Source organism: Mustelus asterias, chromosome 8 (assembly GCF_964213995.1).
Source record: "Mustelus asterias chromosome 8, sMusAst1.hap1.1, whole genome shotgun sequence".
Classification (NCBI taxonomy): domain Eukaryota; kingdom Metazoa; phylum Chordata; class Chondrichthyes; order Carcharhiniformes; family Triakidae; genus Mustelus; species Mustelus asterias.
This window is the reverse complement of record NC_135808.1, coordinates 31,661,903-31,733,149: the sequence shown is the minus strand read 5'-3', so window position 1 is coordinate 31,733,149 and position 71,247 is coordinate 31,661,903. Positions and strand designations below refer to the sequence as shown.

The 71,247-nt window shown below is 47.2% G+C and overlaps 3 protein-coding genes and 1 non-coding gene across 4 annotated transcripts; all 4 read left to right on the top strand.

Annotated features, from left to right (window-relative positions):
* Positions 1 to 17,495: 17,495 nt before the first annotated feature.
* Positions 17,496 to 24,619, top strand: LOC144496982 (zinc-binding protein A33-like). Its single transcript, XM_078217644.1, has 6 exons — positions 17,496 to 17,927; positions 20,101 to 20,196; positions 20,277 to 20,510; positions 21,236 to 21,258; positions 21,351 to 21,529; positions 23,439 to 24,619. The coding sequence occupies exons 1-6, from the start codon at positions 17,520 to 17,522 to the stop codon at positions 24,017 to 24,019; spliced, it is 1,521 nt and encodes a 506-aa protein (XP_078073770.1). The 5' UTR covers positions 17,496 to 17,519; the 3' UTR covers positions 24,020 to 24,619.
* Positions 24,620 to 28,550: 3,931 nt separating this feature from the next.
* On the top strand, positions 28,551 to 48,946 carry LOC144496981 (zinc-binding protein A33-like). Its single transcript, XM_078217643.1, has 7 exons — positions 28,551 to 29,148; positions 29,738 to 29,781; positions 34,087 to 34,182; positions 34,263 to 34,496; positions 38,946 to 38,968; positions 39,061 to 39,206; positions 47,907 to 48,946. The coding sequence occupies exons 2-7, from the start codon at positions 29,761 to 29,763 to the stop codon at positions 48,395 to 48,397; spliced, it is 1,011 nt and encodes a 336-aa protein (XP_078073769.1). The 5' UTR covers positions 28,551 to 29,148; positions 29,738 to 29,760; the 3' UTR covers positions 48,398 to 48,946.
* A 5,777-nt stretch (positions 48,947 to 54,723) lies between these two features.
* On the top strand, positions 54,724 to 67,376 carry LOC144497866 (zinc-binding protein A33-like). The gene is made up of 6 exons (XM_078219305.1): positions 54,724 to 55,215; positions 58,268 to 58,363; positions 58,444 to 58,677; positions 64,540 to 64,562; positions 64,655 to 64,833; positions 66,701 to 67,376. The coding sequence occupies exons 1-6, from the start codon at positions 54,724 to 54,726 to the stop codon at positions 67,246 to 67,248; spliced, it is 1,572 nt and encodes a 523-aa protein (XP_078075431.1). The 3' UTR covers positions 67,249 to 67,376.
* On the top strand, positions 56,146 to 56,330 carry LOC144498017 (U2 spliceosomal RNA). The gene has a single exon (XR_013498605.1). It is a non-coding gene; the product is annotated as a U2 spliceosomal RNA (small nuclear RNA).
* Positions 67,377 to 71,247: the final 3,871 nt, after the last annotated feature.

Sequence of the window (71,247 nt, the reverse complement as noted above, 5' to 3'; positions counted from 1 at the left end):
GTCCACAACAGGACGCAAGAGCACAGTTGGAGATTGAAGACTCGGGGAACAGTGACCCGGGGGGTGGTGGTGGGGGTGGAGGGGAGCAGCTGAACAGCAACTGTACAAAATACCGCGGAGGGGGGAGGGGTTCAGAGCCCAGGAAATGTAATGTCAATAGTTTAATAAAAGAATATAACAATTGAGATGATAATTCATAGAATCACAGAATCCCGACAGTGCACAAGAAAGCCATTCGGCCCATCGAGCCTGCACTGACAACGATCCCTCCCACGTTCCATCCCTGTAACCCCATACATTTATTCTGTTAATCCCGCAACACTAACGGACAATGTAGCACGGCCAATACACCTAACCCGCACATCTTTGGACTGTGGGAGGAAACCAGAACTCCCGGAGGAAACCCACGCTGACATGGGGAGAACGTGCAAACTCCACACAGGCAGTGACCCGAGGGCAGAATTGAACCCGGGTCCCTGGAGCTGTGAGGTACCTGTGCTAACCACTGTGCCACCGTGCCGTCCATACATTGTGGAGAGATGAGAGTAATGGGTTAATGGAGATGTTAATGAGACCATGATGATATTAATGATGTAACGGTGACATTAATAGTCAGATGACCAAGAGGCTCCAGGAGAGCTCGGTGCAGAATAGTCTGTGTCCTGAATACCAGGTGTTTACCCTGGGGTCTTTGTCGCGAATACTGAATAAAAACTATACCGACTGTTTCCCTGTCTGTCACAGGGAAGCAAATCCTCATCATGGCACAGTAAGACCAGATAGTATGGTAATAGTAAAACCTCACCAAAGCTCAGCAATTAAATCAATCCAACTCCTCAAAGGGACACACTCCTCAGTTAGAGACTGTTCCACAGTGAGTGCCAGTCTGCTATTCCCCTGTGTGGGGTTCAGATACAAGTCCTTTCTTTTTCCTCACTTGACTGTCACACATCCTCTGTTTCCAGCAGGGACACTGAATAGTGACTGGGGCAGACCACGTGGCGACTTTCTTTCCTCCACCCAGACCCCATATTCCCAGACACCGTGAGGGAAATGGAAAAGACACTCGAGTGGAGTGTAAAACCAGCTATCCATTCACTATGAGCTGATATCATAAAGACCAGTTTATCCTAAAGAAAGCATGAACGGGCATTTCAATAAACGTGCTTCTAGGAATTACAGCTGAATTGCTCTGGTGATGATCCAGAGATTGAGAGTTCAAATCCAACCACGTGTAGGGGCCTGAAAAAAAGGATAAATGAAAGAAAAATGAAAGGAGTGTTTTCTTGAAATATGGGTAAATTTAATGAAAAAGACATTTACCATTGCTCTTTGTTTTCTTGTGAGTTTCAATATCCTGTTTACTGGGCCCAATATCCTGAACAGATACTGTTTGTTTGAGTGATGTAAGCTAAGCCAATCCGTTTTCCAGAGAGCTGCACTTTAAGCCAATCAGATTACTTGGGGGGAGGGAAACAAAACGGCGGGAGGCAGAGGAAGCTGCAGTGGGGAGACACACGGCGGGGAGACACACGGGGGGGAGACACACAGGGGGGGGAGACACATGGGGGGCAGACACACAGGGGGGAGACACACAGGGGGGAGACACACGTGAGGAGACACACGTGGGGAGGAGGAGCTGTTTCCATGTTGTAAAAACCCAGTTTTAACGTCAAGGCAAATAATATTTGTAGACTAACATACTTCACAGTATGGGCACAAATATTACTGTGCAGTTAAAGCTCTTGTTTGTCGCAGTTTAGTAACTCGTTTTTTCCAGTTTGAAGTGAAAGTCAGCAAGGTTTAGTCCTGTTTGTTATTTTCATTACTGTTGAGTAAAAGTGTAAAGCGCATCATCTTGTACTCTCAAGCGTGGACGTTTCTGCTAGAAACTGCCAGTGAGGGACAGTCAGCTATAAACGCCGGGCGTAGTTTTCACTGAGAAGACGGAGAGAACGAGGATTAGCTGAAGCTAACTTGCTAAGTAGCACAGCCGAGGAGGACAGACTTCAGTGCACTGGACCTGTGTCACTACACGGACAGCTTGCTGCACCTCTCTTTCCTGCTGCATCATCTTCCCACTCGCAGACCCTTCTGGACTGTGTGTGTCGTGGTTGTGTGAGTAACTGGAGACTGTACTATCAGACACTGAACGGTATCAGCAGTGTGTTGTTGAGGGCGTGTTTTCTTCATATGTGCACCAATGTATGGGCCCCAACGTTTAAAAATCCAAGCTTGGTAATATTTTGAATATTTCTCAGGGTTGAAACTGTTTAATTGAAAAATCTTTAGTTTGGGACTCTTTACCTGTTTTATGAGACGCAACAATGCAAGAAAATAAATTTATTTTTGTTATTCCTTTTGCATGGTTGTCCTGAACCTTTTCTTATTATAAGGTTTACATACTTACCATTTTAGGAGGCACCGCGCTATTATTAATAGGTTATTACTCTGGATTGCAACTGCATCCACTAATCCTTTTCATTCACGCCTGTACTGACATTTATTGGTAAATAGGAAATTTAGCCTCGCTCAACACCAACCGCTAAGAACTCAGGATCCTGTTAATTGAACATTTACATAGTAGCCCCTTATAACATCAAGCACATCCCAGGTACAGCTTCACTTAACTCAGCTGGTCAGAGCATATAGTTGTCAGCAGGGGGTTACACACGGAAAGTTACAGACTGAGTATTACAGTGCAGCAAGAGGCAATTTGACCCAATTGGACCATGCTGGTGTTCATGCTTCACACAAGCCTCCCCTCATCCCTCTTCATCTCACTCTATCAGCATATCCTTCTGTTCCTTTTCCCCCCTCATGGGCAGATCTCATTCCCCTGAAAAGCATCAATGTTATTAGTCTCAATCATTCCATACTGTGAAACTGAATTTACTGCACTCTGCACATTGCAATAGAATCAAAATAAAAACATGAACATTTTCAGATTGTCCTCAAAACCCAAATATTGTCCTTCAGGAAAGGGAACCTGCTACAACTGGTCTGCTCTACATGTGACTCCATTCCCACACAACATGGTTGACGCTGAGCTGCCCTGTGAAGTGGCCCAGCAAACAATGAGAAACAATCACTACAAAATCCAATCAGAGGAAAATCAGGGAGATCTGGATAATCCTGACATTGTGTCAGAATAAGATTAAGCTGATCTCAGCCCAGTGAAATCTGTAAAGTCTCTCTTCCCAAGGTCACAGGACAAGTCCCCAAGTGAGGAGAGCTGCTCACAGACTGGTCAAGTAGCAGTGATACTCACTGAATCGTATCAATCTGGAAACATCCCAGACTCCTCCCTCACCATCCCTGGGAATGTCCCATCTCATTCACACGGGAAGTTCTCAATATTGACTCCATGGAATCTCATGCCTTCAGGTCAAACAAATTCAAGGAAAACTACAACTCCCCTCCCAGCTGATGAGTGAGTACTTCACCCTGTTAATCATCACTGGGAAAGTCGACAAAGGACAGATCCCAAAACTGGGTATCCATGAGGTGCAGTGAGCCATCAGCAGCAGCAGGATTGTATTCACCACAATCCCACAGGCAGGCACAGCCCTCATTCCATGATTATCATCAAACCAGTGGATAGAGATGTCAGGAGCAGCATTGGGTTTACCTTAGAGTCCAGGTTTGAATCTGGTGAAGGTTATTATTGAATCTGCCTCCATCGCCCTATCAGACAGTACATTCCAAATCCTAACCACACATTGTGTAAAAATATTATTCATCAAGTCAACTCTGATTTTTTTTCAATCATCTTTTTTCTATAACTTCTAATTATCGATGTTCTGTGAATGGGAACAGTTTGTCTTTATTTACTCGAAACACTTCATGATTTTAAACATCTCGAACAAATTGAGTCTTCTCTGCTCTCAGGGAAACAATTCCAGCTTCTCCGGTCTATCCACAGAACTGAAATCCCTCAATCCTGGAAACATTCGAGTAAATCTCCTCTGTATCTTCTCCAAAATTCAGAGATAGAGTGGAAGAAGCTCTTTGAAAAGACCAATAACATCACACAGTGAGAACTGACCATTCCCAGTCCACAGGAGAAGAACCAGCTCCCAACACACACACAACTCAACAATAGGAAGTCAGCAAGTATCCTCAGACCCTCTGCCCTCCCAGATAATTACACCTCACCTTCTCATATTCAGCAATGACCCATCAACAAAACTCAGCCTGGAAATCAGAAGGGAAATGCTTCCAATAAACACACTCAATATCCAACACACAGCTCCAATCAAACAGCTCAGCTCAAAGCACCGAGTAAACAGGTCTCTCAGCTGGATCTTCTCACACAGCATAAGGGGCATTTCCACACCTGATTCCCCACAGGATAGTCAGACTGCTGAACATGAGTGTGGATATTATGCAATTTAATTATTATAAATTCTGCTCCTTCACTCACCATCTCCTCACTTTTTGGGACATTGTTCCAGGAGAGACAGGGGCACTGGAGGATGAGACACCGCAGAGAGGGGCAAAAGCGAGAGGGAGAGATACAAAGGGACGCTTGGGGAGGGAGAACACAGACTGTCAAGTGTTTGGGGAGTCTAACCTGTCCCTGAAGAGTGCGATTTTCATGGGCCACTCACACACCCAGTTCAGGATCAAGACTCACCTGCCTCAGTCTCTCAGACACTTCTTTATTATTGACCTTAATATCATTGGATACTATGTTTGGGAGCAGAACCTGGGGAAATAGAAAGTCCTCCAGATACAGCAGATCTAATGGTGGGAGGAGAATGCACTGCTGCCAATATCCCTGAGGAATACCAGGGATTTTCAGACAGTCGATGGTTGTTCTGGAGTGTGGCTCTGTTTGAGTCAGTGGGATTTAGGAAGTTTGGGCTTTTGCTCGATGTGGTGATCCTCTATCAGCACCGAGTCTGTAGGTTGTTCCTCACCCCTGGAGTCTACCCACTTTTCTCCATCAGTTTCACTTCTCCTGACACCAGGGACTTTACCACTTTCACAACCTCAGGAACCCAGACACAAACACAACACTGATACCTGCAGCTCCAACTAGTTACCACTTTAAATCAAATCAAACTTCCAGGCTGCCAGTTTAAAAGGGGGAAAGCATTTTGTACACAGCCTTGGGATTGAACCCCTTGGAAACTGAATCTAATACAACAGAAATATTATACATTATTGTCAGCCATGGCTTAGTTAGCACTCTCATCTCTGAGTCAGAAGGTTGTCGGTTCAAGTCACGCTCCAGAGACTTGAGCGGTGAGGCTGACACTCCAGTGCAGTACTGAGGGAGTGCTGCACTGTCAGAGGCACCATCTTTCAGATGAGTTCAACAAAGCCCCTGTCTGCCCTCTCGGGTGAATGTAAAAGATCCCATGACACTACATTGTATAAGAGCAGGGGCGTTCTTGCTGATGTCCCAGTCAGTATGGATCCTGCAATCAACATCACCAAAACAGATTATCTGGTCATTATCAAATTGCTGTTTGTGGGAGCTTGCTGTGTCCTAATTGGCTGCCATTTTTGCGAAAATAGAACAGTGACTACCCATCAATAAACACTACATCGGCTGTCGTGCTTGCAGATGCTGAGTTTGCGAAAGGTGATATATAAATGCAAGTGTTTCATTCTTCAGGAAAATGTTATGCTTTCTGTGAACTGGAAATTATAAACCCATTGATGGAGAAAGTGACATTCACGAATATATTGTGTCCTGGACTTTTACAGTAGGATGCCTTTAAAGAGCAAATTAATCAGGCAGAGTCAAGGGGACAACTCTCCCAAAATTCTAACTATCAAATTCCCGTAAAAACTGGAGTAAATCATGCTGGTTTTTTTCAGCAGGATTTTGAAGATGAATCTCCCACACTCTGCACTGCAGAGTAAATCAGTTCAGAAATCTGTGCCCGGGGCCTGTCCCTGTAGCAGAGGCCGGCAGCATCGCGCTGAGCAGGCCACTGCGTGTGCACCAATCTGTCATAGCAGAGATCAGCGCATGTGCAGTCGCCCTCCCGATCGCTGGCCAGCCCTGCAACACCCGCATCGTCGGCCCTGCGACCACCTCCCCCCCCCACAACCCGATTACTTGCGCCCCCCCCCCCCCCCCCCGGACATGTCTGGGCCCAGCCCCGACCACCGTCTCAATCCCCGCCCCACCCCGACCACCGTCTCAATCCCTGCCCCACCCCAGCAGCCCAGCCACGATCTCCACCACCCACCACTCCCCCAGCCCAGCCCGCCTCAATCCCCCCCCCCCACCCCGCACCATCGCCCCCCACCCCCCTCTCCGATCTCCCACCACCATCGGCAGTCTCGAAACCGTCCCCCCAACCACAATGCCGAACGCCCTCCCCGAAGCCCCACCCCAATGGCCAGCTCCGATCGCTGGCCTCCCTGCCTCTGTCACAGATCCCAGTCAGAGTGGCAGCGGAACACCCCGCCCTCAACAGCCACCCCCCCCCCCCACCCCACCCCAGAGGCCCTGCCATGCTTCAGGCCCTGCCCCATTAGGCCCCACGTCCTTGGGCACTGTCCGATGCCCAGTGGGCATTTGGAAGGTGCCCCCTCGAAATTGGCACTTTGCCCCTTGGACAGTGCCAGGGGGTCCAGCCTGGCATTCTCAAGGTGATAATGCCCAGGGGGCACCCCATCGGCGCCCGACCCTCTGGGGGCCTCGATTGCCCCCCCTTCACTCTAGCAGGGTCGGGCCACCAGCTCCCCGCAAGTGGGAATCGATACTAAATCCCGTTGGAGTGAAATACTCCTGGTTGGGTGGTGGGAGGGAGGCGAACAGGTCTGGAGACTTCAGACCCGGGCCCGTTAATAGCATTTCAATCGTATTTAAATGAGCTGCTGAACACATCAGGCAGCTCCCCACCGATTTCTGGCACGGAACTGATGGCACCAGAAATCCGGCACTGGGAGACGCGCTGACGCCGTGGCGCCCAGCGGGAAGACCGCAAAACAGCCTCCGCTCGAGTCTCCCTCGATTTGATTAATTATTGTCACGTGTGAGTGTACAGTGAAAAGTATTGTTTCTTGCGCGTTATACAGACAGAGAAGGAGAGAGTGCAGAATGTAGTGTTACAGTCTACAGTGTTACAGTGTTCTCCAGGCTGGAGAGAAAGATCAACTTCATGCGAGGTAGGTCCATTCAAAAGTCTGATGGCAGCAGGGAAGAAGCTGTTCTTGAGTCGGCTGGTACATGTCCTGATACGTTTGAATCTTTTTCCCGACGGAAGAAGGTGGAAGTGCATATGTCCAGGGTCCGTGGGGTCCTTGATTACACTGGCTGCTTTTCCGAGGCAGTGTAAAGTGTAGACAGTGTCAATGAGTGGAGGCTGGTTTGAGTGATGGATTGGGCTATGTTCACAACCCTTTGTAGTTTTAAATTGTTTTTCCAAAAGCAGCAAAGCGGGATGGAGGAACTGCCCTCAAGGTGTATTACCACAAGGGGAAAGGCAGGGCAAAGAAATCCAGAGCTCCCTGGATGATGAAAGAGACAGAGATTAAGGTGATGGAGGAAAAGTGTGATTATGACCCATGTCAGGTGGAAAATACAAGAGAGGAGCTGGCAAATTATTATCTAACTGGAGAAAGCCTTTGAGCTGCTTCAGTGCAGAGCGATCTGGGTGTCCTCGTACATGAGTTGTAGAAAACTGGTGTGCAGGTAATAAAGAAAGCAAATGGAATTTTGGTATTTACAGCAAAAGGAATAGAGTATAAATGTAAGTAGGTATTGCTACAACTGTATAAGGCATTGGTGAGACCGTACCTGGAGTACTGTGCACAGTTTCGATCCTCTTATTTGCGAAGGATATAGTGGCATTAGAAGGAGTTCAGAGGAGGTTCACGAGATTGATTCCAGAGATGAGGACTCTGTCTTATGAAGAGAAGTTGAGCAGTTTAGGCGTGGACTCTCTCGGGTTCAGAAGAATGAGAGGAGATTGAGGTACATAAGATGATAAAAGGTATTGGCAAAGTATACGTAGACTGCATGATTCTTCTTGTGGGGAAACCTAGAACAAGAGGTCATAGTTTTATGATTAAGGGGCAGCAGATTTAAAACAGAGATGAGGAGAAATTATTTCTCTCAAAGGGTCTTGAATCTGTGCAATTCACTGCCCCAGAGAGCGGTGGATGCTGGGACATTGAGTAAACGGCAGAGCAGGCTCAAAGAGCTGAATTGCCTATTCCTGCTCCTAGTTCGTCTCTTGTAGATTCAGAGGGGAATTGGAAAACCAAGTAAGAGAAGGAAAGAGAGACTGAGAAGATTGTGCGAGGGAACATAAAAGGGAATCCAAAAGTCTTCTATTGGCATTTAACTAGTGAAAAGAGAAATTGGGCCAATTAGAGATCAAAAATGGGATTTCTGTATGCGGCATGGCTGATGTGTTAAATTGGATGATCATATTTCTGGTCATCCCTTCATAATATCTCCCAGTATCAATTTTTCTCTGATTACATGTCTATGAAACACTTTGGGACCTTTGACTATATTAGAATGGTCTATAAATACAAGCTGTTGTCCTCTCCCATTCCCTCCAATCCTCAAGGTACAGACTGTGGACATTGAGTAACCTCTCGTGCTCTGTTTGAGTGGCCATTCAGCATGTGTAGACCCAGACAGTGAGTGTTGTGAGAAAATGGAGACTGTCACAGCCGAGACACATCCTGCCCTCCCCCTGACTTCCCAGCTGGACTCACTGATGAGGAATGGGATTCCTGGCCGATTCTCCCCTCCATAGACCAGAGACGCTGAGGCTAATTGAAGTCCCTCCATACTACCCCAGGAATGGCTCCTCCCCCGGGTGTTTGTGCTGGTAGATTAGAAGCAGAAGCCTTTCTAACCACTGAGTATCTGATTACCTTCTTGATCAGAGTGACTCAGAGAGTGACTTGTACCTGACGCTGCACTGAAAGGATGCTGAGTTTATACAGCAGCTTCCATACATATTGATGTCTTCTTCTGGTGATGTTTGGAGATGTGGTCCAAGACTAAATTAGCCTTCTTGAAATGATGGAACTGATGGTGGGAAAGGTTGGAGACAGACACTGCTGAGACTGACAGTGCTTTGGAAGGACAGCTCCCCTGTGTGAGCACTGGAGGGTAAACAACACAGACAACTCTCAATGTCAGGGAGCTGGTGAGCCGGCTCCAAGTCCACGTGGAGATGTCGGTGTTTGACGAGGGGAGGGATGGTAGGCAGAGGGAGTGGAGGGGTGGGTGGGCAGGGGGAGGCAGAGAGAGTGGAGGGGTGGGCGGGGGGGGGCAGAGGGAGTGGAGGGGTGGGTGGGGGGGCAGCGGGAGTGGAGGGGTGGGCGGGGGGGGGGGGGCAGAGGGAGTGGAGGGGTGGGCGGGGGGGCATAGATAGAGGACTGCAGCCAGTATGGTCAGCAGAGGGGAGAGGAGGTTCTTTCTCAAAGTTTTCAGGGAGAACGTGGGACAAGAAATACACCCCTGAGCAATCTAAAATACCAGAAGATTCAACCTGGGGAGGCCGGGGGAGGAATTTCCTCCAGGGAACCTCCTCGTTGGCAGTCAGTTTGGAATTCTCATGGAAACTCAGAGAAACGTCTTTTAACGGTCACTGAAAGTCACAAATCAGAGACACAGGAAGAAGAGTCTGATAGGAGCTGGGTCTGAGGTTGGTTCCTGTAAAACTACATGCAGATAGCGAAACATGAAGTATAACTGTGGTGTGTTCGGTCTGGTTAAGCATTAAAGGGGGATATCTTTACTGCAGGGTGCTGTATTAGTTGACGACAAGGTATTGTTCAGACACTTGGTTTTGTTACTTTGTTACAGTGAGAGTGCGAAAATGTTGAAGCTTATCAGGGAATTCCTTGAAGTTGGTCACTGAGAATTTAAATCTTTTGAAATAAAGTTTTCAGTCTCTACCAGGATTGTAACAATACCTCAATCAACATCAGTAAGAAACAGATTATCTGCTCATTCTTACACTGCATTTTGTGGGATCTTGATGTGCACACACTGGCTGCGATGTCTCTCACGTTATATCAGTGACCACAACGTAAAGAGCTTTTGGACAACTGGTGATTGTAAAAAGCTCAATATAAATGAAAGTCTCCGCTTTTTGAGGAGGTTACAGAGAGAGGAGGATGGAGGGGATCTTGAGATAGATTTGAAAAGACAGAAAACATCCAACACACAGACAGAACTGACCATTCCCAGTCCACAGGATAATAACCAGCTCCCAACACACACACAACTTAACAATAGGAAGTCAGTAAGAATCCTCAGACACTCTGCCCTCCCAGATAATTACACCTCACCTTCTCATATTCAGCAATGACCCATCAACAAAACTCAGCCTGGAAATCAGAAGGGAAATGCTTCCAATAAACACACCCAATACCCAACACACAGCTCCAATCAAACAGCTCAGCGCTCTGATTGACGGCTCAAACAGCCAATCAAGTAATGCTCGGACTTGGGCTCCGCCTACAATGGACATGTCAATCATTTGGCGCAGCCAATCCCATATCGGAGGCAGCTTTGCTTTGTGCTCCGCCCAGTTCCAGGCAGACTCTCACCCAGTGGACACTCCATTCCCCACTCTGCATGTGGACCCGGGCCTGCTGAGCAGAGACTGATAGCCAAGGTCCACACACATGAGGACAGCCTTAACCGGGATCTTGGGTTCATGTCACACTATCTGTAACCCCCATGACTTGCCTGGGCTTGCAAAATCTCACTAACTGTCCTGGCTGGAGACAATTCACTCCTCTTGAACCTGTGCTTAACCCTCTCTCCACTCACATTGTCTGTCCCTGTAAAGACTTGATTACCTGTTAAAAATTCGCATTCCATCTATTATCTTGATATTGAATCTGTGTGTATATAATATGCCCTGTTTGTGAACCCAACTCCCACTCACCTGATGAAGGAGCAATGCTCCAAAAGCTTGTGCTACTAAATAAACCTGTTGGACTTTAACCTGGTGTTGTGAGACTTCTGACTGCGCCCACCCCAGTCCAACACCGACATCTCCACAAGATTTACAAAACTAGAGAAAATATGTGAAGACTGTGAGTGAATGGAACCACAATGATCACGACAAGGCAGCAGACTTTTCACAGGGTCGTCAATTGGGAACCACGATTGACAGGTTGGCAGCGCTGAGTGTGGGCGGGGCCAGATAGTGGGCGGGGTCAGGGGGTTTGGTGGTGCCACTGATTGGACAGAGTTCAATGGGTGGGGAGACTGGGCAGTGTTCAGTGGGTGGGGCTGGAGAGTGGGCGGGGCCTTGTCACGAGGCTGCAACTGGGCACAAACAGCAGAGAGGTGAAGGTGTGAGTTGGCACTGTAAGTGGCACTCCCTGGGGCACAGGTTGGCTGGTCTCTGGTGTGGCTCAGAGTGCTGCTATTCGGGATGGGGAGGAGTCAGGACCTCTGGCTCCTTGGGGATCAGAACCAAGTGGCTCAGACATTGGTGCAGGCAGAGAAGTGAAAAGGAGTCAAATAAAACATTGGAAAGTGAAGAGGATCTGAAAAGTTAAACTATCAAGGAATCAGAAAACAACTCGTGAAAGTACACTTCGTGCACATTAATACATACTCATAATAAAAATGTTTTATCAGAAGAAAAATATTAGCAGACAGATCAGGTCAGTGGGGTAAGTTTGGGATAGATACAGGAACTATGGGGAGAGAGTGGGGCAGTGAGATTAGTTTGGGATTGATACTGGGCTATGGGGAGAGAGTGGGGCAGTGAGATTAGTTTGGGATTGATACAGGGGTATGGGGAGAGAGTGGGACAGTGAGATTAGTTTGGGATTGATACTGGGCTATGGGGAGAGAGTGGGGCAGTGAGATTAGTTTGAGATTGATACAGGGCTATGGGGAGAGAGTGGGGCAGTGGGACTAGTTTGGGACTGAAACAGGGAGATAGAGAGAATGGGGCAGAGGGATTAGTTTGGGATTGAAACGGATGGAAGGAGAGTGGGGGAGTGGGATTAATTTGGGATTGAAACAGGGATCTCGGGAGAGCAGGGCATTGGGGTTAGTTTGGGATTGCTTTAATGATATGGGGAGCGTGGAGCAGTGGGCTTAGTTTCGGATTAATACAGGGCTATGGGGAGAGCGGGGCAGTGGGATTAGTTTGGGATTGATACTTGGAGCTATATAAGACCATCGTCAGACCCCACTTGGACTACTATGCTCAGTTCTGGTCGCCTCACTATAGGAAGGATTGAAAGGGTGCAGAGGAGATTCACAAGGATGTTGCCTGGATTGAGTGGCATGCCTTATGAAGATAGGCTGAGGGAGCTCGGTCTTTTCTCCTTGGAGAGACGAAGGATGAGGGGAGACCTAATAGAGGTGTATAAGATGTTGAGAGGCATAGATCGGGTGGACTCTCAGAGGCTTTTTCCCAGGGTGGAAATGGCTGCTACGAGAGGACACAGGTTTAAGGTGCTGGGGGGTAGGTACAGGGGAGATGTTAGGGCTAGGTTTTTCACACAGAGGGTGGTGGGCGAGTGGAATCAGCTGCCGTCATTGGTGGTGGAAGCGAACTCAAAAGGGTCTTTTAAGAGACTCCTGGATGAGTACATGGAGCGTAATAGGATGGAGGGTTATAGGTAGGTCTAGAAGGTAGGGATGTGTTCGGCACAACTTGTGGGCCGAAGGGCCTGTTTGTGCTGTAGTTTTTCTATGTTTCTATATTTCTATATGGGGAGGGGTGGATAGTCAGAGGCTTTTTCCCCCAGGGTGGAAGTGTCAATTACAAGGGGGTACAGGTTCAAGGTGAGAGGGGGAAAATTTAAGGGAGATGTGCGGGGGAAGATTTTCATGCAAAGAGTGGTGGGTGCTTGGAATGCGCAGCCAGAGAAGGTGGTGGAAGCAGGTACATTCGCAATATTTAAGAGGCAATTGGATGGGGACATGAATAGGGAGGGAATAGAGGGATGCAGACCAAGGAAGGGCAGAAGATTTTTTTCTCTAGTTTATCTGGGGCATTGTGACCGGCACGGGCGTGGATGGGCCGAAGGGCCTGTACTTCATTCTTTGTTCTTTGAGTCTGGCTCTGGTTCAGCAATGCGAATGGATTCCAAGATCCTGATTTCACGCGATGTTCCCTCACTGTGCCAACTCACACAACCTGGGTGGAGGTGGGGGAAGGTGACACACACTGTCTGGTGGGTCAGTGGGTGAGGCCGGATTCATCAGGATCCAATCATATCAAGGTGGGAGGGTGATGGGAGTGGGTGGTTCTGGGGTGGGGAAGGGAGTGTCCCCATCGAGAAAAAGCCCATATCTTCCACACAACGACACTCTGTGAGGCAGAACCCACCCCTCCAATTCCTGATCGACACCAGGGAGAGAGATGGACCGACTGGTCACCATCACGCTGCTCCTAACTCTGACTGTATCCCCAGCGAGCACCACAGGTGTGAGAGAGAGACACACACACAGAAAGACACACACACAGAAAGACACACACACATACACAGACACACACACACTCACACAGACAAAGAGAAGAGACACACAAAGACCGAGAGAGAGACACACACAGACATGCAGAGACAGGGACACAGAGAGAGACTCAGAGACATAGGGAGAGAGACACAGAGAAAGACTCAGAGAGAGAAAATTTGAATGTTTCGATCACTGAGATTAAATTTGAAGATTTAATTATTTCATTCCTGCTGATTTTTCAGAACTTTGCAAGTTCTGCCTGAGGATCGATGAGAGGAACCCATGCAGCTGTTCGATCGAGTACAGTAAGTTATATCGTGCATCTGAGAGCAACGAGTGCTGAGGGAGTGCTGCACTGTCAGAGGGTCAGTGCTGAGGGAGTGCTGCACTGTCAGAGGGTCAGTACTGAGGGAGTGCTGCACAGTCAGATGGTCAGTGCTGAGGGAGCGCCGCACTGTTGGAGGGTCAGTGCTGAGGGAGTGCCGCACTGTAGGGGGGTCAGTATTAGGGAGTGCTGCACTGTCAGAGGGTCAGTACTGAGGGAGTGCCACACTGTCAGAGGGTCAGTACTGAGGGAGTGCCGCACTGTCAGAGGGTCAGTACTGAGGGAGTGCCACACTGTCAGAGGGTCAGTACTGAGGGAGTGCCGCACTGTCAGAGGGTCAGTACTGAGGGAATGCTGCACTGTCAGAGGGTCAGTGCTGAGGGAGTGCTGCACTGTCAGAGGGTCAGTACTGAGGGAGTGCCGCACTGTCAGAGGGTCAGTACTGAGGGAGTGCCGCACTGTCAGAGGGTCAGTGCTGAGGGAGTGCCGCACTGTCAGAGGGTCAGTACTGAGGGAGTGCTGCACTGTCAAAAGGTCAGTACTGAGGGAGTGCTGCACTGTCAGAGGGTCAGTACTGAGGGAGTGCTGCACTGTCAGAGGGTCAGTGCTGAGGGAGTGCCGCACTGTCAGAGGGTCAGTACTGAGGGAATGCTGCACTGTCAGAGGGTCAGTACTGAGGGAATGCTGCACTGTCAGAGGGTCAGTACTGAGGGAGTGCTGCACTGTCAGAGGGTCAGTGCTGAGGGAATGCTGCACTGTCAGAGGGTCAGTACTGAGGGAGTGCCGCACTGTCAGAGGGTCAGTGCTGAGGGAGTGCCGCACTGTCAGAGGGTCAGTGCTGAGGTAACGCTGCACCGTCTGGCTGTCTCCTCCCGGGATCAGTCTTCCCTCCTCCCCCTCCCTCAGCATCGTGAACTGCCTCTCCTCTCTCGCAGTGACGGAGGGTGAGCGAGTGTGTTCTCCGAGATTGGGAGAGAGCAGACACTCACCCATGCCCCCTTTCACCCCCAACACTCTCCTTTAGTTAACTCTCCATCTTCATTGCTCTGCAAGTGGAAGTGGGGATTTTTTTTCGTAAAAAGGACAGGGGAATGTTGTGAGATTCCATTCACGGACAATCGGAGGCCTCTGCGGGACAGAAGTGTCTGGCAGAGCAAAGGTTAAATATGAGATTGCCCAGTGTACAATCTGGGACACGGGATAGGAGCTGTGTTACAAATTGTTAGGCACCAGGTTGGAGACAAGCGCCCATGTGTGGCACAAACCGGGTAATGAGTTACCAATCGATCATTTATCTTTAACCAAACAAGACACCACATCTCACGGTGAGACACCAGACAAATTTTGCAGCGCTGAGGGAGCGCGGTGCCATCGAAGGGTCAGTGCTGCAGGAGCGCCGGACTGTAGGATATTCAGTGTTGATGGAGTGCCGCACTGTCAGAGGGTCAGTACTGAGGGAGTGCTGCACTGTCAGAGGGTCAGTGTTGAGGGAGTGCCGCACTGTCAGAGGGTCAGTGCTGAGGGAGTGCTGCACTGTCAGAGGGTCAGTGCTGAGGGAGTGCTGCACTGTCAGAGGGTCAGTGCTGAGGGAGTGCTGCACTGTCAGAGGGTCAGTGCTGAGGGAGTGCTGCACTGTCAGAGGGTCAGTGCTGAGGGAGTGCTGCACTGTCAGAGGGTCAGTACTGAGGGAGTGCTGCACTGTTGGAGGCTCAGTACTGAGGGATTGCCACACTGTTGGAGGGTCAGTGCTGAGGGAGCGCCTCACTGCGGGATGGTCAGTGCTGAGGGAGTGCTGCACTGTCAGAGGGTCAGTACAGAGGGAATGCTGCACTGTCAGCGCATCAGTACTGAGGGAGTGCTGCACTGTCAGAGGGTCAGTACTGAGGGAGTGCTGCACTGTCAGAGGGTCAGTGCTGAGGGAGTGCTGCACTGTCAGAGGGTCAGTACTGAGGGAATGCTGCACTGTCGGTGGGTCAGTGCTGAGGGAGTGCTGCACTGTCGGTGGGTCAGTACTGAGGGAGTGCTGCACTGTCAGAGGGTCAGTGCTGAGGGAGTGCTGCACTGTCAGAGGGTCAGTACTTTGGGAGCGCCGCACTGTCAGAGGGTCAGTACTGAGGGAGTGCTGCACTGTCAGAGGGTCAGTACTGAGGGAGTGCTGCACTGTCAGAGCATCAGTACTGAGGGAGTGCCGCACTGTCAGAGGGTCAGTGCTGAGGGAGTGCTGCACTGTCGGTGGGTCAGTACTGAGGGAGTGCTGCACTGTCAGAGGGTCAGTGCTGAGGGAGTGCTGCACTGTCGGTGGGTCAGTACTGAGGGAGTGCTGCACTGTCAGAGGGTCAGTGCTGAGGGAGTGCTGCACTGTCGGTGGGTCAGGACTGAGGGAGTGCTGCACTGTCAGAGGGTCAGTGCTGAGGGAGTGCTGCACTGTCAGAGGGTCAGTACTTTGGGAGCGCCGCACTGTCAGAGGGTCAGTACTGAGGGACTGCTGCACTGTCACAGGGTCAGTGCTGAGGGAGTGCCGCACTGTCAGAGGGGATGGCAAATGATGGATTTGTGTCTCTCTCTGGATTGCAGTGAGGTTTCGAGTCTGCCCTGTGTTTGTCGAGGAGGAGAAATGTGATGAAGCCGGAATCATTCTGAAAACATGTCCCTGCAACCCCTGTCCATATGGACACTGTAAGGACGGATTCACCTGCTGCAACTTTGGTGTCTGTGGCAACCACTGCATGCGGAAAATGTGAGGAATATCACGGGAGGAAGAGGGGTGGTCTCGAGTAGTCTGGGAACTGGATTCTGTACCTTTCAAGCGACTGGAGACCTCAATAAAAAAACTCTGGAAAAACCTGAAAGTGGCTGCAATTTTTCCCATCACTGGACACATTCACAGTGGGGTCTTACTGTGCGCTCACACAGCTGGCCTCGCAAGGGTTACCGAGAACATGGTCAATCCACCTAACTGGGATATGGGAAGAGAATTGGACAGTGGGATTGCTTCAGGATTGAAACAGGGATATAGGGACAGTAGGATTAGTTTGAGATTGAAACAGGGATATAGGGAGACAGTGCCAGTGGACTAAAATTGATATTGATACATAGCTATGTTTAAAGAGTGAAGCTGTGGGTGAGTTTCCAATTAATACAGATCAAGATGTAGAGAGTGGGGCAGTGGGAGTCATTTTAGATTGATACTGAGTTTTGGGATGCCAGGCGTGGGACTAGTTTGGGATTGGTACTGGGCTATGGGGAGAGAGTGGGGCAGTGGGACTAGTTTGGGATTGATACTGGGCTATTGGACAAAGATGGACAGATGCAATAGTTTGGGATTGATATGGGATTGTGGGGATAGTGGGACAGAGAGGGATATTTGAAAATAAACAGGTTCCTTGCCTGAAATTCTGGGGAAGCTGATGGAACATTGCTGGGCTGAGGGAACTCAGCTGGGATTCCTGCAGGAGCACTTTCAGCAGTGAAAGGGTTAAAAGTGGGATTTCTGATGGAGGAATCATTCTTGTTTTGTCTCATTCATTTGGGCGAGACTTTGTCCAAATTCCTGACCCGTCTCCAGATTTCCATCTCCAATCTGAGACCCCCAGGTCCAAGAAATGTGTATTACATTTTTGACGTTCAAAAAAACATTGCTGAATAAAAGGACTTTGTTTGACAACAGTGTCCCTTTAAAAGGGCGGGTTTTGAATTGAGTTCAATCTGGGAGAAATGAAACTGGAAGTGAGCGACAGGTTAAGGGCATTCCCGGAGATGGCCGTCAGTGAACACATCTTAACCCTGAGTGAGGATTTAACCTGCTCCATCTGCCTGGCTCTGTTTGTGGAGCCGGTGCGGCTGGACTGTGAGCACAACTTCTGTCAATCCTGTATCCAGGAGTGTTGGGGAAAGCAGGGGGAGAAGGATTCTTGCCCGGAATGTCGGCTGGTCCTCCCGCAGAGAAACTACACCAGGAACAGGGTGCTGGGCAATCTCTGTGAGAAAGTCAGGCAACTGGAGCTGAGACTGGAGGAGAGTCAGTCAGTCTGTGAGGAACACAGGGAGAAGCTGATTCTGCTGTGTGAGGTGGATGAGGTTCTGATCTGTGCCAAATGTGTCTCTTCCCCCCCACATTCAGACCACAGCTTCCTGCCTCTACAGAAAGCAGATCAAAAGTACAAGGTGAGGACAAACCTTGAGATAATTGTTTCCACTGTAATCCCACAGCCCCACTCTCTCTCCATACCCCTGGATCAATCCCAAACTAATCCCACTGCCCCACTCTCTCTCCATACCCCTGGATCAATCCCAAACTAATCCCACTGCCCCACTCTCTCCTCATACCCCTGGATCAATCCCAAACTAATCTCACTGCCCCACTCTCTCTCCATACCCCTGGATCAATCCGAAACTAATCTCACTGCCCCACTCTCTCCCCATAGCCCTGTATCAATCCCAAACTAATCCCACTGCCCCACTCTCTCCCCATAGCCCTGTATCAATCCCGAACTAATACCACTGCCCCACTCTCTCCCCATATTCCTGTATCAATCCCACTCTCCCACTCTCTCCCCATCGCCCAATATCAATCCCAAACTAATTCCACTGTCCCCCTCTCTCCCCATCGCTCTGCATCAAGTACAAACTAATCCCACTGCTCCACTCTCTCCCCATAGCCCTGTATCAATCCCAAATTAATCCCACTGTCCCATTCTCCCCATATTTCTGTATCAATCCCAAACCAATCCCACTGACCCACTCTCCATAGCCCAGTATCAATCCCGGACTAATCCCACTGACCCACTCTCTCCCCATATTCCCGTATCAATCCCATACTAATCCCACTGCCCCACTCCCTCCCCATAACCCAGTATCAATCCCATACTAATCCCACTGACCCACTCTCTCCCCATATTCCCGTATCAATCCCATACTAATCCCACTGCCCCACTCTCTCCCCATAATCCAGTTTCAATCCCGCACTAATCCCACTGCCCCACTCCCTCCCCATAATCCAGTATCAATCCCGCACTAATCCCACTGCCCCACTCTCTCCCCATAACCCAGTATCAATGCCAAACTAATCCCATTGTCCTACTCCCTCTCTCCATATCCCTGTATCAATGTGAAGTTAATGGACAAATGGTGTTCAGTTGATTGTCTCCAGCTCAATACTGACATTTCAACAGTGCAGGAGTCTGAGGTAATTTGTCACTGGGTTGGGGGATGAATCTGTTCCACAGAGTTTCCCAAATAACCCGCTTTTAACAATTAACTCACAGACCCAGTAACAGCAACACAGCAATGGAGCAGCATTGGTCCACATGCAATTATTAGAGATTTCCCATTATAAAACAGCATGCATTACATGGTAGGAATTTGACAAAAATGTATTTTGAAGCACTTTGCAAAACTTCTTGTTTTATGTTCTCAACAACTCAATTCCTTCATTTGAGCAGCACCACCTCCTGGATCTTGGGCAGAATGCAGGGATCATTTTGAATTCAGCATTACTGGTCCAGAGCAGGAATGGGCAACCTCGGCGAGTGAGTGGGCCACAGGAAGGGCCCTCTCAGTGGGCCATAAGATTGAAATAGGGCATGTCCACTGACTATGGCTCTTGAAGAAGATTGAATACATTTACTACACGCTGTACATTTCATAGCGCGTGATAGAAAATACTGAGTCATTCGGAAATCAATAGAACTGTCATCAACTTCAAGTGGTTTAAAAACAAAATAAACATTTAGGCTTTGATTGGGCACAGGGCAGGGCTCTCACAGTCAGTGTTGTGAGCAATCAGCAGGCACCTCAGTTTGCGTGTCCTTGTCGGATGTGTGTATCACTTCCGGCAGGGAAAAAGCAACCCGGAATGTGGTAACCCTGTGCGTGGGCAACGGTCGGCAAAGTGTCTTGAGGGACGCTCTCACAACCCTGATGGGCTGTTGGTCACCCCGGGCCACAGGTTGCCCACCAGTGATCTCCGGCACCATCATACCAGGCTTCCTATTCTGATAGGATCGATTTTTCAACTAAGATGAGTCAAGTAAACTTTTCATTTTCTACTGTGAATTTAAAATGATGCAAAATAATAATTGGGGTTTGAACTCGTACCTCTGCATCTTTAGTCCAGCTGTCTGGATTACTCGTCCAGTAACATAGCCCCATTCTCTATCTTCCAGCCCATAATTCATTGCTTGGTTTGAAGCTGGTCTGATTCAATACCTTTCACTCTGCCGGTTATAAAGTGCTCGTGCCACATGTTAACACCTCTCCCTGAACACCTCTCCTCACAGTTTGTGATATAACAGCAGACATTACAATGGATCACGCTGAGATCTGATTCCATTTTTAGGACCAGCTGAAATTAGCCTTGGATTCCATGGAGAAGGAAAAGAAAAATCAAAGTGAATTCAAACAGCAGCAGCAGAGGGAGATTTCAGAACTGGAGGTGAGTATGACTTCAGATCCCTTTCAACACTGCAACCCTTTAACAACCCGCTGTTTAAACAATCTCTCTCACTGTCATAGCAACTCACTGGATCCCTGGAGCAAGACATCTCCACACAATTTGCCAAAATCCATCAATATCTTGAAGACAAAGAGAAACATTTAATCGAAGAGCTGAGGAGACAAAAGGAGGAAGATCTGCGACCAATGGAGGAGAATCTGAGAAGAATTGAAGAGGAACTGACTTCACTTGAGGAGAAAATATTGAACCTTTGTGTAGACATCGAGCAGCAAGACAGTGTCTCCTTTCTCAAGGTGACCCTTTGTAACCCAATCCCCAAACTGTTGGTGTGATTGTAAACAGCATTTTATAACAGGGTCAAACCCCATGACAGCAATGCACAGTTTGCAGTATAACTGAAGGCACAAAGGGATCAGTCAGGATTGAGTTCAGGAGTGTTGAGGAGACTGTCCCACACTAACAACCCCTCACACTGACTGTGACTGGAGCCAGAATAAAAGGTTCAGAAAAGGAATGGGAATGAAGAGATGGGAGCTGAAACCAGGGAGGGTTTGTGAGGAACATTGAGGCAGCAATTAGAAATCACTTAAACTGGATAGGTGGGCGGAGGGCTTTGGCTGGGCTTTCTTTATCTACATTTCCCTTTCACTGCTGCCTCACAGTGACAGGGACCTGGGTTCGATTCTGGCCTCGAGTGGTTGTGTGTGTGGAGTTTGCACGCTCTCCCCGTGCCTGCGTGGGTTTCTTCTGGGTGCTCCGGTTTCCTCCCACAGTCCAAAGGGGCATGGGTTCGGCCGATTCGCCAGAGTAAATGTGCAGAGTTACGGGATTGGCCTGGGTGGGATGCTCCTTCAAAGAGTCGGTGCAGACTCAATGGGCTGAATAGCCTCTTCTGCACTGTACGGATTCTGTATTCTGTGATCCCTTCACACTTGACTGAAATCACTGATTTGCCATAATTGAAAATGACAATCTAAACAGCATTTTATTAAAATGTTTCTGATTCTCTGTCCCTCAGGAATTAAAAAGATACAGAGAAAGGTGAGTATCTAATCTAAACTCACACAGGGTTTTACACTGTGACCACAGTCTGTATCCAGCAGAGAGTGATTATATCAATCTCATTTACACAGCTACGGGTTGAAGATCAGAAAGTGGGACGTGTGGGGAGAGATGTGGATGGACACGAGAAAAATGAAATCTGAGAATCGGACAGAAATGATAATGGAGTTTCAAGAAAGGACATACACAGGGTATCGAGGCCCGTTACTCTACGCAATGTGGAAAGAAATGAAACAGATAATCTCTCCAGGTAAGAAACTCCACAGCTTTGTGTCCATTTTCTGTACAGTTTCATGCTCTCTTCACCCCCCTCCCCCTGCCACCGCCACCCCCCCCCGCCCACCACCCCCTGCCACTGCCCCCACCCGCCCCCCCCCCCCCCCCCCCCCCCCCCGCCCCCCCGCCGCCCCGGCACTCCCACACATCTGAAGGTGCTGCCTGTTCCTGTGAACAGATCACTGGGGCAGCAACACCAGGGATGTTACTCAAGCGACCGTTCTTCATGTTGCTCCTCTGGTTAAGGGATTCAAGAATGAGATCAGAAGATCTTTTTAATTCACAATCAAACTCTCAGTCTATCCAGCTGGACTCACTGGACAGTGACCAGACTGCGATCATTTATTGTCACCTCACTGTTCACACTGGAGTCTGGGAATATATCTAACTGTACACCATACCCAGTCTGTAATATCTGTTCACTGTACACACTGGAGTCTGGGAATATATCTAACTGTACACCATACCCAGTCTGTAATAACTGTTCACTGTACACACTGGAGTCTGGGAATATATCTCACTGTACACCGTACCCAGTCTGTAATATCTGTTCACTGTACACACTGGAGTCTGGGAATATATCTCACTGTACACCATACCCAGTCTGTAATATCTGTTCACTGTACACACTGGAGTCTGGGAATATATCTAACTGTACACCATACCCAGTCTGTAATATCTGCTCACTGTACACACTGGAGTCTGGGAATATATCTAACTGTACACTGTACCCAGTCTGTAATATCTGTTCACTGTCCACACTGGAGTCTGGGAATATATCTAACTGTACACTGTACCCAGTCTGTAATATCTGTTCACTTTACACACTGGAGTCTGGGAATATATCTAACTGTACACCATACCCAGTCTGTAATATCTGTTCACTGTACACACTGGAGTCTGGGAATATATCTAACTGTACACCATACCCAGTCTGTAATATCTGTTCACTGTCCACACTGGAGTCTGGGAATATATCTAACTGTACACTGTACCCAGTCTGTAATATCTGTTCACTTTACACACTGGAGTCTGGGAATATATCTAACTGTACACCATACCCAGTCTGTAATATCTGCTCACTGTACACACTGGAGTCTGGGAATATATCTAACTGTACACCATACCCAGTCTGTAATATCTGTTCACTGTACACACTGGAGTCTGGGAATATATCTAACTGTACACCATACCCAGTCTGTAATATCTGTTCACTGTCCACACTGGAGTCTGGGAATATATCTAACTGTACACTGTACCCAGTCTGTAATATCTGTTCACTTTACACACTGGAGTCTGGGAATATATCTAACTGTACACCATACCCAGTCTGTAATATCTGTTCACTGTACACACTGGAGTCTGGGAATATATCTAACCGTACACCATACCCAGTCTGTAATATCTGTTCACTGTACACACTGGAGTCTGGGAATATATCTAACCGTACACCGTACCCAGTCTGTAATATCTGTTCACTGTACACACTGGAGTCTGGGAATATATCTAACCGTACACTGTACCCAGTCTGTAATATCTGCTCACTGGACACACTGGAGTCTGGGAAGATATCTAACCGTACACCATACCCAGTCTGTAATATCTGCTCACTGTCCACACTGGAGTCTGGGAATATATCTAACTGTACACCGTACCCAGTCTGTAATATCTGCTCACTGGACACACTGGAGTCTGGGAATATATCTAACTGGACACCATACCCAGTCTGTAATATCTGTTCACTTTACACACTGAGGTATTTGGTGATGCAGATATTTTGGACTGTGTTCTAAGTCCAGTTATACAGACACCTACTAGTAACCTGTGTCCATGCAGCTTCCTCTGGTTAACATATTTATTGTGATTTATTTTGTATTTTCCAGTTGCAGTCTCACTGTTGCTGGACCCAAACACAGCACATCGTAAACTCATCCTGTCTGAGGACCGGAGCAGTGTGACCATCAGTAAGCGGGAATCCTGGCTGGTTCCTGATAATCCGGAGAGATTTGATGTATGTCACTGTGTCCTGGGGTCAGAGGGATTCACATCGGGGAAACATTACTGGGAGGTGGGGGTCGGGAACAAGACTGACTGGGCACTGGGTGTGGCCAGAGAGTCAGCCAATAGGAAGGGAAAGATAACACTGGGTTCTGAAGCTGGTTACTGGGCTGTGTGGCTGAGAAACGGGAATCGATATGAAGCCCTCGAAAGAACAGAAATCCCCCTGACCCTGACTGTGAATCCCAGGAACATCGGAGTTTTCCTGGATTATGAGTGGGGACAGGTGAGCTTTTACGATGCTGATGATATGTCCGTTCTCCACACTTTCACTGACACCTTCACTGAGAAACTCTTCCCTTATTTCTGGGCTGGGGCGTACAATGAGGGTAAAAATGCTGCCCCTCTGAAACTCCGTCACTTTGAACCGAGATTCCTAGCCCGATATGAAGGGGAATGGTGTTGATATTAAACTCCCATCAGGGGAGGGAGAGAATCAGGGGATGAAGGGGGATGGTTGAAATTAAAATGTCATGAAATGTGACCGCAGCCCATCCTGTGCCACCATTTTTGTGATGGTGACTCGTGGGTTTGTCTGTGTCCTGCTCTCTCTGTGTCATTCAAATCAATAATTAAAACTCAGCTCAGTGATGGTGAATGTGAAACTCTCGTTAATTGTGGTAAAAACCCATGTGGTTCACTAAGATTGTGGGTGAAAACCAACTCCTGCATTGAAAGCATCACCCTCCGCCTTTTCTGCCAACCCCAGCATGATGGCACCATTAAACACACAGAATCATCGAATCCTTACAGTGCGGGAGGAGGCCATTCACGCTAGAATGTAACCGGTGACAACTTTGATTGGATGTAATGTGACCAATGGGAACAAGATATAAGGGTCAGCTGACCCAGTAAAAGATGGACCCAATTACAGAATGATGTGATGGTCAGCTGACTCACTATAAATAAAGAACTGTGTAGAATTGTGAAGAGCTTGGAGTGGCCCAGGGCATGGCCCCAAGTTTGGAGTAATTATGTTTCTTTATTAAACCCTTTCTTTGATTTATAAGTTGGAGTAAGCTTTGTTGTATTTTCATTAGCTGCATTTTGAAGAGTTCCTTCTGAAGTAACATTCAGCCCATCAAGTTTGCACCAGCTCCCTGACAGAGCATCTTACCCAGGCCTTCTCCCCGCCATATCCCCGTAACCCCACACATTTACCATGGCTAATCCATCTAACCTACGCATCTTGGGACACTAAGGCGGCATGGCCAATCCACCTAACATGCACATCTCCCCCTCACTCCCCCTGTCAGCATTCCGCAGGGAAGAATCCCTCCTCGACACCCTGGTCCCATCCTCCCTCATACCCAACACCTCACCCACCACCCACAGCACCTTACTATGCAGTCATAGAAGGTGCAACACCTATCCCTTTACCTCATCCCTGCTCACTGTCCAAGGTCCGAAACACTCTTTTCAGGTGAAGCAGTGCTTCAGGTGCACCTCCTTCAATCTGGTCTATTGCTTTCGCCGCTCCCAATGCGGTCCACTCTACATCGGAGAGACCAATCGCAGACTGGGTGACCACTTTGCTGAACACCTTCGGTCCGTCCTGTTGCTTGCCATTTCAACACACCGTCCTGCTCTCCTGTCCACATGCCTTTTACAATGTTCCAGTGAAGCCCAATGCAAACTGGAGGAACAGCCTCATCTTCCAATTGAGCATTTTACAGCCTTCCAGACTGAACATTGAGTGCAACAACTTTACAGCATGAACGCTCTCCTGCACCTTCACCCCATTTCTATTTCTTTTATTTCATTTCTTCTTTTCATGTTATTAATCCATTTTTATTACTTTATATTTTTAAAATTTTTCCCCTCCTAAAATCTCACGTTCCATCTTGTTTCAACCCTGTCCCTCGTTCTCCCCCACTCGGGCCATCTGCCACATCCCCACACTCTGCACCTTTGGTCTGCCATTTATACATTCTGATTTCTTAATGGACATTAGTAGCACTATTCCAAGCATTTATCATCACCATTTACATTCCCTTTCTCTTTTATCTATGCCATACATTTCATTTACAGCCGCTTCCCCACCCTGAAGAGTATAAACCTCATCCTATTTTCTTTTTCTTAGCTCTGACGAAGGGACATCCAGATTTGGAACATTGGCTCTGTTCCCTCTCCACAGATGCTGTCAGACCTGCTAAGATTTTCCTGCATTTTCTGTTTTTGTTGCCCAAGATCTGGAATTCCGTCACTTCGCCTCCCCGTCTCTCTGCTTTCCTCCTTTAAGACACTTCTTCAAATCTACCTCTTTGACCCAGCTTTAGGTTGTGTTGTACTATCTGTTTCTTTCACTGTGTCATTCTTTGTTCAATAATGTTCCTGTGAAGTGCCTTGAGCATTTTCATTGTGTTAAAGATTCTGCATGAATACATAGAAACTAGAAGCAGGAGTAGACCATTCAGCCCTTCAAGCCTGCTCTGCCATTCACTGGATCATGGCTGATCAACAAATTCAATGCCCTGATCTCCCCTTCCCCCCATATCCCTTGAACCCTTCATCCCCAAGAGCTGTATCTAATTTCTTCTTGAAAGAAAAGTTGTTGTTATTATTCTGGGAGGGGACTTTGTTTCCAGGTGGAGGAGGGGATTTTGGGAGTCAGACAATGTTCCTTTTGGATGTGGATCAATTCTGAATTGTCCCTCGATTGTAGATGTTGTTTAATTATAATGTGGCGTTTTTCTGCTGTAATGGAAATGACACCTATCTTTATAAAACTAGACCAAGTGTTTGAAGACTGGGAGTGAATGGAACCACAATGATCAATACAAGGTAGCAGACTTTTCACAAGATTGTCAATTGGGAGCCATGATTGACAGAATGGCAGGGCTGGAAGTGGGCGGGGCCAGGCAAGGGGCGGGGTCAGAGTGTTGGCAGGGCCACTGATTGGACAGGGTTCAATGGGCGGGGACACAGACTGGGCGGGGACACTAGACAGGGCTCAGTGGGCGGGTCCTCGTCACCAGGCTGGAACTGGACACAGAGGTGAAGGTGTGAGTTGGCACTGTAAGTGGCACTCACTGGGGCACAGGTTGGCTGGTCTCTGGTGTGGGTCAGAGTTTTGCTATTCGGGATGGGGAGGATTCAGGACCTCTGGCTCCTTGTGTTTCCTGTGCTGGGGATCAGAACCAAGTGGCTCAGACATTGGTGCAGGCAGAGAAGTGAAAAGGAGTCAAATAAAACATTGGAAAGTAAAGAGGGTCTGAAAAATTAAACTATGAAGAAATAAGAAACGAACGAGTGAAGTACACTTCATTCACATGAATACATACACAAATAATAATAAAAATATGATAAGAAGTAACATATTAGAGATGGGGTAAGTGAGATTAGTTTGGGGCAGATGTTGCACTGTGGGGGAATGGGATGAGTTGATAACTGATATTGGGCAGTGGGATTAGTTTGGGATTGATATCGGGTTATAGGGAGTTATTGGGACAGTGGGATTAGTTTGGGGTTCATACAGGGAAATCTGAAGAGTTCAGGTCAGTATGTTTAGTTGGGATTGATTTTGATTTATTTTCACATGTATTGGGATACATTGAAAAGTATTGTTTCTTGTACGCTATACAGACAAAACAAACCATTCGAGAACATAGGGGAGAATGAAAGGACACGGTGCAGAATATAACATTACAGGTTGGTTGAAGAGATCTGCTAATGTGTGATAGGACCTTTCAAAAGTCTGATGGCAGCGGGGAAGAAGCTGTCCTTCAGTCGGTTGTTTTCAGACAAACGTGAAACTTTTTTTCAGACTTCTGTATCTTTTTCCCGATGGAGGAAGATGGAAGAGAGTATATTCAGAGTGCATGGCTGCTTTTCCGAGGCAGTGGGAAGTGTAGGCAGATTCAATGGATGGGAGGCTGGTTTGTGTGAATAGACGGGGCTACGTTCACAGCCTGTTTAGTTTCTTGCGGTCTTGGTCAGAGCAGGAGCAGTGGAAGAACCCATCAAGCTGTGATACATCCAGAAAGGATGCTTTCTATAGCACATCTATGAAAATTGGTGAGACCTGTAGTGGACATGCTGAATTTCCTTAGCTTCCTGAGAAAGTAGAGGCATTGTGGGTTTTTCCACTGTAGCATCAGTGTGGAGGGATCAGGACAGGTTGCTGGTGATCTGAATACCGAGAAACATGAAGCTCTCGACCATTTCTACTTCACCCCCATTGATGTAGACAGCGGCATGTCCTCCACTCCGCTTCCTGAAGTCGATGACTATCTCCTTCATTTCACTGACATTGTGGGAGAGATTATCATCGTCACACCATTCCAACAGATTCTCTGTCTCTTTCCTGTACAGTAAGAGGTTTCACAACACCAGGTTAAAGTCCAACAGGTTTATTTGGTAGCACAAGCCACAAGCTTTCAGAGCGCTGCTCCTTCATCAGGTGAGTGGGAGTTCTGTTCACAAACAGGGCATATAAAGACACAAACTCAATTGACAAAATAATGGTTGGAATGTGAGTCTTTACAGGTAATCAAGTCTTAAAGGTACAGACAATGTGAGTGGAGAGAGGGTTAAGCACAGGTTAAAGAGATGTGTATTATCTCCAGCCAGGACAGTTAGTGAGATTTTGCAAGCCCAGGCAAGTCGTGGGGGGTTTCAGATGGCGGTGTAGTCCGCTAACTTGAAAATGGAGTTGGAGGGGAATTTGGCCACACAGATACAGATATATTGGGAGAGTGTGAATCAATGGATTTAGTTGGGATTGGTACATGGCTCGGGGAGGGAGCAGAGCAGAGAGGAATGATTTGGTGTTGATACCGGCTTTTGGGATTTGAGAGTGGGACAGTGGGAGTAGTTTAAAAACGATTCGTTGCTGAGATCCCTGGGGAATCTGATGGAACCATGTGGGGGTGAGGGCAGATTTACTCAGATTCCTGTATGTGTATTTTATAGCCAGCAGTGAAGGGGTTAATGCTGAACCTGAACTCTCTTCAGATTTTCATCTTCAATCTGCGATCCCCAGATCCAAGAATTTGGCCGTTGTGTTTTGGAATGGGCGTTCAAAGACACATTTGCATGATGAGAGTGCACTTTCAGTGAATTTCATGCTAAACTGCGTGAAATGAAACTGAAAGTTCAGCGAATAACAGAAGCAGGAGCAGCAACGGAGATGGCCGTCAGTAAACACATCTTATCGCTGAGTGAGGATTTAACCTGCTCCATCTGTCAGTCTCTGTTTGTGGAGCCGGTGCGGCTGGACTGTGAGCACAACTTCTGTAAATCCTGTATCCAGAAGTGTTGGGGAAAGCAGCGTCAGGCTGTGTCCTGCCCGGAATGTCAGCAGCTTCTCCCCCGGAGAAGTTTCACCAGTAACAGGGTACTGGCCAATCTCTGTGAGAAAACCAGCCAACTGGAGCTGAAACTGGAGGAGGAACACGGGGAGAAGCTGGATGGAGACACAGAGAGGGAGCAGTGTCTCTGTGAGAAACACGGGGAGAATCTGATCCTGTTCTGTGAGAATGATGAGATTCTGATCTGTGCCAGTTGTCTCGACTCTGCCCCACATTTAGCCCAGTAAGAAGTCTCACAACACCAGGTTAAAGTCCAACAGGTTTATTTGGTAGCAAATACCATAAGCTTTCGGAGCAATGCTCCTTCGTCAGATGGAGTGGTCTCCATCTTGATTACCTGTAAATGAGATTTTTTGTAAACATTTTCTGTAAACCATTTTTTCTTCATAAGATAATGCGGGGGCTGGATAGGGTGGAGGCGGAGAGATTCTTTCCACTTAGTAAGGAAGTTAAAACTAGAGGACACAGCCTCAAAATAAAGGGGGGTCGGTTTAAGACAGAGTTGAGGAGGAACTTCTTCTCCCAGAGGGTGGTGAATCTCTGGAATTCTCTGCCCACTGAGGTGGTGGAGGCTACCTCGCTGAATATGTTTAAAGCGCGGATGGATGGATTCCTGATCGGTAAGGGAATTAAGGGTTATGGGGATCAGGCGGGTAAGTGGTACTGATCCACGTCAGATCAGCCATGATCTTATTGAATGGCGGGGCAGGCTCGAGGGGCTAGATGGCCTACTCCTGCTCCTATTTCTTATGTTCTTATGTTCTTACCCCAGTCCAACGCCGGCATCTCCACATCATGACTACCACATTTAGCCCACAGATTCCCAACTCTACCAATGGCTGTTGAAAGGTACAAGGTAAGGGGACACAGTGAGTTACCCGTCTCCATGTTCATGGTGTTTATTGGGTTGTAACCGGGACTGTAATACGTTAATAGTCAAATGTTGCTCTGCCCGATTGCTCGCTTTCAGCTCAATGCTGGCATCTGGCAGTGGGAAATGTGAGTGTTAATGTTAATAGTGTGTGAAAGGTTTTACAGCCTCTATTTACACTGACATTATATGAAGGCAGTCCCAAGTTTCAGCTTTCTTCATTCGGGCTGTGTTGTGTTGATATTATTTCTGGAGTTGGGGAACGCACTGAAACTGATTCTGTCCCTGGAGAATTCAGCGCATGATTTCCTGTCTCTAAACCCCGCCCCCGGACTTCAGCCATTGGTCGATGCACATGTCAATCCTCATCAGCATTGTCTTCCCCACCAATTGGGAAATGAACAGAGAGCCTTCAACAAGTGATTGGCTCATTTTATTTTACTGTCAGTCATTTCCCAACATCGGTGATATTTTGATACAAATAAGTTTCCCAAGAAAAAACAATAAAAGCTGTTTTCTTTTCATGTCCCTGTGATTTTCTTTCTCCTGGGTCGCCTCGTATTAGATTCCTGGAGTTCAGTCTTCAATTCAGGGAGACAATAGCACACAGTGGGAGGGTGGGTAACTCGAGCTGTTGTGTAATGCGGCGTTAAATAAGTTTCCTCCATTGCTGACTGTTTCATATTAATTGTACATTTAACCCAAGAAGCCGGACAGAAGGTCCAACCCTTCATCACTATTTAAGGCCATAAAGATGTCAGCCATTTGGCCCATCGATTCTGCTCTACCATTCAATTAGATCACAGACTTGTCTGATATGATCTTCTTTCACCACCATTGAACTATCTCGCTCACAAAATACTCTACTTTTTTCTTTGGATTTCTGTTCGATAGTGACAATACCAAGGCCACGTATGTTGTTTTTCTCCTGGGTCATGATTTAACCTGTGCCCACACAAAGATTCATTGAGCCATAGAGGTTTACAGCATGGAAACAGGCCCGACGGCCCAACGTGTCCATACCGCCCCTTTTTTTAACCCCTAAGCAAGTTCCAATTGCCCACGTTTGGCACATATCCCTCAACAGCCATCGTACCCATGTAACTGTCTGAACGCTTTTTAAAAGACAGAATTCTACCTGCCTCTACTACTACCTCTGGCACCTTGTTCCAGACACTCGCCGCCCTCTATGTTAAAACATTGCCCTTCTGGACACTTTTGTATCTCTCCCCTCTCACCTTAAACCTATGCCTTCGAGTTTTACACTCCCCTACCTTTGGGAAAAGATACTGACTATCCAGTTGATCTATGCTCCTCATTATTTTATAGATCTCAATAAGATCAGCCCTAAGCCTCCTACGCTCCAGAGAAAAAAACCCCACCCTATCCAACCTCTCCTTATAACTCAAACCATCAGGTTCTGGTAGCATCCGAGTAATTTTTTTCTGAACTCTTTCTAGTTTAATAATATCCTTTCTATAATAGGGTGACCAAAACTGTACATTCCAAGTGTGGCTTTACCAATGTCTTGTACAACTTCAACAAGATGTCCCAATTCCTGAATTCAATGTTCTGACCAATGAAACCAAGCATGCCTTCTTCACCACCCTGTCCACCTGTGACTTTCAAGGAGCTATGAACTTGTGCCCCTAGATCACTTTCTTCTATAGCTCTCCCCAACACCCTACCATTAACTGAGTAAGTCCTGCGTTGTTTCGATCGACCAAAATGCATCACCTCTCATTTATCTAAATTAAACTCCACCTGCCATTCGTCAGCCCACTGGCCCAATTGATCAAGATCCCATTGCAATCCTAGATAACCTTCTTCACTGTCCACTACGCCACCAATCTTGGTGTCATCTGCAACCTTACTAACCATGCCTACGAAACTCTTATCACTCTTTCATTGTATAAATGGTTCAGACTCTGAGAATATTGGAGGGTAGTTTTCCATTTTCTTAGGTTCCAACATTCACTTTTAGACTGTTATTCCAGCCAGAAAAGCAGTTGTTGAAGTATATTAACATAGTATAGTGTAATAATAACACACTTTTTATTTACAGTGTTGTGGGAGGAATTTTATGCTGGCCTGATCTCTCCCCAATGTTGAATTTTATTTGGGTGTTTATAGCCCACCCAGATGAGCGAGTCCCGCAGAGATATTAGGCTCTGGATGTTCTTAAGAAGCCAAGGGTTGGATATCAGCCGCCCAGAAGGGCGTCCAATATCCCGCCAGTGTGAATGTCCTGTGTTCCCACTGCCCCACCTCACCTACGGTGTCCAAACCTTCCCCATTCAAATATCCTGCACTTCCTTCCATCCGGTGTCCACTTTTGACACGTGTGGGACTCCTGGCAGCCCGAGCAGTGCCCACTGCTCTCTTCTGATGTTGGTGGAGCTGCCAAAGATCCCAGCAGCACTCGAAGGTGGGATCTCCTTTCCCTAAGGGGCAGAGGTTTAACCCTCACCTTGGTAATACCCTCCCACGGTGTAATACCGCACGGTGGCACAGTGGTTAGCACTGCTGCCTCACATTGCGTCAGGAACCCAGGTTCAATTCACTGTCTGTGCGGAGCCTGCACATTCTCCCCGTGTCTGCGTGGGTCTCCTCCGGTGCTCCGGTTTCCTCCCACAGTCCGAAAGACGTGCTGGTTGGATGCATTGGCCATGCTAAATTCTCACTCAGTGTAGCTGAACAGTGCCGGAGTGTGGCGACTAGGGGATTTTCACAGTAATTTCATTGCAGTGTTAATGGAAGCCTACTTGTGACACTAATAAATAAATTTAAACTTAATGGGGTGATTTCCCCCCCAAAAATTCTAAGTGTCGAATTCACGTTAAAAACTGAAGTAAATCCCACTGTTTCTTTTCAGCAGGATTTTCAAAATGAATCTCCCACAGTCTGTGCACTGCAGAGAGCCAGAGTGTGATTCACCTGAAAGATCCGGGGAAGGGGCCTATTCCCGCTGGAGAGGCTGGCAGCATAGCGCTGAGTGGGCCACTGTGCATGCGCTGATCTGTCAGCACCAAGATCAATGCATCCATCGTAGCCACACACTGTCGGCCTCCTGATCGCTGGCCAGTTTGATCGCTAGCCAGCCCCACGACCCTGCAAGGCTGCCCATCCGATCTCCCCCGCCACCCCCCCAGACCCGATCATTGGCCCCTTGAACATGTCCGGGTCAGCCTTGAACATCTCCCCACCGCCCCCAGCCCATCTCAATCTTGCCCCCCCCGCCAACCCGACCATCCCTCCCACCCGCAGCCCCGATTTCTCCCCCCACCCCCACAGCCCCGATCGCTGGCATCCCTCCTTCTGTCACCGCCGAGTGCAGAGTGGCACTGGGATAGCCCACCCCACTGATTGCCCCCCATTAGGTCCCGCTGCCTTGGCACTGCCCGATGCCTGGTGGGCAGTGTCAGGTGCCCCCTGGGCATTGGCACTTTGCTCCTTGGGCAGTGCCAGGGGGCCAGGCTGATACTGCCAAGCTGGCAATGAGCAGGGGTCACCACCCCTTAACTCTGACCTTCTCGGGGGCCTCGATGGCCTCACTTCACTCCAGCGCGGTTGGGCTGCCAGCTCCCCGCAAGTGGAGAGCTATTGTAAACCCTGCTGGAGTGAAACACTCCTGGCAGGGAGGGAGAGAGGCGAGCAGGCTCCGAGACTTCAGTCCCGAGCCCGCTGATTAAATGTAAAATATGTTTAATTGACAATCAGAATATATTATGCAGCTCCGCACCGATTTCTGGCACAAAGCTGACAGAGAGGGTCTGGCGCCCAATTGGGAGCCCGCTAAACGGCCTCAGCTTAAGCCTCTCGGCCTGCTGCGCTGCTTGAGGGACCATTGTCCCCAATATCTCTGCAGACCAGCCATTTACTAAAGCTGGTCGCGTTGCAACTGACTTTTCCTCAGACAGTGAAAGAAGCCTCTGTGTAAAATTCAGCCCGGACAGGTCTACGCATCCTCGAACCCAACTGTCTCAGTTTTAGTCTGTGCCTATTTAAAGGCACAGTAAATCCCCATTTAAAACCCAATACCAGCACCACAATCAAACACAATTACTATACAATTAACAATGTCTAAACTATCAAATCCTATATTCTATACACCATGAAGCTGTTGTTGGTTTGAAGCTGTACCTGGTCTGATACAATACCTTTCACTCTGCCGGTTATAAAGTGCTCGTGCCACATGTTAACACCTCTCCCTGAACACCTCTCCTCACAGTTTGTGATATAACAGCAGACATTACAATGGATCACGCTGAGATCTGATTCCATTTTTAGGACCAGCTGAAATTATCCTTGGATTCCATGGAGAAGGAAAAGAAAAATCAAAGTGAATTCAAACAGCAGCAGCAGAGGGAGATTTCAGAACTGGAGGTGAGTATGACTTCAGATCCCTTTCAACACTGCAACCCTTTAACAACCCGCTGTTTAAACAATCTCTCTCACTGTCATAGCAACTCACTGGATCCCTGGAGCAAGACATCTCCACACAATTTGCTCAAATCCATCGATATCTTGAAGACAAAGAGAAACATTTAATCGAAGAGCTGAGGAAACAAAAGGAGGAAGATCTGCAACCAATGGAGGAGAATCTGAGAAGAATTGAAGAGGAACTGACTTCACTTGAGGGGAAGATAGCGAACCTTTGTGTCGACATCGAGCAGCAAGACAGCGTCTCCTTTCTCAAGGTGACCCTTTATAATCCAATCCCCAAACTGTTAGTGGGGTGATTGTAAACTGCATTTTATGATAGGGTCAAACCCCATGACAACAATGCACAGTGTGCAGTATAACTGAGGACACACAGGGATCAGTCAGGATTGAGTTCAGGATGTCAGCGAGGTGGTCCCATACTCTCAGCACCTCCACTGACTGGAGTGTAACTGGAAGCAGAGTGAATGGGCAAAGAAAAGGATTGGGAGAGAAGAGATGGGTGCACTGGAATCAGAGACAGAAACAGTCTTGTCAGGAATGTTTAAGATGACAATCAGAATTCATTCAAACCAGATAGGTGGAGGGTGGCCTGGACTGGGAGGAAACCAGATCCATTGGAGACAAACCAGAGAATAGAAGGTCATCTGGAGAGGCTTCCAGACTTCGACAATTGGAAATACCTTTTGGGAGCTAATGGAGAATCTGTTTCCTCTCCTGCTCAATTTTCTTTTTATGTCAACAGGTACACACACATGCAGGCACACACAGGTACACACAGGTACACATGCACACATATACATACGGCACGCAGGGTATATATACACAGAGATTCAGGTACACACAGACACACACATGTAGGTAACATCTACATGTAATTACACACACGCAGGGTACGCACACATATGCAGGTACGCAAAAACTGTACACACAAGTACAGATGCGCACACACACAGACACACACACACACACACACACACGCGTGAGTTGAGAAGATGCTATCAACCTGAATTGAACCAAAGTTAGATCACACTTGGAATAATGTACAGAGTTCAGGTCTCCCCATTTTAATAAGGCTTAGAGACAATTAAGAAGATTCAATAAAATGCTAAAAAGAATTTTATCAGAACCAAAAGGTTATATCTCACAGGAAAGACTCAATGTGTTTTTATGAAGCTCTTTGGGCTATCAGCAGAATTGTATTCAAACACAATCTATAACCTCATGGTCCAGCATGTCCCCACTCTCCCATTATCCACAATTTTACCATTACCATCAAACCAGGGGATCCACCCTGCTTCAATAAAGAATGCAGGAAGCTCACAGACTGGTATGGGAGAAGTGGGTTCGAGTTCGTGGATTACTGGCACCAGAACTGAAGAAAGAGGGACCTGTATCATTGGGATGGTCTAGACCTGAACCGTGCTGGGACCACTGTCCTAGCGAGCCTCATATCAAGGGAAGTAGAGAGAGTTTTAAGTTAAATAGTGGGGACAAGGGATCAGATCTGGGAAGGTATGGTCAATGAAAGAGAAGCAACCAGGCAAAAGAGAAAAGTATTCTTACATGAAATGAAAAACAGACCATGACAGAAGGGATAGAGAGTCCAAATTGAACAGTAAATCACCAATGAGATAGAGGTTACAAAAATAATGAGAGGATAAAAATAAAAACTCTGTATCTGACTGCACAAAACATTGAAAACAAAACAGATGAACTGAGAGCGTACTTAGAAATAAATAAATACCATTTGATAGGCATTACAAAGACATGGCTGCAGAAGGCAAGGATTGTGACCTGAATATTGAAGGATTTCAGATATTTAGAAAGGTCAAGAAGCAAGGAAAAGGTGGCGAAGTGTGTCTGTAAGTTAATAATGTATTAGCGCAATTGATAGATATGACCGAGATTATGGAAACCAGGATGCGGAAACGGTTTGGGTGGAGATGAGGAATAGTAAAGGCAAGAGGTCACTTGTGGGAGTCGTGTCCAGGCCTCCTGACAGGAACAACATGGTAGGGTGGTGTATAAAGGGAGAACTAATCGGATCTTCTCAGAAAGACATATTGATAATCAGTTTAATTTACAAAGAGGACAGAAGGAGACTACAAAAAAGATATAGAAAGGTTAAGTGAGTGGGCAAAGGTCTGACAAATAGAGCATAATACAGGAAAATGTGAAATTATCCATTTTGGCAGCAAGAATAAAAAAGAAGCTTCTCATCTAAATGGTGAGAGATTGCAGAGCTCTGAGATACAGAAGGATTTGGGTATCTTAGTGCATGAAACGTGGAAGGCTAGGAGGCAGGTACTGCCAGTATTTAGAAAAGCGAATAGAATGTTATCATTTAGTGTGATGAAATTGAATACAAAAGTAATGCTTCAGTTGTACAGGGCATTGGTTAGACCACATCTAGAGTATTGTGTACAGTAGGAGTCAACTTATTTATGGAGGAATATAAATACATTGGAAGCAGTGCAGGGACGATTTATTGAACTAATATTGTCTTTTAAGGACCTCGATTGGTATCTGTTGAAGTTTGGAAGAAGAAGAGGCAACTTGATTGAAACATATTCAAGAGGCGGCGAGATATAGCACTTGGGGCGAATGGGATCAAAGGTTATGGGGAAAGGCAGGGTTAGGCTATTGAGTTGGATGATCTGCCATGATGGTAATGAATGGCGGATCAGGCTCAAAGGACCAAATGGCCTCCCCCTGCTCCGATCTTCTATGTTTCTATATACGCTGGAATTCTACGGTCCCGCCTGCCATGGAATTGGAGTGGGCGAGGGGGCGGAGAAAGGGAATGTCTGTTGACCTCGGGCAACATTTTCCAGTCTGGATTTGAGCGAAGCCGAAAATTCCCACTCAGAGGGTGCGATCTTACCGGCCGTTCACACGACACTCCCACTGCAGCGAAGTCGGAGAATTTGGCGTCCAGCCAAATCTCCATTCACTGGAGCGGGATGGGAAAATCCCACCAACGTGAATGTCCGTAACATTCCAGCTATAAGAACCTGAGGAGTCTTGACAGGGTGGAGGTGGAGAGGATGTTTCCTCTCGTCAGACAATCTGGAACTAGGGTCACTGTTTAAAAATAAGATCATCCATTTAAAATGGAGATCAAAGTTAAAGGGCCGTGAGTCTTTGTAAGTCACTTCCTCAAAAGGCAAAGGAGGTAGACTCTGATGTTTTTGAGGCAGACATGGGTAGATTCTGGGTAAGCAAGGGGGTGATAGGTTGTCGGTGAGTCGACGGGATGTTCAAAGTTACGATTTGATCAGCCACAATCTTATTAAATGGCGGGGCAGGCTCAAGGGGCTGAATGGCCATTTTTCATATGTTTGTTGCCAGGAACAGCACCAGACAAACCTAAAAATGAGGTGTCAGTCTGGTGAAGCGACAACACAAGACTACATGAATGTTCAATAGCGGAGGCAGCATGTGACAAGAGCCAAGTGATCCCAAAACCAACGGATGGGATTTGAGTTCTGCAGTCCTGCCACATCCAATCATGAATCAATGAAACAACTCACTGGAGGAGGAGGCTCCACAAATATCTCCGTCCGGAATGATGAAGGAGCATCAGTGTAAAAACCAAAGCTGAACCAATCATCATTGGCGAGAAGGGCTGAGTGGATGATCCACCTCGGCCTCCTCCTGAGGGTCCCAGCCTCACACCTTCAGCCAGTTCAATTCACTCACCATGACATCAAGACACGGCTGAAGGTGCTCGCTGCAAAGGCCCTGACAATATTCTGGCAATGGTACGGAAGACTTGTGCTCCAGAATCAACGCCAACCAAGCTGTTCCAGTCGGACTGCAGCACTGGAATCTCCCCAGCAATGTGGAAAAATGCCCAGGTATGAATTTCTTGACAAAAGTCAGAGGAAATCCAATCCGGCTAATTACCCCCCCATTAGCAGTGTGAGAGAAAATGTCCACACTGCTATCAAGTGGCGTTTACACAGGAATAACCTGCTCACTGACGCTCAGATTGGGCTCCAGCTATCCCTGTATCGAGGGGATGTTGGGGTTAAGAATAACATCGCTGTCACCAAGTCAGGGTGACACGAACAGAGAGGATCAGTGAATTTTATGGGAAAATAGAGATCAGAAACAATAAGGAACTGATCGTTTGAACCTTCATAGTCCTCAGCAGCAGAGGAAAACTGTCAATTTGATTTGATTTATTATTGTCACATGTATTAGTATATAGTGAAAAGTATCGTTCCTTGTGTGCTATACAGACAAAGCATACCGTTCATATAGAAGGAAAGGAGAGGAGAATGTAGTGTTACAACACCTGGGGTGTAGAGAAAGATCAACTTAATACGAGGTAGGTCCATTCCAAAGTCTGACAGCAGCAAGGAAGAAACTGTTCTCGAGTCGGTTGGTACATGACCTCAGACTTTTGTATCTTTTTCTTGATGGAAGAAGTTGGAAGAGAGAATGTCCGGGTTGTGTGGGGTCCTTGATTATGCCGGCTGCTTTGCCGAGGCAGCGGGAAGTGTAGACAGAGTCAATGGAGGGGAGGCTGGTTTGCGTGTATTCATGAGGTGGGGTGACTGACATGGGATCACATCACTGGAATCCATTAGATCCCTTCACATTTGACTGAAATCACTGATTCTACATAATTGAACATTACAATCTAAACAGCAGCGTGTATATTTATTAAATGTTTCTGATTTTCTGTCCCACAGGAACTGAAAAGATTGAGAGAAAGGTGAGTATCTAATCCAAACTCACACAGGGTTTTACACTGTGATCACAGTCTGTATCCAGCAGAGAGTGATTAAATCAATCCCATTCACACAGCTACCTGGATAAAGGGGAAGATGGGGAAGATGATGAGGGGAGTGAAGATGTAGAGATACTGGAGTTTCCAACAGAGAAATACGCAGGCTTCCGAGACCCATTTCTCTACCCAGTGTGGAAGGCAATGAAACGGATCACCTCTCCAGGTAAGAAACTCCCCAGCTTGGTGTCCACTCTCTGTGCAGTCTCCGACTCTCGCCCTCCCTCTCCCGAAGGTGCTGCCTGTTATTGGGTACAGATCACCAGTGCAGCAGCATCGGGGACTTCACTTTGGATACAAAGGTTGATGCGGTTTGATGGACAAGTTGTTTCCAATTTGAACAATTGACAGCAATCTCCTCCCAGTCATTAATGTCAATGCCACCGGGTTTCAAGGGGAATGTCAGAGTTGTGTTTTGTGTAGTGATTGCTTTCCTAACCTTCCCTGGAATGCTGGTCATTTGCGAGTTGAGAAAACAGGCACTGGCAGAGGGAGACTCATTTCAGATATTCAGACACTGTCCAGTCCATCAAAGTTGAATCTGTTGGAGTTTTTCCTGAATATTTGTGGCGGTGACTTCAAGATAGGCTGGAGCGTTTGTTGGATGTTCCTGCCATTGAATCTGGGGAATATTGTCGAAGGAATTTCCCGAGCTGTTTTGTGTATCATGATGCACAGTCCAGGTCTCACTGCAGTGCAGGAGAGTTGTGACAACAGCCACTCTGTGGACTAGGACTTCTGTTGACTTGTGGAGGTCTTTGTTATGATGTGGAGATGGACTGGGGTGGGCACAGTAAGAAGTCTCACAGTTAAAGTCCAAATGTCTTGGCTTGAGACAATTCACACCTCTTTAACCTATGATTATCCTTCTCTCCACATACTGTTCTTACCTGTAAAGACTCGCATTCCAACCACTCTTCACATTCTAATCTGTAAATATCTTGCAATTGTGCCTTTGCACAAATCGATGCCATGTTTGTGAACTAACCTCCGCTCACCTGACAAAGGAGCAGCGCTCCGAAAACTCGTGATTCCAAATAAACCTGTTGGACTTTAACCTGGTGTTGTGAGACTTCTTACCGATGTCTTTGTTGTTACACATTCCCTCCTCTACTTTGTAGGAAGCTGAGCTGGGGCAACTGAGCCAGTGTTGGATCTCCTCACCAATATTGAAAAAGATGGCTGCCAATGTATCACAGAGTCTCTCCTTCAATATATATGGCAGGTGAAATATTTGATTGGCAGGTCTGGGTTGCTATTTAAGTTTTTGGTCACTCTCAAGTTTTTTGCATGGAGAATTGAAGAGCTCAAGGGGGATAATTTGCAAGTCTGGTGCAGAGAGGGCACCGACACTGCAGTCTTCCGTAAACCGTAGATCATGTACGTCTATGGTGGTCAGTTTAGTTTTGGCACAGAGGCAACTGAGGTTAAAAAGTCTTCCATCAAGATGCTATTTAATATTCATACCAGAGGGCAGAGGATCTTTGATGAGGTGAATAACTCCTGACAGGTAGATTGTGAATAGTCTGGGAGGTTGTTACACTGTTTGACACTGGAGCAGGTTTAGAAAGTGTTTGTCTCAGATCTCCCACTCCTGACAGTTACAATAATATCATCAACGGCAGGATTGTGATGACCATCCAAATGTCTGGGGAACAATCCATCGATCCTCGTGATTTACTGAGTCAAATGATTTGGTCAGTTTGATTAGGCCAATCAAAAGTTCCTGGTCTTGTTCTCAACCTTTTCCTTGGATTTGTCTGGGAAGCACAGACTATGCTGGAGGTTCCTTTCGAAGGAGAACCACACTGTCTCTGGGAGCATTTCCTCAGCCACAGGAAGTAGGTGATTCAGGAGAACTTGTGTCCGGGTTTGTCCAACTCCCCAGGGCCTCAGTGAGCCCCAGTTACATGGATCCAGCACACAGAAGCACATTAGCTGCCTGGAACCTCTGGTCCTCATCCAGGCCTCTGTCTCCCAATGTCTCTCTCTCTCTCTCTCATGGTCTCTCTCTATCTGTGTCTCCTGGTGAATTCTCTCATTTTCTCTCTCTCCTAGTGATCTCTCTCTCTCTCTCTCTGTGTGTCTCCTGGTTGTCTCTCTTTCCCTTTCTTTCTCTCTGTCTCCTGGTGGTCTCTCTCTCTCTCTCTGTGTCTCCTGGTAGTCAGTCTCTCTCCCTATCTCTCCAGGTTGTCTCTCTCTCTCTCTCTCTCTCTATTACTCTCCTGATGGTCTCTCTCTTTCTCTCTCCAGATGGTCTCTCTCTCTCTCTCTCTCTCTTCCAGTGGTCTCTCTCTATCTCTCTTTCTCTCCCTTTCTCTCCAGATGGTCTCTCTCTCTCTCTCTCTCCCAGTGGTCTCTCCAGGTGGTCTCTCTCTATCTCTCTCGCTCTCTATTACTCTCCTGTTGGTCTCTCTCTCGCTGTCTCTCTGCGTCTCCTGGTGGTCAGTCTGTCTCCCTATCTCTCCAGGTTGTGTCTCTCTCTCCCTCTCTCTCTCTTGGTGGTCTCTCTATCTCTCTCTTTCCAGATGGTCTCTTTCTATCTCTCTCCAGATGGTCTCTCTCTATCTCTCTCGCTCTCTATTACTCTCCTGGTGGTCTCTCTCTCTCTCTGTATCTCCTGGTGGTCAGTCTCTCTCCCTATCTCTCCAGGTTGTCTTTCTCTCTCTCTCTCTCCGTCTATTACTCTCCTGGTGGTCTCTCTCTCTTTCCTGGTGGTCTCTCTCTCTTCCTCCAAATGATCTCTCTCTCTCTCTCTGTCTCTGGGTGGTATCTTTATCCCAGTGCTGTCCTTCAAGTCTTTTAGGAGGTTTATTCTTCTCCTCTCGTTCATTCCTTTCCTCTCTTTGCCTGGTTACATCCATGGTGTAGGAGTTCTTTGCCCCCACCCCCCCCCCCCCCCCCCCGCCCATGGGCACCCATGCAGCAAGGTCACTGGGGGGTGGGGGGAGCGGGGACGGTAGGTGCCACACAAAGTGCAGTCCAAAGAGCCCACAATGCCAGAAGAAATTCCCTTTTCCCAGGCCTATGCTGGGTCCTGTGACTGTGGTTTTCACCAGTCAAGCACGTTTCCAATGACCGCTCAACAGAAAAGAAAACCCCAAAGGAAGGGCACAGAGCATGTGCAGCTGGTCATGTGACCGCTCTGCATATGCGCGGAACTCCTCAGGCCTGCTGGGAAATAGACATCTCAACTGAGCCCCAAACCCAGGTAAAGTCACGTTTCATTCCAATGCACAAATACCTCGATAGTTTCCACAGCCTAACTTATCTCCTTTCTTGAAGATCTCATTCTTGAACCGAGGGAATTTCTATATCCTGCAAATTGGATGAGGGGCATGGAGTTCTGATGTGAGGCAAACTCTGCTGGCTTTGACACTCTCAGCTGGAATACCTTCCGGGCCGCGGGATTTGTTGTTTCCCATCAGTTTGATAGTTTGTTGCAGCTTTCCCGTCGATGGTGACTCACCCATGGATTCGGCCACAGGATCTGGGGGACAGCCTGCAGCCGCTGACACCTGTCGCTGTGGATTCAGGAATGGGAGATGTCTTTTCCAGCATCGATGGGTGGCTTTGTCACCCTTCAGAAGAGGAACTCCATCCTGTCAGTGAAGGGGACTTTGTCCATTTGACCTGGGTCCATGGATTGTTTCGAAAAAGCTTTGCACGTCAGGAAGGTCAGCATTTCATTGGATCCCTTGGACTTTCTCTTCCCACTCCACCTATCTCTTCCGGGTTTGTCCTTGGCTGTCCGTCTGGAACTGTTGGAAACGCTGCCTCTTGGATTGTTCTGTCAGGCAATGAGCACTGAGCCTTTTCCTTCCAGGAGGTCACGTATTTCAGCATCATTTTCATTGAACCAATGCTGGTGACCATGAGGCTCGGCGATGGTTGGGAACGCACGCATCCCACGCAGCTGGCTTCATTTGATCCCACAGTTCGGAAATTCCGTTGCACTTGGGGTAACCTAGCCGGTTGGCTGTGAGCTATGCTTGGATTTCCTCTCTTTGGTCTGGCAGCTTTAGGGGTGAGACAATGATCTTGTTCTTGGAGTTCAGGGTCTTGTGATGTCTTGGTGCTGGGTGGACACTCAGCATCAGTCGATGATCTGTCTGGCAGGCATCAGTCCCCCACATGGATCGAGTGACACAGACATCACTTCGGTCTTTGACTGGAACAACGACGTAATCCAGGAAGAGATAGTGCTTTGATCTTTGATACTTTCATGTGGTTTGTATTTGTCTTATTGACGGAAGTGGGTGTTTGTTTATAAGGAGTCGGTAGTCGCCATGATGTGGAGATGCCGGCGCTGGACTGAGATGGGCACAGTAAGAAGTCTCACAACACCAAGTTAAATTTCAACAGATTTATTTGGTATCACGAGCTTTCGGAGCATTGCTCCTTCCTCAGTGACTCACCTGATGAAGGGGCATTGCTCTGAAAACTCGTGATACCAAATAAATCTTTTGGACTTTAACCTGGTGTTGTGAGACTTCTTCCTGTTTCTAAGGATGCCATGCTGAGTGAACTTTGTTGGCAGGAGGGCACCGAGATGCCAGGAGGAAAGGGTGGACTTCTCGCTATTTTTCCCACTGGATTCTCTCCAGAAATTGGAGTCATGGCCAACACTGGCAATTAAGTTGCCCCGGGAGAATGGTTATTTTCTTTCTCTGGACTGGCAGGTCAGAATAGAACTTTTTCTGAACATCTGCACTGGGGCCTTTGTGCCGATGATCCTGGTAGATTGGTTATGGTTGAGCTCTGGATGGAATTTCATGGATACAATTGAGGAATTTTGGTTGAGTATCCCACATCCAATTCCCAGTGGCAGAACCAGCTCCATGGATATTCGAGTCACTGTCAGCCTGCCCTCTCCAGCAGAAGGTATATTCCCAGTTTGTTCCTTCAGGTGTCTCTCCCCAGGGAGGTGGGTCTCACCGAGGGCACCGAGGTCAATTTCAAGACTTGACAGCTCATTGCACCTCTTCTTTCTGGTCAGTCGTGCTTGAGATTGTCTTCCAGTGTTGCAACGTCCCGAGTTGGAGCAGCTAACGTTTTCTTTCTGTGACAGTGAAGATGGGATCCAGCAGGGTTTACTTCCCCAACAAGGAGGAAGTGGGACAGGCCATTTTGAGGGCACCCTTTCTGACCCCCCCTCACCATCTGAGGCAAGCAGAGGCTATCTTCTGGAGTGCTCAGTAACCGCTGCTGCTGTCCAAAGGCAGCTCAGTCCCAATACAGGTGTCCAGTGACCTTCATGCGCGTGTATCTTGTGTTCTTGACTCGGGGGGACTCCTGGGTTCACTGCCCCGACCCCATTAATTTGCCAATTCCCCTTCCCCACAGGACTTGACAAATGGACCCTGGTAGAAAGCGACTCTGCCTTTGATGCACACGGGGAGGTCTTGTGTCACCGTCACAAGATCTTCACGGGTTGGTGGTCAGAATTTGGTGATGTGTCAAACCACAATGACTGGGACCATCTTCAGCCCCCTCCCAGCCATGGCAGTCCCAGAGCTGCAGAGTCTTCCTTTGTTCTGGCATCGTGGGCTCTTTGGACTGCACTTTGTGTGGCACCTCCCCCCCTCCCCCCCAACTGACCTTGCTGCCATGGGTGCCCATGGGGGTGGTGGGGGCAAAGAACTCCTGATGATGTTACTGAAGGCAGAGTCGCAGCACACAGCCTCTCCAAGCCGACAGGGTGACAATCCACAGAGGGATGTGAGAATGAAGGCGGCAGAATGTCTTAATTTGACACCCAGACACTCAGACCTTGCAAATGGGCCTCTCTGGACAGTGATGAGATTGAGACGCTGTATTTACTGTACACACTGGAGCAGGCTGGAGGGGCTGAATGGCCTCGTGTGCTGCTCTTTGTTTGTATGATTCGTAGGGAAAATATGTAAGCAGAGAGATGAGGTGAAATGTTTTCTCTCAGAAGGTCGTGAATCTTTGAATCTCTGTTCCGATAAAGATAGCAGAAGCCGAGACTTTGAGTATTTGTAAAGCACAGGTTTGGGAAATGAGCCCGGTCAGGTCGTCAAAGTTTCGGTAGGGGAACATGTGGCAAATAGTGACCACAACTCTGTTAACTTTAGGATAGTAATGGACAAGGATGAGTGCTGTCCTACGGGCAGGGTGCTAAATTGGGGGAAGGCTGACTATAGCCGGATTAGGCAGGAATTGGTGGATGTTGATTGGGAGAGGATGTTCGAGGGTAAGTCCGCGTCTGGCATGTGGGAGTCTTTTAAGGAACTATTGATAAGGCTGCAGGATAGGCATGTGCCTGTAAAAAGGAAAGATAGGAAAGGTAGGATTCGAGAGCCGTGGATAACCAGGGAAATTGAGGATCTGATTAAAATGAAAAGGGAGGCGTACGTTAAGTCCAGGCAACTGAAAACAGATGGAGCTCTGGAGGAATACAGAGAGAGTAGGAAAGATCTCAAACGGGGAGTTAGAAGGGCAAAAAGAGGTCACGAGATGTTCTTGGCAGGAAGGATTAAGGAGAATCCTAAGGCATTCTATTCATACGTTAGGAATAAAAGAGTTGTCAGGGAGAAAATCGGACCTCTCAGGGACAAAGGAGGGGAATTATGCTTAGAACCCAAGGGAAGAGGGGAGATCCTAAATGAATACTTTGCATCGGTATTCACGAAGGAGAGGGGCGTGTTAACCAGGAGTGTCTTGGAGGGAGGTGTTGACCCGTTAGAGAAAATCTCCATTACAAGAGAGGAAGTGTTAGGTTTTTTAGGGAACATTAAAACTGACAAAGCCCCAGGGCCTGATGGCATCTATCCTCGACTGCTCAGGGAGACGAGCGGTGAAATTGCTGGGCCTCTGACGGAAATCTTTGTCGCTTCTTTGGACACGGGTGAGGTCCCTGAGGATTGGAGGATAGCGAATGTGGTCCCGTTGTTTAAGAAGGGTAGCAGGGATAACCCAGGAAATTATAGGCCGGTGAGCTTGACGTCCGTGGTAGGGAAGTTGTTGGAGAGGATTCTTAGAGACAGGATGTATGTGCATTTAGAACGGAACAATCTCATTAGTGACAGACAGCATGGTTTTGTAAGAGGGAGGTCGTGCCTTACAAATTTGGTGGAGTTTTTTGAGGAAGTGACAAAAACGGTTGACGAAGGAAGGGCCGTGGATGTCGTCTATATGGATTTCAGTAAGGCATTTGACAAAGTCCCACATGGCAGGTTGGTTAAGAAGGTTAAGGCTCATGGGATACAAGGAGAAGTGGCGAGATGGGTGGAGAACTGGCTTGGCCATAGGAGACAGAGGGTAGTGGTCGAAGGGTCTTTTTCCGGCTGGAGGTCTGTGACCAGTGGTGTTCCGCAGGGCTCTGTACTGGGACCTCTGCTATTTGTGATATATATAAATGATTTGGACGAAGATGTAACTGGTGTAATCAGCAAGTTTGCGGATGACACGAAGATGGCTGGAATTGCGGATAGCGAAGAGCATTGTCGGGCAATACAGCAGAATATAGATAGGCTGGAAAATTGGGCGGAGAGGTGGCAGATGGAATTTAATCCGGATAAATGCGAAGTGATGCATTTTGGAAGAAATAATGTAGGGAGGAGTTATACAATAAATGGCAGAGTCATCAGGAGTATAGAAACACAGAGGGACCTAGGTGTGCAAGTCCACAAATCCTTGAAGGTGGCAACACAGGTGGAGAAGGTGGTGAAGAAGGCATATGGTATGCTTGCCTTTATAGGACGGGGTATAGAGTATAAAAGCTGGAGTCTGATGATGCAGCTGTATAGAACGCTGGTTAGGCCACATTTGGAGTACTGCATCCAGTTCTGGTCGCCGCACTACCAGAAGGACGTGGAGGCATTGGAGAGAGTGCAGAGAAGGTTTACCAGGATGTTGCCTGGTATGGAGGGTCTTAGCTATGAGGAGAGATTGGGTAGACTGGGGTTGTTCTCCTTGGAAAGACGGAGAATGAGGGGAGATCTAATAGAGGTGTACAAGATTATGAAGGGTATAGATAGGGTGAACAGTGGGAAGCTTTTTCCCAGGTCGGAGGTGACGATCACGAGGGGTCACGGGCTCAAGCTGAGAGGGGCGAAGTATAACTCAGACATCAGAGGGACGTTTTTTACACAGAGGGTGGTGGGGGCCTGGAATGCGCTGCCAAGTAGGGTGGTGGAGGCAGGCACGCTGACATCGTTTAAGACTTACCTGGATAGTCACATGAGCAGCCTGGGAATGGAGGGATACAAACGATTGGTCTCGTTGGACCAAGGAGCGGCACAGGCTTGGAGGGCCGAAGGGCCTGTTTCCTGTGCTGTACTGTTCTTTGTTCTTTGTTCTTTGTGTGTAAAATCTTGGTAAGCAAGAGCGTGAGAGATTATTGTAGAACCCTTATAGTGCAGAAAGGCTATTCGGCCCATCGAGTCGGCACTGACTCTGAATATCTCCCCCGCCCCATCCCGTAACCCCACACATTTTCCAGGGCCAATCCTTCTAACCTACGCACCTTGGGACACTAAGGGGAAATTTACCACGGACAATCCACCGACCCACACCTTTAACTGTGGAAGAAGGCAGGATGCAGGTTTGATCAATTATGCTCTTATTAACTGGAGGAGCAGGCTTGATGGACTGACTGACCCACTGCTGCTCCTTGTGTGCTTTGTACGGCAATGTATCTAACAGTTCACTGTCATCAGTCAGTAATATTCAATGCTGCAGCAACTATGGACTGGGGGTTTGGGGTGTGATGGTGGGGAGGGGAGGGGGGGGCGGAGGGTGATGGTGGGGAGGGCGGGTCCAGTTACACAGACATCAGACTTTCATCTGTATCCATCCACTGTGTAAAATATTTACCCGGATGTTTTTTTTATTTCCCCAGTCTCAGCCTCCCCCACCTTGGTCTCGACCACAGAGCGTCGTCAGCTCGTCCTGTCTGAGCAGCGGAGCAGTGTGAAAATCAGTACGACCATGCTGGTTTCTAATAACCTGGAGAGGTTCAGTGAGACTCTTTGTTCCCTGGGGGCGCAGGGACACACGTCGGGGAGACATTACTGGGAGGTGGAGGTCGGGGACAAGACTGACTGGGAGGTGGGTGTGGCCAGAGAGTCAGGCAATAGGAAGGCGGATCTCACACTGGGCCCCGAACATGATTACTGGGCGCTGCGTCTGAGAAACGGGGATGGATACGGAGCTCTGGAAAGCCCGTTAGTCCCCCTGACCCCCAGAGTGAATCCCAGGAACATCGGAGTTTTCCTGGACTATGAGGGGGGACAGGTGAGCTTTTACGATGCTGATGATATGTCCGTTCTCCACACTTTCACTGACACCTTCACTGAGAAACTCTTCCCTTATTTCAGGTCTGCATTATAAAAAGAGGATTCCGAGAGCAGCTCCAATTAATATGCGACATTTAGGAGCGTAGATTCCGAAACAGTGAAGGAAATGCTGTCGATATTAAACCCCCATGTGAGGAGGGAAAGGATTGGTGGGCAGGACGGGGGCAGAATGGAGGGGGTGGGACAGTTAAAATGAAAAGGTCATGAATTGTGACCCCAGCCCATCGTGTGTGCACGTGTTACCATTCTGGTGGGGGTCAGTTAGGGGTTTGTCTGGGTTTCATTCCCACATTGTCACTGTGAACAGAGTGAAATGTATCAATGTCCAACTGGGCTTCCCAGGACCCCAAAATCTCCCAGAAACTGACAGCTTCCTGTGGTTTTCAGCTCAAAGATCTTTGATCGGAACTGACACATATTGTTGGGAGTTTCAAAATCAATAGTTTCAGTGTGACAATCATTTTGTAGTTTGAATTAATCTGTTATTGAGCATTTTGTGATGAATTCACAAAACCATTTTTAAAAAAGCCACAACCTGCACGAATGGAAACCAGCCAGATTCATTAAATAGACAGACTTAATTGTGAGACAATTAAAGAATAAGTAATTCATTAATCAATGTAGTTGTCAGGCTGGTAATGTAATCTGTAACACAAAAAGGTTATAACTTTTATAATTACAAACACATTATATCATTAACACTTGATTTTAATACAAATTCTTCAAATATGATGAGAATTATAAGATGTTGCCTTCCGGACAGATTAAAAAGATAATATCAACTTGTTAACCTTGTCAGAGGGAATGATTCGGCTCCTATTCAGGCTGTCTGTATAATAAGTGACAGTTATGTTAACCAATTATTGTTCGAGACTTCGGCTCAATCAAGACAAGAGATAAAGCTGAAGAGATTCTTAAAGTTGAGACAATGTGTGTAATGAGGCAGACTCTGATTTCATTATTGACAATAGAACAATTGACTATTTTCCAACAAGCGGCTAAAGTGGGCTTTCAATGTTGTTAAGGTGTAAAAAAGGGGTCTTGAGAAGTGCTTGGCGGGGAGGGTTGCTTTTACTTGTTATCCATGTTTTCGGAGCTGTCACTTCACATCCTGGTCTGAGCAGAGTGATGAGAAGTCTGTCCAATTTTCAAAGTTAAGCTTTCTCCTCTGACTGTGAATTACTGTTAATTGACACTTTGCTTTTTATCTTTCTGACTTGTTACCTATTCATTGTTAATAAACTTTCTGAATTCACCATTTAAAGTGCTCTGTCTTGCCATGTGGTTATGTCTGTAGATTTAGAATTATTTTAAAGTTTAAAGTTTATTAGTGTCACAGATAGGCTTACGTTAACACTATAATGAAGTTACTGTGAAAATCCCCAAGTCGCCACACTCCTGCGCCTGTTCGGGTACACTGAGGGAGAATTTAGCATGGCCAATGCACCTAACCAGCACATCTTTCGGACTGTGGGAGGAAACTGGAGCACCCGGAGGAACCCCACACAGACATGAGGAGGACGTGCAGACTCCACACAGACAGTGACCCAAGCCGGGAATTGAACCTGGGTCCCTGGTGCTGTGAGGCAGCAGTGCTAACCACTGTGTCACCTGGAAAAAATTGGGAAGTTATTGCAAACATGTGGTCCCCAAAAATCTAAGTTCAAATAAATCCAAGTTTTAATGATATTTATTTTGGGTTTGTGGGTCATGTGCCACAAGTCTGATTGAACGTCGTCACAGTCCCGGAGGACTTTCGGTTTCTCTCCCCTTGGAGAGAGAGCTGACTGGTGGTGATTTAACCTGAGGGTCACCACACCTCAGGCAAGAGGCAAGTTTGAAAATGTGGAGCCTTCATGGAAAACCTCAGCTGGTACAGGAATTGAACACACACTGTTGGCTTCACTCCGTATCACAAACCAGCCATCCGAGCTAACCGACCCCCACAATTCTGATACTCCACAACTCAATGGATGGAATTACTTATTCATTGTGATCAAGTTTCAGGGTGTGTGCACGATGGGGTGTGGATATGGTGTGGGTTTGAGAACTTCTATTCACCTCTTGAACTGTGTGGAATTACAAAGCAAGATATTTTATTGGCCAAATAAAAATAATCAAAAGAAAATGTTGTGGATGCACTTTCTACTCCGTGTCGGCTGATCCCTCCCAGCAGATCTCCGATCATTATCCAGTTCCTTTTTGAAAACAGCAATTGGATCTGTCACCAGCAAACACTCAATCAGTGCATTCCACATCCAGACCCCATGTTGCGTGCATTGATGGCACAGTGGCTAGCACTCCTTAATCACAGCACCAGGGACCCGGGTTCGATTCCCAGCTTGGGTCACTCTCTGTGTGGAGTTTGCATGTTCTCCCCACGTGCGCGTGGGTGTCCTCCAGGTGCTATGGTTTCCTCCCCAGTCCAGAGATGTGCAGTTTAGGTGATTGGCCATGGCAAGTTGTCCCTTAAAGTCCTAAGACGTGTAGTTTTGGGGGATTAGTGGGATAAATATGAGGGGTTACAGGGATAGGGCCTGGGTAAGATGCTCTGTTGGAGTGTCAGTGCAGGCTTGAAGGGCCAAATGGCCTCTTTCTGCACTGTCGGGATTCTGTGAATCTGTCCAAGTGTAAGGAGATTTTTTCTAATGTCGATTCTGCCGATGGGAACAGTTTCTCCCTATTTACTCTATCCAGATCCCCCATGATTTTGAATACATCTAATAAATCTCCTTTCAACTATCTCTTCTCCAAGGAGAACAGTGCCAGCTTCACCAATCTATCCACATAACTGAACTCTCTCATTCTCAGAAACATTCTCGTAAACATTTGCTGCATTCTTTCAAAACGTTCACATTCTTCCCGTTCAGGCTGAGCCAACGTTTTTTAAATGTTTATAACTGACTTGCTTTTGTACTCTGTGCCCTATTTATAGAACTCAGGTTTCAATGTAATTTATTAACTTGAACCTGTCCTGCCACTTTCAACGATTGATGCAAAATACACCCAGCTCCCTCTGCTCCTGCATTTCCTTTAGAATTGTAACCTTTATTTTGCGTCACATCTCCTCATTCTCCGGACCAAAATGTATCACTTCCCACTGATCTACATTAAACATCATCTGCCACGTGTCTGCCCATTCCACCAGCCTCTCTACATCCTCTTGAAGTCCATCACTATTCTCCTCACCGTGCACAATACTCCCAAATCTTGCATCAGTTTCACATTTTGAAATTGTATCCATTACAACCTGGCCCAGGAAAAGCAGTGTTCCCCCCATGCACCATCCCCCAGTCAGAAATAAGGAAAGTTTTCTGTAACTCATGTCTTAATAAACTTGAATTTAAAACATAAACTGTTGAGTCATTAAATTCCAACTTTGCAAAAGACTAATGATCAAAAATATCGTAGAATCCTACAGTGCAGAAAGAGGCCATTCGGCCCATCGAGTCTGCACCAACCACAATCCCACCCAGGCCCTATCCCTATATCCCTACATATTTACCCACTAATCCCTCTAACCTATGCATTCCAGGACACTAAGGGGCAATTTAGAATGGCCAATCAACCTAGCCCGCACATCTTTGGACTCTGGGAGGAAACCAGAGCACCCGGAGAAAACCCGCGCAGATACAGAGAGAGTGTGCAAACTCCACACAGACAGTGACCCGAGACGAGATTTGAACACAGGTCCCTGGAGCTGTGAAGCAGCAGTGCTAACCACTGTGCTACCGTGACGCCCAATACCACATGGTTCCAAATAAAATGGCTAAAAAGCAGAATGTTACTGACTTTTGGGGACTAAAATTGTTCCGCTCTGAGTCACTCACCATCCTGACTTGGAAATATGTCACCCGTTCCTTCACTGTCACTGGGTCAAAATCCTGGAACTTCCTCCCTAACAGTACTGTGGGTGGACCTACAACTCAAGGATTGCAGCGGTTCAAGAAGGCAGCTCCCGACAACCTTCTGAAGAGTAATTAAGGAAGGACAATAAATGCTGGCCTAGCCAGTGATGCTACATCCTGTAAATTAATAAAAACATATCAGAGGAAAACACTGGTCAGAGTAGATTTAGAAATGATATGGCTAATACATTTCTTAGAGCACCGCATCTCAAAAGTACTGGCTATATCACTGATGGAGTCCCTCACACATTTCCAGCAGCAACGACCTCCATCCTCACCTCCTCCAGTGACTCCTTCACCAAGATGGCGGAGTTTCACACGGGCACCATGATTGATGGGATGGCAGGGCTGGAAGTAGGTGGAGAATGGGCAGGGCCTGGCTCGCATCAGCAGAGACAGTGAAGTGCATGTTGCCACAACAACCCATGCTCCTTGGCAGGCCAGTTGGTTGGTTGGATGGCTGGCCTGGAACATGTCGGTGCCAACTGCACAATTTTTATCCTCAGTCTGCTTGGGGGGTCAGCACCTCTGGCTCCTTGTGCCTTCCTGTGATGGAGATCGGAACAATGGGGTCAGACTTAAAGTCAGAGAGCTCAAGAAGGAGAGAAAAGGAGTTAAATGAAACATTGGAAATGTAAAGAGGATCTGAAAAAATAATTAGCAAGCAACAGACAAAAAATTGTGAAATACACCACAAACACATGAATCCTTAAAAATAGGATAGGGTTACGAAAGGATGCAACAGATACACCCAGAGGTAACAGTGCAACAGCAGAATTAATATTTATTTTCTGAAAATCAGCAGAGATTTGGGGCAGTGGGATTAGTTTGGGATGATACAGGGATATGGGGAAAGCACAGGGCAGCCGCATTATGTGGAGAGAGTGGGATTTATTTGGAATTGATACAGAAATGGGGAAAGAGTGGGGCAGTTGGATTAGTTTGAGACTGATACAGGGCTATGGGGAGAGATCGGGGCAGTTGGATTAGTTTGAGACTGATACAGGACTACGGGGAGAGATCGGGGCAGTGGGATTAGTTTGAGACTGATACAGGGCTATGGGGAGAGATCGGGGCAGTTGGATTAGTTTGAGACTGATACAGGGCTATGGGGAGAGATCGGGGCAGTGGGATTAGTTTGGGATTGATACAGGGCTATGGGGAGAGATCGGGGCAGTGGGATTAGTTTGGGATTGATACAGGGCTATGGGGAGAGATCGGGGCAGTGGGATTAGTTTGAGACTGATACAGGGCTATGGGGAGAGATCGGGGCAGTTGGATTAGTTTGAGACTGATACAGGGCTATGGGGAGAGATCGGGGCAGTGGGATTAGTTTGGGATTGATACAGGGCTATGGGGAGAGATCGGGGCAGTTGGATTAGTTTGAGACTGATACAGGGCTATGGGGAGAGATCGGGGCAGTTGGATTAGTTTGAGACTGATACAGGGCTATGGGGATAGATCGGGGCAGTGGGATTAGTTTGGGATTGATACAGGGCTATGGGGAGAGATCGGGACAGTGGGATTAGTTTGAGACTGATACAGGACTATGGGGAGAGATCAGGACAGTGGGATTAGTTTGAGACTGATACAGGGCTATGGGGAGAGATCGGGGCAGTGGGATTAGTTTGGGATTGATACAGGGCTATGGGGAGAGATCGGGGCAGTGGGATTAGTTTGGGATTGATACTGAGCTGTGGAGAGAGATTATGTCAGTGGAATTAGTTTGAGATTGATACAGGGTAATGGAGAGAGTGTAGAGCAGTGTACATTTCCAATGTTTCATTCAACTTCTTTTCTCTCCTTGAGCTCTCTGATGTAAGTCTGACCCCATTGTTATGATCTCCATCACAGGAAGCACAAGGAGCCAGAGGTCCTGCAACTCCCCCCCCCCCCCCCCCCCCCAACAGACTGAGTATAAAAACTGTGCGGTTGGCACCAGCCTGATCCACACCGGCCATCCAACTGGCCTGCCAAGGAGCCTGGGTTGCTGTGGCAACACCCACTTCACTCTCCCTGCTGATGCCAGCCTGCCCATTCTCTGAGTATCTCTGAACCGTATAAGAGTTTGTACCTGGTGTTGTGAGACTTCTCACTGTGCCTATCCCAGTCCAACGCCGGCATCTCCACATCCAGGACTATGGGAGAGAACAAGGCAATCTGCGTTACCACAGGGATCTTCGGAGAGTGTGGATCAATGGGTTTAGTTGGGATTGGTGTATGGCTCTGGGAGGGAGCAGGACAGAGAGGAATGATTTGGGATGTATACTGAGTTTGGGGATTGAGAGTGGGGTAATGGAATTAGTTTAAAAACGTTTCTTTGCTGAGATCCATGGGGAAGCTGATGGAACTTTAATCGGTGATAAGGAAAATTTTTATTTTGCCAGTAAACCTGTCTGGGTGACACTGCCTCTTTAAGAACGATGTGAAATTTACTGATAATCTGGATGAAATGAAACTGAAAGTTCAGCGAATAACAGAAGCAGGAGCAGCAACGGAGATGGCCGTCAGTAAACACATCTTATCGCTGAGTGAGGATTTAACTTGCTCCATCTGTCAGTCTCTGTTTGTGGAGCCGGTGCGGCTGGACTGTGAGCACAACTTCTGTAAATCCTGTATCCAGAAGTGTTGGGGAAAGCAGCGTCAGGCTGTGTCCTGCCCCGAATGTCAGCAGCTTCTCCCCCGGAGAGGTTTCACCAGTAGCAGGGTGTTGGCCAATCTCTGTGAGAAAACCAGGCAACTGGAGCTGAAACTGGAGGAGGGACACGGGGAGAAGCTGGATGGAGACACAGAGAGGGAGCAGTCTCTCTGTGAGGAACATGGGGAGAAGCTGAAGCTGTTCTGTGAGGATGATCAGATTCTGATCTGTGCCAGTTGTCTCGACTCTCCCCCACATTCAGTTCACACACTACTAACTCTACCAATGGCTTTTGACAAGTACAAGGTAAGGGGACACAGTGAGTTACCCGTCTCCATGTTCATGGTGTTTATTGGGCTGTATTTGGCACTGTAATAAGTTCGTAGACAAATGTTGCTCTGCCCGATTGCTCGCTTTCAGCTCAATACTGACATCTGACAGTGGGAAATGTGAGTGTTAATGTTAATAGTGTGTGAAAGGTTTTACAGCCTCTATTTACACTGACATTATATGAATGCAGTCCCAGGTTTCAGCTTTCTTCATTCGGGCTGTGTTGTGTTGATATTATTTCTGGAGTTGGGGAACGCACTGAAACTGATTCTGTACCTGGAGAATTCAGCACATGATTTCCTGTCTCTAAACCCCGCCCCCAGACTCCAGCCATTGGTCAATGCACATGTCAATCCTCATCAGCATTGTCTTCCCAACCAATTGGGAAATGAACAGAGAGCCTTCAACAAGTGATTGGCTCATTTTATTTTACTGTCAGTCATTTCCCAACATCGCTGTTTTCCAAGAAAATTATAAACTCAGTTTCTCATGTCCCGGTGAGATTTCTTCTGGGTCGATGGCAGCAAAATCCTGGAGATTAAGCTTCAATTCAGGGAAACAACAAGACACAGTGAGAGAGTCGGTAACTCCAGCTGTAATACAGCGTTAAGAAAGTTTCCTTCATTCCAGAATGTGTTTGCAGTATTACTGTAGTCAGTGTAATGTAACTTTACGTAAGTTTCCTTTATTGCAGAATGTTTCCACTATTATTTTAGTGTAATGTAGCTTTGTGTAAGCTTCCTTCATTATAGACTGTGACTATTAGTGCAGTGTAGTGTTGCTTTAAGTAAGTTTCCTTTATTACAAGATAGTATTTCAACTATTACTGCACTATAATGTAGCTTTATGTAAGTACTCAAGATGCCAGACAAAGCTACCTTTGATTGCTACCCTTTCTAAAAGCATTCTGTTCCTCGGCCTTTTGGCTAAGATCAAGTGTAGTATCTGTTCTGATCAGTTCAGTCATTCGGTTACATTTTAGCTTCATTTGAAGCAATTTTTAAAAGCGGCATCTCAGCCTTTTGGCCACGATGCAAATGAGATCAAGACTTGGAGGAGGTGCAATGCCTACTCCAATCAGCTTGGATCATGTAGATCAAGCCCAAGACAGGAGGTGAGAGCCCTGTCTTGTCAGCTTGGATCGGGAATGTCTCACTTTTTGAGACTCTGAATTGGACTTGACTTGATTGAATCGGAATTTTTTAAAAATTCTGTTCCTCCACTGCTGGCGAACAGTGGCAGCAGTGTGTAGCATCCACGAGATGCACTCCAGTAATTCAGCAAGGCTCCTCACGCATCACCTTCCAAACCCAGGACCATGACCATCTAGAAGGACAAGAGCAGCAGAGGCCCGGGAAAACGCCAACTAGAGATTCCCCTCCGAGTCACTCACCATCCTGACTTGGAAATATATCCCTGTTCCTTTACTGTCGCAGGTAAAAATCCTGAAACACCTTCCCTAACAGCACTCTGGATGTACCTATACCTCAGATACTGCAGCGGTTCAAGAAGGCAGCTCACCACCACCTTCTCAAGAACAACTCGGGATGGCAACAAATGTTTGACATGCTGGTCCTGGTATTAATTGGGTCTGGCCAGTGATGCCCACATCCAATAACTGAATAAAAAAAACTTTTCCTTCATGACAGACTGTGCTTCCACTATTACTATACTGAAATGTTGCTTTTAAGGAAGATTCCTTCATTACCATAAGAACATAAGATAGGAGCAGAAGTAGGCCATTTGGCCCATTGAGTCTGTCATTACAGACTGTTTAAACTATTGCTCTTGTATCATGTAGCTTTCAGTAGGTTTTCTTTATTACTGACCGTGTTTTCACTTACTGTAATGTAATGTAGCTTTGTACAAATTTCCTTTCTTAGTGACTGTGTTTCTACTATTACTATAGTGGAATGTAGCTCGAAGTAAGTTTCCTTTATTACAGTGTAGTCTGTGAGGCAGATTGTTGGTGGGGGGATGTAAAATAGTTCGCCCACTGCCTTCCTGCCCACGCCGAGCAGAATCTACAATATGGGTGGGTAATCAGCCATCCCTTAGCTTACTGAGGGGCTTAACTGCCCAACTCAGTGGCGATTCTGAGCCTCTTTCTACCTCCAGTGGGCAGTGGAACGGACGAGTGAGGCCAGTCCGCTGTTCCCCAAAGATGGAGGAAGGGCAGAAAGAATGGAGGGAGGGGCTGCCCTTGGCGCATTATGGGGACCTCTGAAGATCTTACCCCACCTTTGTCCGTTCCGAGACCTGTAAACCTGTCAGGCTGAACTTTGGGTGCATTGCGCAGCTGGATGAAAAGTCACTTGTCCCACGGGGATCCTGGGCAGTGCATGGCCTTAACAAGCTGAGTTGGACTTCCACCTTCCGGCCTGGTCTCCAAAACCCCTGCCCCCACTCCCCTCCTCTCCCCATGGGGACCAATTCCTCGCCACACAAAAACGCTGGGCTTCCTTCAATCCGCTGTCCACCTTTGATCTCCATGGCTCGCCTTGCGGCCCCTCGCATCTGGTTCCAATCTGATTGGCTGGCTGCACGCTCAGGCAGGACCTCCACTGAGGGGCAGAAGTCCGATCCCCAGCAATGTAATATCTTTAAATCAGGTCCAACCCAACTAATCTCATTATCCTGCTGAACAATACGCTCCACCTCCCCCGACCACTGATTAAACTCAGATCCACAAGCCGACACCTCCCAGCCAACTGTCAGTTTTAGTCTGTGCCTATGTGTAGGAGGTCCAGTGAATCCCCAATTAATACCAGGACCAGCACCACAATCAAACACAATTACTATCCAATTAACAATGTCTAAACTATCAAAGCCATTCATATATTCGATACACCATGAAGCTGTTGTTGGTTTGAAGCTGTACCTGGTCTGATTCAATACCTTTCACTCTGCCGGTTATAAAGTGCTCGTGCCACATGTTAACACCTCTCCCTGAACACCTCTCCTCACAGTTTGTGATATAATAGCAGGCATTACAATGGATCACGCTGAGATCTGATTCCATTTTTAGGACCAGCTGAAATTATCCTTGGATTCCATGGAGAAGGAAAAGCAAAATCAAAGTGAATTCAAACAGCAGCAGCAGAGGGAGATTTCAGAACTGGAGGTGAGTATGACTCCAGCTCCCTTTCAACACTGCAACCCTTTAACAACCCGCTGTTTAAACAATCTCTCTCACTGTCATAGCAACTCACTGGATCCCTGGAGCAAGACATCTCCACACAATTTGCCAAAATCCATCGATATCTTGAAGACAAAGAGAAACATTTAATCAAAGAGTTGAGGAGACAAAAGGAGGAAGATCTGCGACCAATGGAGGAGAATCTGAGAAGAATTGAAGAGGAACTGACTTCACTTGAGGGGAAGATAGTGAACCTTTGTGTAGGCATCGAGCAGCAAGACAGTGTCTCCTTTCTCAAGGTGACCCTTTATAACCCAATCCCCAAACTGTTGGTGTGATTAGAAACTGCATTTTATAATAGGGTCAAACCCCGTGACAACAATGCACAGTTTGCAGTATAACTGAGGACACACAGGTATGAGTCAGGATTGAGTTTGGGAGTGTTGAGGAGACTGTCCCACACTAAGGTACTCACACTGATTGTGACTGGAGCCAGAATAAAATGTTCAGAAAGGGATTTGGAATGAAGAGATGGGAGCACTGAAACCAAGGAGGGTTTGTGAGGAACATTAGATGAGAAATCATTTAAACTAGACAGGTGGGTGGATGGGTGAGGTGAGGGCAGGGGCAGGCAGGGGGTGAGGGTGGGGGTGGGGGGAGCCAGGATGGAGGGAGGATTGGGGATTACGGCCAGGAGCAAGCCGGATCCATTGGAGACAAACGAGAGGATAGATAGTGACGTGCAGGTGGGAGACATTGCCAGATCAAAAATGCTGAATCTTTTTTTCCATTCTCCTCAAAATTTCCTTCCCATCCATGGACTGTGACTCTCACGCACACACACGCACGCACACACACACACACACACGCACACACACGTGCGCACACACACGCACACACACACACACATGTGCACACACATACACACACACACATAGACACATATATGCACGCACACCCACACGTGTACACACACACATATGCACAGACATACACATGTGCACACACACATTCATGCTCATGCTCATGGAGCTAGAGTTGGATGAATTTAGGATTATTAGGGACGCGGAGGTGGCCATAGACAGAAGCTTTAGGGATACAGTTACTCTGAGGAATGAAAATAGATGGGTGACGGTGAGAGGGGCTGGGAGGAAGCAGTCAGTGTAGGGATCCACTGTGGTCGTTCCCCTTAGCAACAAGTATTCCGCTTTGGATACAGTTGAGGGGGATGATAGACCAGCGGTGAGCCGCAGTGAGAGGATCTCCAGCACTTTGTCTGTCTCTGTGGCTCGGGAGGGTAAGGGGGAGAGCGGGAGGGCAATAGTTTAAATCCCCGTCCCTTCTCTTACCTCTGTCGTTGGTACCAACGTGTACCACGACTTGTGACTGTTTCCCCTCCCCCTTAAGAATCTGGAAAACACGGTACACATTGGTACCAACACACGGTACACATTGGTCTGTCATCCCCCTCAACTGTATCCAAAGCGGAATACTTGTTGCTAAGGGGAACGACCACAGTGGATCCCTGCACTGACTGCTTCCTCCCAGCCCCTCTCACCGTAGTTATTGGGGACTCGTTAGTTAGAGGGATAGATTGGAGGTTCTGTGGCAGCAAAAGAGACTCGAGGATGGCATGTTGCCTACCGGATGCCAGGGTCCGTGACGTTTCGGACCGTGTTTTCCAGATTCTTAAGGGGGAGGGGAAACAGTCACAAGTCGTGGTACACTTTGGTACCAACGACATAGGTAAGAGAAGGGACGGGGATTTAAAACAGAAATTTTGGGAGCTGGGCTGGAAGCTGAGAGCCAAGACAAAACATGTGGTCATCTCTGGTACGTTGCCGGTGCCACGTGATAGCGAGTTGAGGAACAGGGAGAGAGTGCAGTTAAACATGTGGTTGCAGGGATGGTGTAGGAGGGAGGGTTTCAGATACGTGGATAATTGGAACACATTCTGGGGAAGGTGGGACCTGTACAAACAGGACGGGGTGCACCTGAACCAGAGGGGCACCAATATCCTGGGAGGGAAATTTGATACGGCTCTTCAGGGGGGTTTAAACTAATTTGTCAGGGGAGTGGGAAAAGGAGTTGTAGTCCAGAAGTCAGTGTTGAGGGTGGTGAGGTATTGGGGAAGGTATCAAGGTCAAGGGTGGGTACCGGTAGACAGGAAGGTAGGTTGAAATGTGTCTACTTCAATGCAAGGAGCATCCGGAACAAGGTAGATGAACTTGGGGTGCGGATTGGTACTTGAGACTACGATGTTGTGGCCATTACGGAGACGTGGGTAGAACAAGGACAGGAATGGTTGTTGGACGTTCCGGGGTATAGATGTTTCAGTAAGTGTAGGGAAGCTGGTAAAAGAGGTGGAGGAGTAGCGTTGTTAATCAGGGATAGTTTAACGGCTGCGGAAAGGCACTTCGAGGGGGATCTGCACACTGAGGTAATATGGGCTGAGGTTAGAAATAGGAAAGGAGCGGTCACGTTGTTAGGGGTTTACTATAGGCCCCCAAATAGTAATAGAGTTGTGGGGGAAGAAATTGCTAAGCAGATTATGGATATGTGTGGGGGTCACAGGGTAGTTGTCATGGGGGACTTTAACTTTCCAAATATTGATTGGAACCTTTGTAGGTCAAATAGTTCGGATGGGGCAGTTTTTGTGCAGTGTGTGCAGGAGGGTTTCCTGACACAATATGTGGATAGGCCGACAAGAGGTGAGGCCACATTGGATTTGGTACTGGGAAATGAACCGGGCCAAGTGTTAGATTTGGTTGTGGGAGAGCACTTTGGAGATAGTGTCCACAATTCGGTGTCTTTTGTTATTGCATTGGAGAGGGATAGGGCCGTACGGCAGGGCAAGGTTTAGAATTGGGGGAGAGGTAATTATGATGCGATTCGGCAAGAATTAGGGGGCATAAGATGGGAACAGAAACTGTCAGGGAAAGGCACTCATGAAAAGTGGAACTTTTTCAAGGAACAAATACTGGGTGTCCTTGATAGGTATGTCCCTGTCAGGCAGGGAGGAAATGGCCGATTGAGGGAACCATGTTTCACGAAAGAGGTGGAATGTCTTATGAAAAAGAAGAGGGAAGCTTATGTAGGGATGAGGAAACAAGGTTTAGGTGGCTCGATTGAGGGTTACAAGTTAGCAAGGAATGAGCTGAAAAAGGGGCTTAGGAGAGCTAGGAGGGGACATGAGAAGTCCTTGGTGGGTCGGATCAAGGAAAACCCCAAGGGGTAAAAACTCTTATGTGAGGAATAAAAGAATGACCAGGGTGAGGTTAGGGCCGGTCAAGGACAGTAGTGGGAACTTGTGTATGGAGTCAGTAGAGATAGGCGAGGTGATGAATGAATACTTTTCTTCAGTGTTCACCAAGGAGAGGGGCCATGTTTTTGAGGAAGAGAAGGTGTTACAGGCTAATAGGCTGGAGGAAATAGATGTTCGGAGGGAGGATGTCTTGGCAGTTTTGAATAAACTGAAGGTCGATAAGTCCCCTGGGCCTGATGAAATGTATCCTAGGATTCTGTGGGAGGCAAGGGATGAGATTGCAGAGCCTTTGGCTTTGATCTTTGGGTCCTCACTGTCCACGGGGATGGTGCCAGAGGACTGGAAAGTGGCGAATGTTGTTCCTCTGTTTAAGAAAGGGAATAGAAATGACCCTGGTAATTATAGACCGGTTAGTCTTACTACGGTGGTTGGTAAATTGATGGAAAAGGTCCTCAGGAATGGGATTTACGATCATTTCGAAAGATGCGGATTAATCCGGGATAGTCATCACGGATTCGTGAAGGGCAAGTCGTGCCTCACAAATTTGATTGAATTTTTTGAGGAGGTAACTAAGTGTGTTGATGAACGTAGGGCAGTTGATATCATATACAGGGATTTTAGTAAGGCGTTTGATAAGGTCCCCCATGGTTGGCTTATATAAAGAACAAAGAACAATACAGCACAGGAACAGGCCCTTCGGCCCTCCAAGCCTGTGCCGCTCCCTGGTCCAAACTAGATCATTCTTTTGTATCCCTCCATTCCCCCTCCGTTCATATGGCTATCTTGATAAGTCTTAAACGTTCCCAGTGTGTCCGCCTCCACCACCTTGCCTGGCAGCGCATTCCAGGCCCCCACCACCCTCTGTGTAAATGATGATGAAAGTAAGGAGGTGTGGGATAGAGGGAAAGTTGGCCGATTGGATAGGTAACTGGCTATCTGATCGAAATGATGTGGAGATGTGTACCTTTAAGACCTGGCTGGCTATAGGGATTCGCATTCTAATCAGTATTCTGCAACTTGATTTTGTGTCTGTTTGCACTGTTTGAGAGCACATTTCCACTCCATCTGACGAAGGAGCAGCGCTCCAAAAGCTTATGGTATTTGCTACCAAATAAACCTGTTGGACTTTAACCTGGTGTTGTGAGACTTCTTACTGTATCTGGTAGAAGACAGAGGGTGGTGGTGGATAGAAAATTTTCGGTCTGGAGGCAGGTTGCTAGCGGAGTGCCACAGGGATCAGTGCTTGGTCCTCTGCTCTTTGTGATTTTTATTAATGACTTAGAGGAGGGGGCTGAAGGGTGGATCAGTAAATTTGCTGATGACACCAAGATTGGTGGAGTAGTGGATGAGGTGGAGGGCTGTTGTAGGCTGCAAAGAGACATAGATAGGATGCAAAGCTGGGCTGAAAAATGGCAAATGGAGTTTAACCCTGATAAATGTGAGGTGATTCATTTTGGTAGGACTAATTTAAATGTGGATTACAGGGTCAAAGGTAGGGTTCTGAAGACTGTGGAGAAACAGAGATCTTGGGGTCCATATCCACAGATCTCTAAAGGTTGCCACTCAAGTGGATAGAGCTGTGAAGAAGGCCTATAGTGTGTTAGCTTTTATTAACAGGGGGTTGGAGTTTAAGAGCCATAGGGTTATGCTGCAACTGTACAGGACCTTGGTGAGACCACATTTGGAATATTGTGTGCAGTTCAGGTCACCTCACTATAAGAAGGATGTGGAAGCGCTGGAAAGAGTGCAGAGGAGATTTACCAGGATGCTGCCTGGTTTGGAGGGTAGGTCTTATGAGGAAAGGTTGAGGGAGCTCGGGCTGTTCTCTCTGGAGTGGAGGAGGCTGAGGGGAGACTGAATAGAGGTTTATAAAATGATGAAGGGGATAGATAGAGTTAACGTTCAAAGACTATTTCCTCGGGTGGATGGAGCTGTTACAAGGGGGCATAACTATAGGATTCATGGTGGGAGATATAGGAAGGATATCAGAGGTAGATTCTTTACGCAGAGAGTAGTTGGGGTGTGGAATGGACTGCCTGCAGTGATAGTGGAGTCAGACACTTTAGGAACATTTAAGCGGTTATTGGATAGGCACATGGAGCACACCAGGATGATAGGAAGTGGGATAGCTTGATCTTGGTTTCAGATAAAGCTCGGCACAACATCGTGGGCCAAAGGGCCTGTTCTGTGCTGTACTGTTTTATGTTCTATATGTGCACACACATATCCACACACACATATCCATGTTCACATGTGCACACACACACACACATACAGTTGCACAGATGCACTAGAGAATGTTCTGATTGCATTTTGCACTTGCATCCACCTTGACTGGAAGAAAGAATCTCCAAGCAGAGAAGTTGTTTCAAATCTATCTTGAACCGTGGATTGTACATTTAATACTGTGTACAGCTGAGGTCACCCTGTTTTAAGAAGTGCTATTTGCATGAGGAAAGCCTGTTTTGTTTATTCTCTCATTGGATGTAAGTTTTCCAAGTTCAAAATTTTAAATTTGGAATGATAGGTTCCTCAGATGTGCCGTCACCTAACAAGGTACAAATGACCAGTATTCAGGATTTAAATATATTTTTAAGCAGGATGTTAAATGTATTTAACAAATGCAGTCAGACAGTGTGGACGTTTGTTATCTCCAGAGGGCCGAGGTTTCCATTAGTGCTGACAGCACAGGCAATGCTGTTTTCTGTCTCTGAAATGATGTTGAACTGTGTGTGAAAAGAATCACACCAGAGAAACACTAATGGAAATGTGTCCAGGAAAACTCTGAGATCCCAATTACTCTCTCTGACTCCTTATTAGGAAAAAGTATAAAGTAACTCAATCTAAACAGCAGTGTGTATGTTTATTAAAATGTTTCTGATTCTCTGTCCCACAGGAACTGAAAAGATTGAGAGAAAGGTGAGTATCTAATCCAAACTCACACAGGGTTTTACACTGTGATCACAGTCTGTATCCAGCAGAGAGTGATTAAATCAATCCCATTCACACAGCTACGGGTTAACGAAGAGGAAGGGGGACATGAAGACAGAGATGTTTATGAGGAAGATAACAACATCTGAGATTCAGAGGAAGAAGATGATAATGGAGGCACGAAGAAGGAGATACTTGGGATTTCGAGGCCCATTGCTCTACGCAGTGTGGAAGGAAATGAAACAGATCATCTCTCCAGGTAGGAAGCTCCCCAGCTTTGTATCCACTCTCTGGACAGTTTCCTGCTCTCTTTATCCTCTCTCCAGAAGGTGCTGCCTGTTATTATGAATAAATCACTGGGGCAGCAACATCAGATACATCACTCAAAGGACTGTTATTAATATCACACATCTCACTGAGGGACTGAAGAATGAGGGGATCTGAACAACTTTTAAATTCACAAACTCTCAGCCTATCCATCAGGAATCGCTGGTCAGCAATCAGACTGCGATCATTGATTATCACCTCACTGTACACACTGGAGTCTGGGAATATATCTATCCGTACAGCGTACCCAGTCTGTAATATCTGTTCACTGTACACACTGGAGTCTGGGAATATATCTATCCGTACAGCGTACCCAGTCTGTAATATCTGTTCACTGTACACACTGGAGTCTGGGAATATATCTATCCGTACAGCGTACCCAGTCTGTAATATCTGTTCACTGTACACAGTGGAGTCTGGGAATATATCTATCCGTACACCGTACCCAGTCTGTAATATCTGTTCACTGTACACACTGGAGTCTGGGAATATATCTATCCGTACAGCGTACCCAGTCTGTAATATCTGTTCATTGTACACACTGGAGTCTGGGAATATATCTATCCGTACACCGTACCCAGTCTGTAATATCTGTTCACTGTATACACTGGAGTCTGGGAATGTGTCTAACCATACACCATACCCAGTCTGTAATAATTGATTTGATTTATTATTGGCACATGTATGAGCATGCAGTGAAAAGTATTGTTTCTTGCACGCGATGCAGACAGAGCATATCGTTCACAGAGAAGGAAATGAGGGAGTTTAAAATGTGGTGTTACAGTTATAGCTAGGTTGCAGAGAAAGATCAACTTAAGGTGAGATAGGACCATTCAAATGTCTGGTGGCAATAGGGAAGAAGCTGTTCTTGAATCGGTTGGTACATGACCTCAGACATTTGTATCTTTTTCCCGACGGAAGAAGGTGGAAGAGAGAATGTCCAGGGTGCATGGGGTTGTTGATTATGCTGGCTGCTTTGCTGAAGCAGCGGAAAGTGTCGACAGAGTCAATGGATGGGAGGCTGGTTTGCGTGTATTCATGAGGTGGGGTGACTGACATGGGATCACATCACCGGAATCCACTAGATCCCTTCACATTTGACTGAAATCACTGATTCTACATCATTGACTGGTTTGCATGATGGATTGGGCTACATTCACGACCTTTTGTCGTATCTTGAGCCATACCAAGCTGTGATACAACCAGAAAGAATGCTTTCTACGGTGCAGCTGTGTAAGTTGGTGAGAGTCGTGGCTGACATGCCAAATTTCCTTAGTCTTCTGAGAAAGTAGAGGCGTTGGCGGCCTTTCCTAACTAGAGTGTCCGCATGGGGGGATCAGGACAGATTGTTGGTGATCTGGATACCTAAAAGCCTGAAGCTCTCGACCCTTTCTACTTTGTCCCTGTTGATGTAGACTGTTCACTGAACACACTGGAGTCTGGGAATATATCTAACTGTACACTGTACCCAGTCTGTAATATCTGTTCACTGAACACACTGGAGTCTGGGAATATATCTAACCGTATACCATATCCAGTCTGTAATATCTGTTCACTGTACACACTGGAGTCTGGGAATGTATCTAACCGTACACCGTACCCAGTCTGTAATATCTGTTCACTGTACACACTGGAGTCTGGGAATATATCTAACTGTACACCATACCCAGGCTGAGATATTTGTTTTTGCAGAAATTATGCATTGTGCCAATTCCTTATACACAGACATCAGCTAGTAACCTGTTCACACAGCTTCCTCTGTTTAATAGATCTATTGTTTGTCCTTTTTATTTCCCCAGTTGCAGCCTCACTGACGCTGGACCCAGAGACAGCACATCCTGACCTCATCCTGTCTGAGGACCGGACCAGTGTGAAAATCAGTTACAGAGGAACCCAGCTTATTCCTGATAATCCGGAGAGATTTGACGCGTGTCTTTGTGTCCTGGGGTCAGAGGGATTCACATCGGGGAAACATTACTGGGAGGTGGGGGTCGGGAACAAGACTGACTGGGATGTGGGTGTGACCAGAGAGTCAGCCAATAGGAAGGGAAAGATAACACTGGGTCCTAAATGTGGTTACTGGGCTGTGTGGCTGAGAAATGGGAAAGAATATGGAGCTATCGATGTCCCATCAGTCCCCCTGACCCCCAGTGTGAATCCCAGAACCATCGGAGTTTTCCTGGACTATGAGGGGGGACAGGTGACCTGTTACAATGCTGATATGATGTCCGTTCTCCACACTTTCACTGACACCTTCACTGAGAAACTCTTCCCTTATTTCTTTGCTGGAACATACGATGAGGGTAAAAATGCTGCCCCTCTGAAACTCCGTCACTTTGAACCATAGATTCCTGATGTGTCAGAGATGAAGGGGAATGGTGTTGATATTCACCTCCCATGAGGGGGTGCACAGAATCAGGAGATAAAGAGAGATGTTAAAACTGAACTGTGAGGTAATGCACTTTGGAAGGTCTAATACAGATAGGAAATATACGGTAAATGGCCGAACCCTTAAAAGTATTGATAGGCAAAGGGATCTGGTTGTACAGGTACACAGGTCACTGAAAGTGGCAATGCAGGTGGAGGAGGGAGTCAAGAAGGCAGACGGCATACTTGATTTCATCACCTGGGGCATTGAGTTTAAAAATTGGCAAATACATGAATAGGATGGGAATAGAGGGATATGGTCCCCGGTAGGGTAGGGGGTTTTAGTTAAGTCAGGCAGCATGGTTGGTGCAGGCTTGGAGGGCCGAAAGGCCTGTTCCTGTGCTGTAATTTTTTTGTTCTTTGTTTAGTCATGAAACGTGACCCCAGCCCATCCTGTGCCACCATTTCAATGATGGTGGGCCGTGGGTTTGTCTGTCTCCTGCTCCCTCTGTGTCATTCAACTCAATCATTTAGACACAGCTCGATGATGATGAATTCATTAATAATGGTGATTAATTATCATTGATTGTGGTAAAAACCCATCTGGTTCACTGAGAGAATCTTTCATCCTGACCTTGTCTGGTCTACATGTAACTCCAGACCCGCAGCACTATTGTTGACTCTTGATTACCCTCTGAAAAGGTCACTCCGTGGTCAAGAGAACTCTGGATGTGCAGGAAATGCTGCAGCAACACCCACATCCCATACAAGAAATTTTAAAAAATAGATTATGAGGCAAGTTTCTAACTTCATATTCGCATCTTCACTAAAGCTGCCTGTTTCCCACTGTAACATCGTCTGCCTTTCAGCTTGCCGTACTTTCTGGTGTATTGCTCACGTGGGAATAGCATTCTTCACTCTCGGAAATCAGGGTGGGATGTGTAGCCTCAGATGTGTTGGACAGCAGATCAGAAGAGGAAGACCCACAGTATCCAAGGCAGCGATGACGTGCACTGCTGGGATCAGTACATGCAAAGGAGGGAGGTGGACACAGAGCTGAGAGCGATAGAGCGAGGGACACTAGAGAGGGTCACAGGGGAGAGGAAGGACATGCGAAGGTGGAACTGAAAAGAGAGTGGGTGTAGAATTGAGCCAGTGCTTGGGGAGTGAATCTGTTACTGAGGGAGTGACTCTGGGACTTGTGGAGTTACACTGTGACTCAGTGTGAACTTTGGGAATTCCTCTTGCTGGTGACTCAGAGATTGACTGGAGGGTGTCCAAATCTCACAAAATACAAGGTTCACTTAGACTATCGATCCTCGGGTTGGTGTAGCGAGAGTGAGGCAGTGCCTGACCTGATAAGTATTACCAGCATGCTTCATTTTGATTCCAGTCTTTAAAGCACAGAAACAGACCATTCGGCCCATCTGCAATCTCCTGACCACCCCTGAGGCACAGTTCAGAATTGATCCACATCCAAAAGGAACATTGTCTGTCTCGAGTTTCAGGGGTGATGTCAGGAAGTGACAGAAAGGCAGGTAGAGCAGGAGTCCCTGAGTATATCTCTCTCCCCAACCAGTATTCAGTTCTGAATACTGATTGAAGTGATGGTTGATCGGGGGAGTGCAGCCAGAGTCAAGTCCATGGTACCAGCTGCACAGAGGACACAAAGAAGACTGGAGCAGGAATAGTGATCGGAGATTCAATAGTTAGAGCTACAAACAGATCTTTCTGTGGCTGCAGACATGAATCCAGGTATATTTACTTCCGGATGCCAGGTCAGTTATGTCAGTGAACAGCTGCAAAGCAGCCTGAGGGGGTGGAGGTGAATAGCCAGGGGTCATGTCCACATCAGTACTAACGCCACAGGTAGACATAGCGATGTGCTCCTGCTGCCAGCATTTAGGGAGCTGGGTAGGATTATACTGGCTGCTTTTCCGAGGCAGTGTAAAGTGTAGACAGTGTCAATGAGTGGGAGGCTGGTTTGAGTGATGGACTGGGCTACGTTCACAACCCTTTGTAATTTTAAATTGTTTTTACAAAAGCAGCAAAGCGGGATGGAGGAACTGCCCTCAAGGTGTATTACCACAAAGAGGAAAGGCAGGACAAAGAAATCCAGAGCTCCCTGGATGACAAAAGAGACAGAGATTTAGGTGATGGAGGAAAAATGTGATTATGACCCATGTCAAGTGGAAAATACAAGAGAGGAGCTGGCAACTAATTATCTAACTGGAGGAAGCCTTTGAGGCGCTTCAGTGCAGAGCGATCTGGGTGTCCTTGTACATGAGTTGTAGAAAACTGGTATTCAGGTAATGGGGAAAGCAAGTGGAATTTTGGTATTTACAACGAAAGGAATAGAGTATAAATGTAAGAAGACATTGCTACAACTATATAAGGCATTGGCGAGACAATACCTGGAGTACTGTGCACAGTTTTGACCCCCATATTTGCAAAGGATATAATGGCATGAGAGGGAGTTCAGAGGAGGTTCACGAGATTGATCCCAGAGATGTGAGATTGAGCAGTTTAGGCGTGGACTCTCCAGAGTTCAGAAGAATGAGAGGAGATCTAATTGAGGTACATAAGATGATAAAAGGTATTGACAAAGTAAACGTAGACTGCATGATTCTTCTTGTGGGGCAACCTTGAACAAGAGGTCATAGTTTTATGATTAAGGGGCAGCAGATTTAAAACAGAGATGAGGAGAAATTACTTCTCTCAAAGGGTCATGAATCTGTGGAATTCACTACCCCAGAGTGCAGTGCATGCTGGGACATTGAGTAAATTTAAGGAAGAGGTGGATCGATTTTTAATTAGTAAGGGATTGAAGGGCTTTGGTGAACGAGCAGGAGATTTTTGGGGTCGGACAGAGAGAGGGCACGTCCCCTTTTCTTTGTGCTCTGCCACTTTTCTTTTGGCTCACGCCCAACCCTTGTTGCTCCCTGTGATGCCTTGTCTTTATCTTGTGGCTTGTTATCTCCTTGCCTCCTGGGCCTTTTTCTTCTTCTACATTATATATTATTATCCGTGTTAGTTTTTTTTCCTTGTGTGGGGTGGTGCGTGGGGAGTACCGCAGTGTGGCAGAAGAGGAGTAGGTGGGGAGGAGGAAGAAAGAACAAAGGAAAACATGGTGATGGTCTATTTCTGTTGTATTTTATGTGGTTGGGGAGGGGTGGTTGTTGAGTTGGGTGTGTGTTAGGAGGAGGGGCTGTTCGGTTGGTGTTTACATGTTTCCGTGGCTGGGATGGATGTCCAAGTGTGTTGGAGAGTTTTTTTTTGGGGGGGGTGGTTTCTTGACTGGGGAGGTTTTGTGTCTGTTGCTGAGTCAGAACAAAGAACAATACAGCACAGGAACAGGCCCTTCGGCACTCCAAGCCCACGTCAGATTCTGTTTTTTTTGGGGGGTGGGTGTGGGGGGGAAGAAATTTTTGTTAGTGGGTGGGCTACTGAGGGAGTAGTAGGTGGGCTACTGGGTGTTGTGGGGGGGGGGGGGGGGCGGGAAAGAGGTCAGATGATGGGAAAAAGATCCTGGAGGTTTCCTGATAGGGATGTTGGTGGGTAGATTGTTGATTGAAGGGTGGCTTGTTGTCCTCCCCTGTCTTGGTGCTTTTGCCTCCCGTGTGTGCCTGTGAGGGTGGGTGAGGTGAGGGGGTCCCGGAGTTGGTGGGATGGAGTGACTTTTTATTCTTTGTGGGTGTTTTATGTTGCGGTGGGCAGGATGTCGTGGTGTGGATTCGAGTAGTATAATGGAAGGTCATTGAAGATGGTTGGACCTAGGACACTACCTTGAGGAAATCCTGCAGCGATGTCCTGGTACTGAAATGATTGACCTCCAAACACCACAACCATCTTTGTGCGAGGTATGACTCCAACCAGCAAAAAATCTTTCCTCCTGGTTCCCATTGACTCCGGTTTTGCGAGGATCCCTTGTTGCCACATTTGGTCAAATGTTACCTTGAGGTGAAGAGCAGTCGCTCTC

Excerpts from the sequence above, each read along its gene's own strand:
- LOC144497866 (XM_078219305.1), top strand. The coding sequence starts at position 54,724 with ATGAAACTGAAAGTTCAGCGAATAACAGAAGCAGGAGCAGCAACGGAG. Across the intron at positions 58,364-58,443 it reads GGGAGATTTCAGAACTGGAG|CAACTCACTGGATCCCTGGA; the intron begins GTGAGTATGACT and ends TCACTGTCATAG. Across the intron at positions 64,563-64,654 it reads CTGAAAAGATTGAGAGAAAG|CTACGGGTTAACGAAGAGGA; the intron begins GTGAGTATCTAA and ends CCATTCACACAG.
- LOC144496981 (XM_078217643.1), top strand. The coding sequence starts at position 29,761 with ATGGCTGTTGAAAGGTACAAG. Across the intron at positions 38,969-39,060 it reads CTGAAAAGATTGAGAGAAAG|CTACCTGGATAAAGGGGAAG; the intron begins GTGAGTATCTAA and ends CCATTCACACAG. Across the intron at positions 39,207-47,906 it reads GAAACGGATCACCTCTCCAG|TCTCAGCCTCCCCCACCTTG; the intron begins GTAAGAAACTCC and ends TTATTTCCCCAG.
- LOC144496982 (XM_078217644.1), top strand. The coding sequence starts at position 17,520 with ATGGCCGTCAGTGAACACATCTTAACCCTGAGTGAGGATTTAACCTGC. Across the intron at positions 17,928-20,100 it reads AAGCAGATCAAAAGTACAAG|GACCAGCTGAAATTAGCCTT; the intron begins GTGAGGACAAAC and ends TTCCATTTTTAG. Across the intron at positions 21,259-21,350 it reads TTAAAAAGATACAGAGAAAG|CTACGGGTTGAAGATCAGAA; the intron begins GTGAGTATCTAA and ends TCATTTACACAG.